This window comes from Euphorbia lathyris, chromosome 10 (genome assembly GCF_963576675.1).
Source record: "Euphorbia lathyris chromosome 10, ddEupLath1.1, whole genome shotgun sequence".
In the NCBI taxonomy this organism is placed as follows: domain Eukaryota; kingdom Viridiplantae; phylum Streptophyta; class Magnoliopsida; order Malpighiales; family Euphorbiaceae; genus Euphorbia; species Euphorbia lathyris.
The window spans coordinates 55,750,207-55,822,295 of NC_088919.1; the positions used below are offsets into that span (position 1 = coordinate 55,750,207).

Below are 72,089 nucleotides of genomic sequence, written 5' to 3' on the forward strand. Positions count from 1 at the left end.
ACTAATGGGCAATATGGTTGGGATTAATGTGAATAGAATATTAGTTACTAATGTGGTTAGTAACCCAATAACCTAGGAATCACATCAAAGATGTGATTGATTACATGAATCTACCTAACAAATGAGACTAGCTTGTTGAGCAAACTCAAGGTGAAATCTCAGGAGTTAGGATCCTAGCTCACTAAAGGATTTGCGAAATTCTTCGAATTAATATGGAGGGCTATTAATTTGGCAAAATAGTGGGAGCAATCTAAAATGAACAAAAAGGCCTATAATTTTAGATTGATGTATTTTAAAGCAAATGAATAACATACGTTTACTCTTTCTCACTCTCAGGTTTAAATTAAAACACTCCTAAAATCATGACTAACACCAATCTGCAAAATATACTTACCGATAACAAGTTGAACGGTTCAAAATTCACCGACTGGTATCGCAACCTCAAAATCGTTTTGAAGTTCGATAAGAAAGGGTATGTACTTGATACACCGATACCCCCTTACCCGACGGATGGTGCTCCCTACCAAGAATTTTATGCTTACTTGAAGCATAAGGCTGATGACGATCATGCGGGAGACATCATACTTGCATCAATGACCCCGGAATTGAAAAGGCAACATTAGGATATGGATGCCTATTCCATGGTCACGCACCTGAAAGAGTTATTTACGAATCAAACTCGGTGCGAACGCTTCGAGATAACAAAGCAGTTGTTATATAGATGCAAGATGCAGGAGGGCACATCTGTAATGACATATTGTGTCAAGATGATTGGCCTTATTACCAATTTTTCTAGTATTGGAGATGCGATGGATCATGAACTAAGTGTAAACTTACTTCTTCAATCCCTCCCCGAGAGTTATTCACAGTTCATTATGAACTACCAGGTGAATGGATTGCAAACCTCTCTTGTAGAGCTTGCAAATATGCTCGAGACAGTCGAGCCCAATATGAAGGAAAACGAGGAAATACCGGCCCTTGCTATTGAAGGATCAAAGAAGAGGAAAGGGAATTTCCCTAATCCAATCCATCCTGAGAAAAGCAAGGGGGCCATGCTCACCGAAACAAAGGGAAAGGAAGTAAAGAAGCCCAAAGGAGAGTGCCACTATTGTGGTGAAGATGGGCATTGGAAAAGAAACCGTTTAGTATACCTAGCTGCCCTCAAGAAGGGAAAAGCCAGGACTTCAACATCTGGTATGTTTTATATTGAAATAAATACAATTTCACAGTCTGAATCTTGGGTATTAGATACCGGATGTGGATCTCATATTTGTATGAATATTCAGGGACTCAGACGGACTAAGGAATTGAAGAAAGGAAGCATAAACTTGCGAGTAGTAAATGGAGCAAGAGTTGCCGCCCTCGCTGTTGGAGATTATGCTTTAAGTTTGCCCTCTGGGCTTGTAATAGAATTAGGGAACTGTTTGTATGTTCCTGAAATGTCCAGAAACATTATTTCTATTAGCCGTCTTGTTGACGACGGTTTTCATATTTCAATAAAAGATAAACATTGCGAATTTTATAGAGATGGGATTTTCTATTTTTCAGGAATATCACAAAATGGGATTTATGTGCTAGATGACAAAATTTCTGTTTTCGCAATTGATACCAAAAGACATAAGCTAGATAATTCGACTTACTTGTGGCATTGTCGTTTAGGCCATATAAACAAAAGACGCATGCTTAAGCTACACCAAGATGGGCTTATAGATTCAATTGATTCTGAATCATTGGAAACATGCGAAGCATGTTTAAAAGGTAAAATGACAAAGACACCCTTTAGCAATAAAGGTGAGCGTGTATCAAACACTCTAGGATTAATACATTCAGATGTACGTGGTCCTATGTCAGTCCAAGCAAGAGGAGGATTCAGATACTTCATAAGCTTCATAGATGACCATTCCAGATATGGTTATGTTTACTTAATGAAGCACAAGTCCGAAGCCTTTGAGAAATTCAAATGCTTCAAGAATGAAGTAGAAAATCAATTAGGAAAGAAAATAAAGATACTTCGATCTGATCGAGGTGGCGAATATCTTTCAGATGATTTTCTGAATTATCTAACTGAATGTGGAATATGCTCACAATGGACACCTCCATATACACCACAACACAATGGTGTATTCGAAAGGAGGAACCGTACCTTACTAGATATGGTACGATCTATGATGAGCATATCGTTGCTTCTAAAAACATTCTGGGGCTATGCCTTAGAAACTGCCCTCTTCACCCTAAATCGAGTACCAACTAAATCCGCTAGTTCCACACCATATGAATTGTTCGTTGGTAGGAAACCCACATTCTCATTCATGAGAGTATGGGGTTGTTCAGCATTTGTCAAACGCATAGCGTCAGACAAACTAGATTCTAAATCTGATAAGTGTTTCTTCATTGGATACCCTAAGGAAACTGTGGGGTATTACTTCTATCATCCAGATGATCAGAAAGTAATAGTATCCAAGAACGCAACCTTCTTGGAGAAAGAGTTTCTCGAAGAAACAGAAAAAGGAAGCATGATTGAACTTGATGAAGTTCAAGAACAAGAAACACCGACTGAAACAACAGAGGCGGTTGAGGAACCCGAAGCAGTCCCATTAGATGAGACTCAAGTGCCACCCATTCGTAGATCACAAAGAGTTCGTGAACTCCCAATTAGATATGGTTTTCTAGTGGGAGATGATGATGAGGTTCCCGTGTTAGACGACGAACCCGAAAACTACGAAGAGGCTCTTTCCAGTCCAGATTCTAAAGCATGGCTCGAGGCCATGGATTCTGAAATGGATTCCATGTACACCAACCAAGTTTGGACTTTGGTTGATCCACCCGAAGGGATAAAACCCATTGGGTGCAGGTGGATCTTCAAAAAGAAGACTGATATGGATGGAAAGGTTAGCACCTATAAAGCTAGGTTAGTTGCGAAAGGATATCGTCAGAAACAAGGAATTGATTATGACGAAACTTTCTCTCCCGTGGCTATGTCCAAATCAATCAGAATAATGCTCGCTATTGCCGCTCACTACGATTACGAGATTTGGCAAATGGATGTGAAAACAGCTTTCCTAAATGGAAATCTGCTTGAGGATGTATATATGATGCAACCTGAAGGTTTCATATCAAAGGATGCAAACAAGGTTTGCAAACTACAGAGATCCATTTATGGACTCAAGCAAGCATCTAGAAGCTGGAACAAGCGTTTTGACGAAACCATAAAACAATTTGGTTTCGAACAAAATTGCGAAGAAGCTTGCATTTATAAAAAAGCAAGTGGGAGCTCAGTCACATTTCTAATATTATATATGGACGATATATTATTAATGGGAAATGACATAGCTCTACTACAGTCGGTAAAAGTATGGTTATCAGGTAACTTCTCCATGAAAGACCTTGGTGAAGCAACTTATATACTTGGTATAAAGATCTACAGAGATAGATCAAGAAGATTGCTTGGTCTTTCACAGACTACATACATTGAAAAGGTGCTAAAGCGGTTTAGCATGCTTGAATCGAAACGAGGTAACTTACCCATGGTACATGGAGTAAAGTTAAACAATCATCAATGTCCTAAAACCGAAGATGATAAGAAGCGCATGGCTGTAATCCCGTACGCCAGCGCAATCGGTTCGATTATGTATGATATGCTTTGCACTAGACCCGACGTAGCGTTCGTGTTAAGTATAACGAGTCGTTATCAAGGTAATCCAGGAGACGAGCACTGGAATGCCGTCAAGAACATTCTTAAGTACTTGAGAAGGACTAAAGACATGTTCCTAGTGTACGGAGAAGGAGATCTGAAAATAGAAGGATTTTCAGATGCCAGTCATCTCACAAATGAGAACGATTTTAGATCCCAATCAGGATACCTGTTTATCTTGAATGGGGGCGTGGTCAGTTGGAAGAGTTCCAAGTAGGGAAGCGTAGCTTTCTCTACGACCGAGTCAGAGTACATCGCTGCTGCGGAAGCAGCAAAGGAAGCGGTTTGGATTAGGAAGTTCATTACTGAACTTGGTGTGGTGCCTGACATTGTAAATCCCATTACACTGTACTGTGATAACAATGGAGCCATTGCGCAAGCAAAGGAACCACGGTCTCATAATGCATCCAAGCATTACCTAAAGCGATACCACATTGTAAGAGAGATTGTGGCAAGAGGAGATGTGAGAATAGAAAGAGTACCTACTGAGGACAACGTTGCAGATCCGTTGACAAAGCCCTTAGCCCATAAAGTACATGATCGTCATCTAACTTCTACTGGGATAAGTTGTAGAAACAATTGGCTTTAGTCCAAGTAGGAATTGTTGGGGTTTAGTGTCCTATAGACAATTGTTCTAGGATGTAAACTAAATATGAATGAAGTGTTCTTTATATCATTTGTTTTAATAAGATATGGTTTCGTAACTATATAAAGGCAACCCCTTTTAAAGAACTAAATAAGTCTAAACAAAAGGAAATCCCTAAGTTTGTTTAAAGTGATTATAAAGTGTTCATACAAGCATGAAGTGAGACGAAACTTTATTATAAACTAATAAACTTAAAACCACCCCAAGTCAAGTAATATGTTTAGGATTGACATATCATTGTTGAGACTTGCATGTAACAATGTCTTCTGTCAAGACAGAAAGTTGATCTCACAAGCTTCAGATATACAGATAATCTGGATAGTTGCATGGATCCAATGAAAGGGAGTTCATTAGGATTGGGGACCCGACTTGAGATAACAGGATGGGTAGATTCATCCTTGTCACCTGTTCATCTCATTGGTATTAATAGGTATAAGTAATCATCAGACTCAAAGGAATGTTAATTGGTGATTCTGGATTATGGAATGTGATGCTTTGATCCTGTTGTAACACGATCCATAACAGAGATGACTCTGGGGTGTGAACGGCAGACGTTGGTATCACAGGAAGTAATTGCAGGATAATTATACATTGGATTGAGCATTTGTCACTCCCGATAAATGGGAGATACGTCCAAGGATCGCTTGTGGAAGACTTGACTCTAAATTCTTACAAGGTGATAGCTTAAGACTTGAAATACAGATTTCACTTAACCTATCTAATTGGAGTTGACTCGGCCTGTACAAGTAAAATGAACGTCTCGCTATATGTGACTTGACATTATCCATAGTCATAAGATTTAGTTCAAGGATGTAGTTGATAAAGGATCGAATTATACTGTAACTAATACGGAAAGGTCAACGACAGAATCAACCTGTCTTCTTATAGCTCTGGGGGAATGTTTCGGATTTGCTAATCACATTTTGCGTACTCATTCCGTTATGCAAAGATTAAATATAATTCTGTGAAAATTAATTTAATAGTTGCATACGGCTAGAAGTAATAAGAACCTAATGGGTCACACATAAGACTTGGAGCCCAAAAGAGAAACAGATGTTAATTAATTAATGGAAGCCCAACTGAGTCCACTAAGGCCCAGTATATAAGGGGGCGATTTTTCATGTAATAAATTACATGAATAATTAATTTGATTCTGAAACAATTCTAATTAGATTATAATTGTGAATTAAATTAATTAAAGGATAAATAAGTTAGGAGTTTTAATGAGATTAAATTGCACCTATTAGTATCCTATAAGGTTACTATTATTATCTTTATATTTAAGATATAATTATAAATAATAAATAAGAATTATATTCCGAATTAAATTCTTATTCAGTAACCTAATTCTATCTAACTAGGGTTTAGATACAAGAGAATATAAATACCCCCCTACATGTGATTTTCGAAACACAGAAGTGCAACCGAGAGAGAGAATTTCGACCCCCTTAGTCGAGGATGAAATAATCCACCGCTTCCTACCGATTCAATTGATTTCATCTCTTTCTCTTTATCCTTGATCTTGTGTTCATTTATTAGAGACAATCTATTCTTGATTGTTTTAATACGGTTGATATCTAACTTGATTTTGGGTTGTGTTTTTGTCTTGTGCTCGGGAACTCGGAGTAAGAGTTGTGGGCACTTCGATTGCAACGGTAGATAGAACTTCATAAAGGTATTTCCTTCTATCCCTCTTTATATGAAATAACGATTAACGGATCTTGGGTTAATGGAAATAGGTTAAAAATTTTATATTTCCGCTGCCAAACGTTTGCCTATTTTCCTTCAGGAATATGAACCTGCTGGTGGTGGATGCCATATCAGACAATTCCCAACACCCTGACGGCGAGCGCAACTGCTTCTGACACCGTCCGCTTCGTAATGCTTCAGTCTGTTCACCGCAGCCCAGTCGTGCAGAACCGTGGATGTTATTGTTGATATCTGTTCAGTCGAACACACTTCATGCTGCCACAGACGAACGTTACGGGCTTGCCATAAGCTCCACGCATGCATTAAAAATACGGCAGCCTCTTGTTCAGATGCAAACCCCATAAACTTATTAACCCATGCTGACAGGTTTTTTGCACCAGCAGCAGCCCCGTCAATTCGGTTCAGTAAGCCCAGTTTATTCCACACCCGAATAGCACACTAGCATTCAATAAAAATGTGCCAGGTATCCTCCCACGGACCATTGGAAGAAATACACTGACTGTCGATCAGTAATCCGCGAGCCTGTAGATTAACACGGGATGGTAAACCATTACGGGCCAATTGCCATCCTAAGTGACGAACCTTATACGGAATATCAGCAAACCATAACTTTCCCCATTCGCCTTGGACGTGATACCTCTCCCCATTTTCCAAAGAGGAAGCCAATCTATAAGCACTTTTGACCGTATATCTACCTGACGTGTGGGATTGCTAAATCAAATGATCAGCGCCCTCTGTATTAGTCGCTCCAATCTTCAACATTTCCTGGATATCACTGTTAACAAAAAATCTCCTCAAGCAACTCCACATCCCATTCCCTCGAATTTGGAATAAATAGATCACAGACCTTCAGCTGTTCAAGACCTTCTATTATAGGAGTTCGAATGTGCCCATAACCATCTCCTCTTAGCCATTTCTCCTCCCAGCCATTTACTGATTGTCCGTCTCTGATTTTCCATCTGACCCCTTCCCTGATAATTAATTGAGAACTCCAGATACTTCGCCAAATAAAGTTAGGTGAGTGCCCTAGTGAGGCACTCATGAAATCCCTCTTAGGATAGTATTTTGCTTTTAAAATTTTGCTAACAAGCGAAGTTGGATTGGTGAACAGCCGCCACCCCTGCTTTCCCAACATAGCCAGATTAAAGACCGTGAAATTACGAAAACTTAGACCTCCAAGTAATTTTGGTGCACATAGTCTATCCCAAGATAGACAGTTCAGACCTCTCTCCCCAGACTTCTTATTCCCCCACCAGAATGAATTTAACATTTTCTGAAGCTCATCCGCAGTTGAAATTGGAAGTAAAAACACACTCATAAAATAAATAGGGATGGCCTGACCTGCAGAACGGATGAGTGTCGCCTTGCCCGCCTTGGAGATACCCTTCCCCCTCCAACACTGAAGACGTTTGCAGAGCTTATCATGAAAATGTGCAAAAATTGCCTTCTTCGACCGACCTACAAGTGAAGGGAGGCCTAATTCCCAGAATGCTAGTTATGCCAACTGCTAAGTCCACATCCACATTTCTACTAAACATAATCCCTGATTTTGAACAGTTAATAGTCTGTCCCGATGCAAGTTCATACTTTCTCAACAACTGCTTCAGCACCCTCACTTTGGATAAAGAGGCCTGGCAAAAAAGAAACGCGTCATCTGCAAACAATAAGTGTGATACTGCTGGGGCACCTCGAGAGACGCGAAAACCATGTATTAATCCCTTATTTTCAGCATTAGCAAGTAAAGCTGACAGACCTTCCACACAAAGCAATAATAAATAGGGGGACAAGGGGTCTCCCTGTCGGAGGCCTCTTCTAGGGATCACATGACCCATTAACTGGTTATTGATCTTAATCATATACTGGACCGATGATACACATAACATAATTAACCTGACCCATTTCTCAGCAAAGCCGAGTTTCAATATTAATTCACGCAGGTAATTCCAATCCACCATGTCATATGCCTTGCTCATGTCCACTTTCAAAGCCACATTGCCCATTTTCTTTGCCACATTTTTATTGATACTATGAATTATTTCAAAAGGAATCAGCACATTATCATGAATAGATCGACCCTTAATAAAGGCGGATTGATTTTCCGATATTAGGGACGGTAAAAGAATTTTCAGTCTGTTTGCAAGGACTTTGGTGAAAATTTTAAGAATAACATTGCAAAGAGCAATCGGGCGAATTTCAGACATAGTAGTAGGGCAATCACATTTAGGGATAAGGGTGATAATGGTTTTATTCAGATCAGGAGGGAACATACCTTGCTCGAACCAACTAACACCATCATCATAAACGTCGTCACCAATTACATCCCAAAAGTGTTGATAGAATCCCGGATTAAAACCGTCAGGACCCGGAGCCTTATCCGAATGCATATCAAAAAGAGCATGCCTAAATTCACATTTAGTCAGTGGTTTGAGAAGATGCGCATTATCCTGCTTAGTGACCCGAGGCTGAATCAAATCCACCACCTCCCTCTAATCGCTGTTACTTTCTAAGAAAACTGAATCAAAGTGTGAAACTGCTACTCTTCCAATCCCTACCGTATCCTCAATCCACTCTCCATCTTCATTTTTCAGACGTGTTAAGTGGTTCTGTTTTCGTCTACCATTGGCAAATAGATGATAGAATTTAGTGTTTGGGTCCCCTTCTTGGAGCCAAAGCACCTTTGAGCGTTGCCTCCAATGGTCTTCCTCCTGGACTAATAATCAAACCATCCCTGTTCTAGTCGCTTCATAATCCCTCTCTGCCTCTTCCCCACTCATAGCATGCAACTGTTCTAGTCGAGCCTGCATCTCCTTTATCCGTCGTCTAAAATCCGACCCAATATTCCTGCTCCATCTGGTTAAAGTCCCCGCCAACTGCCTAAGACGATCCTCCACCGTCGGACAGCCTTCCGCACGCCAAGCGTCTACTACCACCCATTTGAACTCCTCAATATGTGTCCAATGATTTTCAAAGCGGAACTGTTTGTTAAAGATCAGTTTAATCAAAGGAGTTGTGTGGAGAATTATAGGTGAATGGTCTGATGTTGGGGATGTAGTATTGCTGCAAAAGTGATCAGGGAACTTTGATTGCCACGGACCCGTGCAAAGGCTTATATCCAGTTTCTCTTGAATTTCATTCGGTTTCCCCTGTGTCGGATCCAGGTAAATTGATAACCTTGTAGAGGAATGTCAATGAGTGCACACACTTTTAGTGTGTCTCTGAACCCTTTAAAACACCACTTCGGGTGATCGTTTAGCCCCACTTTGTCACTATGAGTCAACAGGTCATTAAAATCCCCTAGGATAGCCCAGGGTAAAGAAGAGGCGGCAGCAAGGCTTCTTAGTAAATCCCAAGAAGACCTTCATCCAGCTCTCTCCGGAAACCCATAAAAACCAGTGATTCACCAATCACCACCACTATCCACCACTGTCAAAGTCAATATGGTTAGAGGAAAAGGAGTTTAAGGAGCACAACTTTTCCTCTTTCCACATCGCATAAATCCCTCCACTCCTCCCAATGCAATCTACTGCAAAGCAGCCTTCAAAACCGAGTTTAACTCTAATATTCTCGATACGAGACAGATAGACAAGCGTCTCATACATGAATAAAATGGCGGGCTTGTGAACTTTCATGAGTTCAGCCAGAATTGGAACTGCCCTGGTGTTGCCCAACCCCTGACAGTTCCAGCTGAAGATCTTCATTTCATAGGGCGAACCGACTGGTCCGCCTTGTTGGATTGTTGCTTGCTCTTCATCTATATGTTTGGGTTAATTTGCTCCTGATCAATTTCCCCAATGGCTGATCCCTCTCCTTGAGTTTGAGAAGGTGGATCAACCTCCATAGTCTGCACATTTACTTCCAAAATCCTCTCTCCAGTCGATCCACTAACTGAAAACTCCTCCCCTCTTCTTCTCTTCCTCTCCTCAATCACTTCCAATCCCACTTCCGGCTGCTTACCACTAACTGGCTTATCGACATTACCTTAGTGTTCAAATATGTTAACCCTAAAATTCCGAGCCAATTGAGTGAGGTTCTGTTTTGGATTCTGACGTTGTTCTTGTCTGTCTGCTTTAGCGCTTATATCTCCTGTACCAGCCGATGTACCTCCTGTGTTCACTTCACAATCTTCCTTCAACCATTTTTCTCCTCCTAAGAGGTTTGAACGGCGTATAGGGGTCCTGAGTGAGACGTCCCATTCTCTGACAATCTCTTCTTCCTCACTGCTAAAGAAAATATCACAATGGCGATCCAAATGCCCAATTAAACCACAAATAAAGCAAAATGTGGGAATTTTCTCATATTTAAACTTACAGTGAAGCCATTCCCCACCAGCCCTCTTGACTTTCTTGCCTCTCTATATTGGCTGCCTTATGTCCACACTAACCCGAACCCAAAGGTAACTCAACTCATTCTGCCATTTATTTTTGGGATCCATAAGGAGAAAGCTACCGATAAAATTTCCCAGCGCCTTTGCTACCATCTCTATAAACAATTACTGTGTGAGCCCATGGATTTGTACCCAGAAGTTGGCATGGGTCAATTGCGCTTCAACTGGTTCTTCGTTCTCCTTCAGTGCATACAAAATCAACAAATGATTATCGAATGTCCAATGTCCGTTATCCATTACCCATTTCAGGTCGTAAGGATGAAAAAATCGGAAAAGGAGTAATTTTCCCCCAATTTCAGAAAACCATTTGTAATCGGTGGCGGCCGATTCCGATGGCGGCGACTCGAATTCGGACCCGTCATCCACAATTGTCAATTTCTGTAGTTGCTCGTCCATACTGCAAAGTCTACTTTCAATTAGGGAGATCAAGAGAAGGGGGAACCACAACCGGGAGAGCAGAGGCCGCATCGGAGCAAGAGGAAAGACGGGAAGCTAGAAACCCTAGTCGGAAGGACGATACCGAGAACTCTCACATGGAGTAGCGGCTCTCAAAAGGACTTCTTAAAAAGCTAAAATTAATCTTGTTTGAAAATATTATAATTAAATTTGGACTAAATCTGTCCTTTCAAAGAAAAAAAAAACCTTTGAACTTTAATATTTTTTTTAACTTCCATATAATTTCGGTTGGATTGTAAATTCGATGCACTCTATTTCATTAGAGACTCGTGTTTACCCTTTTTTCTTTTTTTGTAATCTATCTATATATAATATAAAACAGTAACGATGGAATTGGGGTGTCACTTCCTCCTTTTTTACTGATAAAAAATATAATATATTAACTTTAGTTATATTATTATATTTATCTATAAAAAGATTATTTAAATTAAATGTGAAAATAAAATAATAATATTTAATTTATATAATATATTTATATCATTAATTGTAATTATTAAATTATATTTTTATTAATATTTATATATTAAAATGAATCCGTGTATCGCACGGGTCAAAAACTACTATACTAGTCGATTCAAGAACCAGAGCGACAAGTCACATAAATACTTAAATTTACAAAAACACCCCTACATACTGTACGAATTTTCTTCTCTTACTCGCATTAAATCACTCACTGCAAATCTCCTCCATTCCCAAAACAACCATCCAAACAACAAAAAGCTCTCAAAAAAATTCAATGGAAAACGAGAATTCAGAGAGCAGGAACACCGCGAGGCTAGCAATACTGGAGCTAGCCAACATGATCAGCGTCCCTATGTCTCTCAACGCCGTCGTACGTCTCAACGTCGCCGACGCCATCTGGCAAGGCGGTGCCAATGCTCCTCTATCCGCCTCCGAGATCCTCTCGCGCATCCTTCCTTCCGGTGGAGACGCCGAAAATCTTCAGCGTATTCTCCGTATGCTCACCAGTTACGGTGTTTTCTCAGAGCATATCGACGGCGACGGCAGCCTGAGAAAGTACTCTCTTACTGAGATTGGAAAAACTCTTGTTACGGATGCCGATGGTCTTTCATACGCTTCGTACGTGCTTCAGCACCATCAGGTACATTTATCATTTCGATATATATATATATATATTTCGAATGTAATTTATAATTTTATTTGTGTGGTTTTGCTGAATTTTCAGTCAGTAGTTATCATAAAGTTCATGGGTAAATTACAATTATAGTCGCTCAAATTTGCTAATATTAGTCATTCAAAATCTCACCTAAATATTAGACTAATATTATAACCCCAAGTGTGCTTAAAATGACTATTAACAACTTTAAAATTAAAAAAAAATACAAGAATTAAATTTTGTTAAAATCCACATTTAACATTTAATCACATTTTCATGAAAATTTTGAAAATTTAAGCCTGCTTGGTGGAAAGTGTTTTGGTCCAAAATTAGAAGCTTAGAACATTTTTAGAGATATAACTAGTAGTACTGTTTAGTGAGAAATAGATTGGGTGAAAACTGCTAATTTAAAAAGTTTTAGGAGTTTTTTTGAAATAGAGACATTTATATTAAAAGAATTTTTTTTATTTTTTTTTCTATCTACCACGTAGTTGGTGACACCAATTATCTAACTCCATTTTAATTACTCTAATTTTATTTTTTCCTACCCTAGCTTTAAATATACAATTACTACATTATTGTTATAACAAATAAAAAAATTTAAATAAAATTAATTTTTTTTCCAAATATTAACCATATACACGGAGATTAAATAATATTGAACTTAAAACCACGGTTGTAAAAGAGGCTAGACACTTATCGAATGAAAAAGGTCCTTAAGGATTAATCGAAGATTAGCTGAGGATTAATCGGACTTGCATTTTTATATTTTTTTATTTGTTAATCAATAAATTCTTATATAAACTCGATTAAAATATGTTTTATACTATCTAAAAATAACAATGTAAAATCGAGAAACACATATGTTTATATTATATATTTTTAAAAATGTGTAAACATTAACATTTCAACAACAATATCACTGAAACAACTTAAAAATGAATTATAATAAAACAAAAAACAAAATCACAATGAAAATGCTTTTGCTCATCATCGCTTAGGCGACTTAAGTAGAGCCCAGACGGCTAAAAAACATTCAGAAAGACTAATCGGAGAAAATCAAGATGGATTCTCGATTTTGAGCGTCTAAACGATCCATACGGTTTGTTTTTGAACCATGTTAAACAAACAAATAACATTTATACTAAAAAAACACATTAAACTAAAATATAAAAACATTAAACGTAAAAGCAAAATCGAAATATCAATATTTTCTTTGCGGCATCTTTGTCACAAGATTTTGCAAATCTTTTTGAGCTGCAAAATCCAACGTCGCTGTATATTTAGAGAGTGGCGTTAGAGATGGTCTTAATCCATTATAATTTATGTCAATTATTTCTATTTTATAAATAAAAAAAATATTTTACTTTTCAAATCAAAACGTTTTAATTAGTAGAGGTATTTAAAACATCTTAAATACAATGTAATTTTTGAAATATATATAGTATTTATTAAATTTCTAATCATGAGTGCGGATCGGTTTGGACGTTCCACATGCCGGAATATCAACTTTTAGTTTTCTTTCTGTTTGCTCTGGGGCTCGGCCATCCTTTGTTACAAAAAAAAAAAATTAAATTTCCGATCAATTTATTGTGACATTTAATTAAATTTACAATAATTTTTCATAATACTATGAAAAACTCATTTTTTATATTGTTTTTCTCAAATTTAATACTTGAAATTATATTTTATTAATATGATTTTATTTTACAAAATTTGTTTGTATATCCTATTAATAAAATATTTATCTATTTACATAAAGTTATCTTTATTAAATAACAAATCACCTTTTAAATATGAATTATTTAAAAAAATGACTATAAAAAACATGTTTTTATTTATCATTTTACAGTTATTAGCTATTAACAATTATTATTTAATAGATATACACAAACAACTAGTGAAATATATTAGTCAAATCTAGTAAACAAAAAAGACCGCTAATATAATCAGCTACTTCTAAACTCTAAACCATATTTGCCAAAAATAAGGTCTTCCATTTTCCTTAAAATGGAGAGTTGTTAAAATTGAGTGGTTCTCAGTTAGTAAAAACAAAGTTGAATGTCTCTTAGATGAGGTTTTGAAATTAAGTGTTAGTAAATGTAAAGTTGATTGACCATAAGTGCAATTTAACCTAAAATCAATACATAAGTTACAAAAAATTCACTAATATTGACACTTAAGAGTAATTTTACCTCCTTCTTAAAAAAAAAAGTAATTTTACCTCCAACATCATAAATAGTGCAATTAAAACTCTAACAAATCGCACAAATTTCAGATATCATCAACAAAAACTCACTCAACGTCATGTTATCAATAACCCAATAACCAAAAACATGTGTATTTTTTTTGGTAAGAAAGGAAAGGAAAAAAACAAAACCAACAAAAAACCTACACCGGGATCAGTCTAGGAAGGCTGACCCCAATCCTATCCTCTAGGAGAGAAGGCAAAAGAAAAGAAGGAGGAACAGAGAGGGTAGAAACACCTAACATTCTCCCATGCCCAGCAGCTGCTAAGCGATCCGCCACGCGGTTTTGCTCCCTAAAAATATGGGAGAAATTAAGATACTCAAAGGCAGGACGAAGCCTTAAAATAGCTTTAATGAGATTCTGGCTCTTCAGACAAACAGCCTGGCTATCTGAAATCCTGTTAATAGCCTCCAGATTATCAGATTCCACCGAGAGCTTTTTAACACCCATGCGAATGGCGAGTTTAATACCTGACAAGATACCCCAGAGCTCCGCAGAAAAGGAGGAGCCCGTCCCCAAGTTATGGGTAAACCCCGCCATCCAATTGCCACCAGCATCCCGAAGAACTCCTCCAGCAGCAATTCTTCCATTGCTAAGGCATGAGCCATCAGTATTCAACTTAGCAAACCCTTCTCTAGGCTTACTCCAGCCAACTAGCAGGATCTCTTTATCCGGGGAGGGGCGAACAAGGGAATCTCTTTCAAAGCTTTTAGTAATAACAAAGAGCTTCTTCGAGAAGAAAAACAGTAAATCAGGAATAAGGACAGCCTTACCCGCAAATAATTCTTCATTCCTCCACTTCCAGATTTGGTGACAAGTAATAGCAAAGAGGATGGCACCGTGCTCCATGTTGGCCAGCAAGTTCCCCTTGGCTCCTTGAGAGAACCAGTCCCCTTCAGAAAAGGCCATGAAGGAAGGGAGGATGTGATGAGGGAGGATCCCTTCCCAGATCTTCTTACTATTTGGGCAATCCCTCAAGGCATGGCACAAGGTTTCCACATTGCCTCTGCATCTACTACAGGCATTAGACTCAGTCAAGTGCCTTCTGTGCCTATCCGCATTCGTAAGGAGCCTGTCTTTGATACCCAGCCAAAGGAAGCTCCTGATACGGTAAGGGAACTTGAGGGACCATATGGACTTCCAAATCTCCAAGGGAGGATCAGCCCTATTAGGGGTAAAAGCTTCATAGGCCGATTTACAAGAATAAGTACCATTATTCGTCAAGGCCCAGCAATGTCTATCCTTATCCTCCTCTTGATTGCTAATCTTCACTCCTCTAATGTTAAGAAGGGTCTCCAGACTAAAGAAAGAGTCGAACTTTGACCAGATCTAGTCTCCCTCCGAGTCCACCACATCAGCAATTTTCCAGGAAAGGAGATCAGCCGACGGAGGGGCATTACACACATCAATCAGCGGTTTATCACCAATCCAGGTGTCATACCAGAAGCTAATAGATCTACCATTACCCACCTCCAGGCCAATCCCCGTACAGAATTCAGCAAACACGGCACTGAGCCCTTTCCAGAGGAAGGAACAGCTAACAACCCTCTCCTTCGGGCCACCAAAGATTCTATCTTTCCGATACTTCCCGCACAAGAGACGGACCCAAAGGGAGGAGGGGCATTGTCACATTCTCCAAAGAAGTTTAATTAACAGGACCCCTGTTTTTAGGCTGGCAAGCTTCCTTCCACGGGACCAGGTGAACCTTTCTCCCATCTCCAGACTCACCCCACAGGAAACGCCGATTTATCTTATCCAGGTCACTAAGGACAGGCTCAGGAAGCTTACAGGCCTGCATGATGTGGTTCGGAGCAGCGCAGTTAACTGACTGGATCAAGGTAAGGCGACCTGCAAGGGAAAGAGAATTAGCTTTCCAGCTAGCACACAAACCATTAGTTTTGTCCAAAATATCCTTGAAAGAGGCTTTGGAAACCCTGTCACTGTGAAGAGGAACCCCAAGATACTTCCCCAAAGAGTTCGTCAGAGGTATGCCAAAGAGCTCACTCAGTCTTCTGCACAAGCTATTGTCCATATTTTTGGAACAAAGCATACGGGACTTTTGGATGTTAACCTTCTGGCCAGAAGCCTCGCAAAAACAATCAAGGATATCCATAACTGTTTTAATTTGCTCCTCATTACCCTCAACGAAAAGCATGACGTCATCAGCAAAGAGTAAATGGGTAATAGGGGGGCAATGTCTGTTGATAGAAACAGGGTGGAGAGTCCCTTTGCACACCGCCTCTTGGATCAGGTGAGATAGTCTTTCCATGGCAATAACAAAGAGGAAGGGACTCATAGGATCTCCTTGACGAATTCCTCTGGAGGGAGAAAACTCATCCGACATGTCCCCATTGATCATGACCTGGAAAACAGGAGAGGAGATACACTTCTCAATCAAAATCCTCCAGTTCTCCGGGATGCCAGCTTTGGCTAAACTATCCAGAAGAAAGCTCCAGTTCAATCTATCATAGGCTTTCTCCAGATCCAGTTTGAGGGCCACAATCCCTTTCTTACCTTTCTTAATCTTCATAGAATGGACAACCTCCTGGGCAATAACAACGTTATCCATCAATTGTCTACCAGGAACAAAGCTCCCTTGGTTCTGGCTAATTATATCCGGAAGGATCTTCCGGATTCTATTAGCCACAATCTTAGTAATAGCTTTATACAAAACATTACAAAGACTGATGGGTCTCATCTGGAGGAAGGAGGAAGGCTTAACAACCTTAGGAATCAAGACAATGAGGGTTTTATTAACCGACCTGATATCGTTAGAGCCACCAAAAACACCTAACACAAAACTGTATATGCCCTCCTTAACAGTATCCCAGTGTTTATGATAGAAACTAGCGGGGATACCATCAATCCCAGGAGCCTTAGTGGACCCTATGCTAGAGAAGGCCAGATCAATCTCTTTAAGGTCAATAGGATGGAAAGCATCTTTAATAGCCTCCTCCCCCAAACGAGGAAAGGAAATACCAGAGTGGGCACTCTCCAAGTCCACAGCTTCCTCTCTAAACAGGTCCTTGTAGAAATCAAGGGCTGAGCGACGAATGTCTTCCTCCTCAAAAATCCACTCGCCACTAGCGTCCTTGATAGCATCAATCCTATTCCTCTGTCTCCTAATGATCGTAGAGAGATGAAAAAACCTGGTATTCCGATCCCCGTCTTGAATCCAGGCCTTCCTAGACTTCTGGAACCAAAGAAGCTCTTCCTGTCTAAGCACAGCTTCCAACTCGTTCTGGAGAGCTCTAAGGTGACCATTTAAGCTATGGTCGAAACGAGCCTCCAAGCAACGCTGAACGCCTTCCATCCTCCTCAAGAGTTTATTCTTCCTCCTGATAATATGACCAAAGATGTCTTTATTCCAAACAACCACCTTCCTTCTGAATTCCTCAGCAGCGAGGAGAACATCAGAGTGGGGATGCCAATTGGTTTTCACGAAATTCCTAAAGTCGGGATGAGAATCCCAAGCCACAAGATATCTAAACGGTCTGTTACCTTTCAGCCGGTTACCTTTGACCAAATTAATGAGGATAGGGCAATGGTCAGAGTGACGGAAGGGGAGATTCAGCACCTTGACCTCAGGAAACCTACAGATAGCCGCAACATTAGCATACACCTTATCCAACCTCACAAACAAGCTATTTCTTTTCCAGGTAAATTTGTGGCCAGCAGCACCCAGGTCTGAAAGCCCACACAGATCCATACTACGCTTGTGGTTAAGGCACCGGTTCACATAATGATTACCCCCTCCTCTCTGATCACTTAAAAGGGGCAATATCATTAAAATCCCCGGCCACCAACCAAGCCTCCACCAACCAAAAACATGTGTATACTCGTGAAAGAAAGAAAAAAAATATCACCCAATAACCAATAACCGAAAACTCTCGCGTTCTTTTTTATTTGTACTTTCCTTATTTTCACAAGGATTAAGGAGAAATTAATTCATCTTAAATTTACTATAAAATTGAAGTTAAGATTAAATTACCCTTATTTTAAAAATACTCAGAAATATTAATACATAAATTTAAATTTAATTTCTAAATTATGTATTTAATGCATTTCTAAATTCCAAGTTATTTTTAAAATTACAAGATAAGAGTAAACTTGATAAAAAAAGAGGAAATTACACTATAAATCATCTTTAAAATTTATTTTACAATTAACTATCCACTTTTTTCTAATATTATCATATATATGTATTTTAATTCTAATTTTGTCAAATGGCAGTTATCTAACATTAAATTATTAATTATTTATTCTAAATTCATTGCTCAAATCAATATTCAAACCACTATCCTATTAGTCTTTTCTCCTGCGTTTTTTTGTTTGCTTTTTCTATTTTTAATGTTTATGAATTTGACTGTCTTCTTCACATATGTTCTAGGTTTCTTTTTGTAAGGGTGTTTTTGTTTGAAAATTTAGCCATCAAACAATTTTTAAAATTATTTCAACGTAGAAGGAATCGTGAAAATAAAGAAGGAATTCACAGTTCCTGAACAACCCATTAGAAAAACAGAAAAAAAAACCAAAAGTTGTAATGAATCGTGAAAATAAAGAAGGAATCGCAAAAAAATAAAAACCTTGCTAAGCAAGTATGCTTCGGCCATGAAAATTTTCAAACTATGAACACACTTTTGTGAATTTCATGTAAATTGAATAGAAAAGGTTTGCAAAAATCATTTTTTTTTTTAAATTTTCTGTCATTTTCAAAATTAAATTATGCAATTCTTTAAAAAACACAAAACATGAATCTGAATTTGGATTCAAAATAAACCAATGAAATGAATATTACTTTAAATCTTTAATCTTATAGGAACTCTTCACAATACATGAATTTCAGAAAATGAAGCAAAAAAAAAAAAAAAACTGCTTTAATTTATATTTTGGTTTTTCATTCTTACCTGGAAAAGAACTGAAGATCGGTGTACAGTTTTTTTAAAGAAATCAGTGTACAAAGTTAGATGTTTTTCATTTAATTTAATGTTTTTAATAATAATTATATATACTTTTTGAAAAAATAATAATTATATATACTCCTGATTTTAAGGGATGCGTTGGTTATATGATAAAATAGTTTATTATTTTCAAAATTTGACAAATTTAAAATTTAGTTGATAAGTTTGAGACATCTGTAATTAACCAACTCTATCTTGATCATTGTGTAACTTGATAAGCCAAGGGAAATTGCGGAAATACATCTTGCCTTTATTAAATCTCAGGTGCTCAAAATATATAGTACAAACAGAGTTAGAAAGGAAGAAGGAGTCTATCCGATAGGAATCCGAATTTGACTAGAAAACTATCAGATATATACATATTTGACTGGGAGACTATCAGTAGGAATACGACTAAATATATTATACATAAATTATATTCCTAATACTCCCCCTCAAGTTGGAGCATGCAGATCACAAATACCCAACTTGCGTAGTAAGTAATAGAATTGTTGTCGCCCCAGAGCTTTTGTCAAAATATCCGCCAATTGATGACCTGTAGGTACATACGAAGTAGTAATGTTGCCGGCCTGCAATTCATCCCGAACAAAGTGACAGTCAGCTTCAATATGTTTTGTACGGTCATGAAAGACTGGATTTGCCGCAATATGAATAGCAGCTTGACTATCACAAAATAATCGCATAGGACGGGAATGATGAACCCCAAGAGATCTCAACAAAGACTTCAACCATTTTAACTCACAAGTGGTGACAGCCATGGCACGATACTCAGCTTCCGCAGAAGAACGAGATACAGTAGGTTGTCTTTTAGTCTTCCAGGAAATAGGAGATGTCCCAAGCAGCACAAAATAACCAGTCAAAGAGCGTCTAGTTAATGGGCAAGCAGCCCAATCACTGTCACAAAAGGCATTTAAGCGCAAATCATTGCATTTCCGAAGCAAGATGCCCTGTCCTGGACTTCCTTTTAAATACCGCAATACACGAAGAGCATCATCCCAATGTTCGACCTTAGGGTTGCTTAGAAATTGAGCAAGAGTATGCACAGAATAACTAAGCTCAGGCCTAGTGATAGTCAGATAGACCAAGCGTCCAACAAGACGCCTATATTGTGCAGGATCAGGCATAGAAGGACCATCTGCAGTAGCAAGATGATGGTTTTGCTCCATTGGAGTATCGATAGGCTTACAACCCAACATACCAGCCTCTGTAAGAACATCAAGAGTATACTTACGTTGGGAGAGAAAAAGACCCTCAGCCCCACGAGCTACCTCAATACCAAGAAAGTACTTCAAAGCGCCAAGGTCTTTCATATGAAAACACTTACTAAGGTATTCCTTCAATTGAGTGATAGAAGTATGAGAGGACCCTGCAACAATAAGATCATCCACATAAACCAGAACATGAACCTGCAACAATAAGATCATCCACATAAACCAGAACATGAATAGCAACATTTCCATTACAGTAACTAAACAAGGAGTAGTCAGCATAAGATTGTTTGAAGCCAAAATGCTTCAAGGCGGTGGACAATTTTGCAAACCAATTCCTCGGTGCTTGACGCAATCCATATAAAGATTTGCGCAATCGTAAGACCTTCCCAGGTGTAGGACTCGAATAACCAGGAGGTAACTTCATATATACCTCTTCCTCTAAATCTCCATGACGGAACGCATTATGGACATCCATTTGATGAAGTTCCCACTTAAGAGCACTTGCCACAGCAAGAAAAATGCGCACAGTACCCATCTTTGCTACGGGTGCAAATGTCTCATGAAAATCAATACCTGCAACTTGGCGATTTCCAAACACAACAAGTCGCGCTTTGAGGCGCTCAATAGATCCATCAGACTTAAACTTCACTTTATAAACCCATTGACAACCAAGAGTTCTCTTACCAGAAGGCAACTCTTCCAAGGTCCAAGTATTATTACGTTCTAAGGCATCAATCTCTTCTTGCATTGCTGTACACCAACTAGGATCCTTAAAAGCCTCCGTAAAAGAGACAGGTTCCTTACCTGCAGTAATTGCTGCCAAAAAACTTTTGTGTCTAACAGAAAACTTTTCACAATCAACATAACAAGCTATAGGGAAAGGAGTACCTGAGGTTCCAGATTGAGCCGGTGCAGTAGAGGATGGTGCAGGGTCTATTTTTCGAGCAACAGTATGAGAAACAATAGTGTGAGTAACAAAATCCCTTAACTTTGATGAAGGTTTTCGATTACGATGTCCACGGCCCAAGTTGTCAGTGGTACCCATAGTAGTAGGAAGATTATCACTTACATTACTGTTTGCATTCACAGTATCAGTACCGCTAGGAATCGTCTCAATAATTTTTGGGGCATCAGGTTGTGCAACAGCTGGCACAGTGACAGTAGGTGCAAAAATTTCAGCTCCGGCAGCCTCTATAGGCCCCTTTGTCCCAACCCCTGCATCACTTGGCACTATCCCATCATAATCATCAAGAGGGGGCTGTTGTAAGTAAGACTGAAACGGACACATAGTCGGACCAACTTCGGGTTTGGAAAAGGGAAAAACATCTTCAAAAAATTGCACATCCCGACTAACAAAATATTCATGAGTATCCAAATCAAAAAGACGCCAACCCTTTGTACCAAAAGGATACCCAACGAATATACAACGCCTAGACCGAGACCCAAATTTGTCTTTAATCCGAGGCCTATTAGCAGCATAACAAAGGCACCCAAAAACACGTAAAGCAAGCATAGGAGGCTGTTGGCCAAACAAAATCTCATAAGGGGATTTTCCATGAAGAATAGGAGTAGGGGTTCGATTTATTAGATGAACCGCAGTCAAAACACACTCACCCCAAAACTTTTTAGGAAGATGAGCTTGGAAACGTAAAGCCCGAGCTACATTTAATACATGACGGTGTTTACGCTCAACTCTACCGTTTTGCTGTGCTGTATCAACACATGAGGTTTGATGAAGCATGCCACATTCAGCATAAAAAGTTTTAAGACATAAAAATTCTGGGCCATTGTCACTCCTCAAAATCTTAACTTGTTTATGATACTGACTGTGCACCATTTTACAAAAATTCTTAATCAGTTGAGGAACCTCATATTTTCCTGCCATCAAAAACACCCATGTAGCCCGAGAACAATCATCAACAATTGTTAAAAAATAACGAGCCCCATTACTAGCATGCAATTTTTCCGGTCCCCATATATCACAATGTATTAAATCAAACAAACCAGCAGCTTTATTCATACTCAAAGGAAAAGGACTACGATGTTGTTTTGCTTGAAAGCATACACCACAATTAGTAGCACAACTATTGTTTGAAAAATCTATATGAACTACTCCACACAAACTAGAGAGAACTTTTTGAGAGGGATGCCCTAACCGCCGATGCCATAAATCTGCAGATTCTGCAACAGTTGTTGTTTGATTAGCTTGAATGAACTTCTGAAACCAATAGACCCCGTCACACTGCACCCCCGCTCCAATCAGGTTCCTCAAAGTGCGGTCCTGAATAACACATAGCTTGTCAGTGAAAAGAACAGTATAACATTGTTTTTCAAGTAACTGAGACACTGACAGCAAATTACAGGTAAGAGAAGGAACAAATAAAACATTATGTAACACCAAATTTTGGCTCAAGCGAATTGTTCCCTCCTTTGTAGGAGTAGTGTGTTTACCGTTCTGTAAGCCAACAATAGAATCCGGAATATCAATTATATCAAGAAATAATTTAATGTTACCCGTCATGTGGTTAGACGCGCCAGAATCAATAATCCAACAATCAGCAGACTTCTTACCATTTAAATGTTCATTATTGGACTTAGCACCATTAACAGCAGACATGAGTTGAATGAATTGAGAATCACTGAGAGTCGGAACACTTTGGCGATCAGACTCACTAAATGGTTGCTGTGAAGAGGAAGCAGCACTAGTCCGTGTACCTGTATTGCCTACAAAACCACCACGATCGTGACCACCACGCCCACCAGAGCGTCCACCGCGACCCCCAGTGCGTCCGCCACGCTTGCCAACCCACCAATCTGGATAGCCATGAAGCTTGAAACAACGCTCCTTTTCATGCCCCTTCTCACCACAATGTAAACAAACTCGCGGCTCGTCTCCCGTGGTAGTCTTTCCAGAAGCAACAAGACGACCACCAGCCGAACAAAGATGAAGAACAGAGGATCGATAACGAGACTGTGTAGGGGGCGGTGTAGATTTCTTGTCTGCCATGGCAGGCAAAGAACAAAGATGAAGAACAGAGGATCGATAAAAAAAAATTCTAAACTTTAGAATGCTCTGATACCATGATAAGCCAAGGGAAATTGCGGAAATACATCTTGCCTTTATTAAATCTCAGGTGCTCAAAATATATAGTACAAACAGAGTTAGAAAGGAAGAAGGAGTCTATCCGATAGGAATCCGAATTTGACTAGAAAACTATCAGATATATACATATTTGACTGGGAGACTATCAGTAGAAATACGACTAAATATATTATACATAAATTATATTCCTAATATAACTTACCCATAAAAAAAATCATTAAAAATTTAAAAGCCACAAATAAGAATTTAAGTTTTGATTAAAAGTGATGGATAAAAAGTAATTAATTGAGTAACTCTTAATGTATGCAATTATAGCTACTTCAATAATATGTTAAATTAAAAATTTCATGAGATTTAGGGTATGTATGGTTTATCCGCTGTTTAAAGGGTGCCTTCTATGGTTACTTTGTTTTTGACAAAATACCATTACTTGATGTGTTTTCACCATTGGATGATGGATTAGAAAATTAATCCAATGATAAAAACACACAAAGTAAGGCTTACTTTGTTAAAAATAAAGTAAGCATAGCCTTTATCTAAAGTTGGTGCCTTCTATGGGTACTTTGTTTTTGACAAAGTACCATTACTTGGTGGTGTGTTTTCACCATTGGATGATGGATTAGAAAAAGCTAACAAAACATGAATTTGCTTTTTTTAGAATAAATATTGATTTGTTTACTCCATTTTTTCATTTGATTGTCTCTTTATATTTTAGGCTAGCTTTTTCCAAAAACATTTCTTGAAAAATCAGCTTTATAAAAAGCAACCTGTAGTCTAAAATATAAAGCGACAATCAAATGGAAAAAATTAAACAAATCTATATTTATTCTAAAAAAATCACGTTTTTTTTTTCTTTTTCTTATATTTGGCTCCATGATGTTTTCGCATTTCAATAGAATTTCAGTTGTATAATGTGGAGGAACATGGCTTTTAACAGGATGCATTAATGAGGGCTTGGCCGTTAGTGCACGAGGCAGTGCTGGACCCAACGACAGAGCCATTTGTGAAAGCGAATGGGGAAGCTGCCTACGATTACTATGGGAAGAAGCCAGAAATGAATGGGTTAATGCTCAAGGCTATGTCAGGTAGGCCTGATAATTATTGGGTTCATAATTCAATAATTTCGGCTTAGCAATCATATTCATATTGTATTATTTCATCACCTCAAATACTATTATTATTGCGTATCAATTTTATATCGTGTAATCGGTTTTCGGTTCGTGTGTAATTTTCCAATCCCCATTGTTAGGTGTATCGGTGCCGTTCATGAAGGCAGTGTTGAGCAGCTATGATGGATTTGGGGGAGTTGAGAAATTAGTTGATGTTGGTGGAAGTGGCGGTGATTGCCTTAAGATGATTCTCAATAATTATCCTAACATACGCCAAGCCATAAATTTTGATCTGCCTGAAGTTGTTGCCAAAGCACCTACTATTACTGGTCAGATCCTACTTTCCTATTTTTCTCACTCAATTTATATCTTATTTATAAATATAAATAAATAACTTCTACGTAGCTTACGTCCAATGGCGAATACAAGATTGTTTGATTCGAGGACTGATTTTACACGTGTATGTATAAAAAAAAAATTTGGCTAAATCCAAAATTCAAATTTTTTTTCCGTATATATATATTTTATAATCTGAGTGGTCAAGAACCAATTTTTAAGTACCAATCAATTTTTAAATACCAATGTAAAACTTCTCAAAATTAAGCTACATTGTGTTTAAGATTCTTAACATGTAAAAAAATCAGATTTAGGAAGGGCAGGCCAAAAAATTTAGAAATTTGGATTTAAGAAGGGTCAAACCGGCAAAAAAAAAAAAAAAAAATTAGAATTTTGGATTTAAAGGGCCTAACATACAATACCAAAAAAAAATTAGAATTTTGGATTTAGAGAGTCTAAGAGGATCTATGCCAATTTGGGGGGTGCTCTGTGTCACAGGCGGAGATTTAACCGTAGGCAAAGTCGTCTGGCCTGACCGTAGGCAAATCTCACCCCGTGGCCTAGGCCAAGACATTGGAATAGGCATTGGCAAGACATTGGGGAAGGTTTGGGGCAGAATCAAGGCAGGTTGATCCATAGCAAGAGTTGGGGCATCGGCGAGGAAGATCGGGCCCGACGTCTATGTCGACTGGAGGCAAATGTTGGCTAGTGGTGAATGGAACATATGAATGTCCACTGGCTGTGGGCTTGGACTCTGCGTAAGAAACACTATAGGGAGATAGGGTCTCTGGCGTCGGATCTCCGTTAACCCCTGGGTCAGTTGTCGGGATCGGTTTAAGCGATCCATCCTAGTGGACTAGGAGAGTCGGGCATCCGGCCTTCGGGAAGGGAGGCGAATGTCTCCGTCGACAGACACTTTGAGTGGACCCATAGTGCGGGTTCTTCGTAGGTCGAGGTTTAACCATAGGACACCCTTCCGAAACGGATTACGGATATACTAATTGACGGGATGCCTGATGTAAAAAGGGGATAGACTCCTTCGGATAGTGTTGGCTAGCCGAGACCCGGAGAAATCTCGGTGCCACACGGGGTTTTGGCTCGGGCTCCGAACTGGCCCGGTGACACTTTGCTCCAATTTTAATAGCAATAAAATTCAGGGCTCAGAGATAAATTTTACTCTAAATAAATGTTCTCTTTAACTATCATCAAATTAAGGATATGGAATTGTGTTCTAGCTTACATTGACTACAATACTTTTATAGTGGTCCAATTTTGACTCCTAAATCTAATAATTGAGGGCCAATTTTGATGATACATCAATGGAAAATTCATTCTAATTTGTTTCAGCTTTCCAGTACTGATTAGATAACGAAGAAGAAGATGCAGACAAGTAATTACTACGTAATAGTCGTTCTTTATCAGTGTCAGTGATATCACAGATTATAGAAATAAATAAAAACTGTTGACTTTATGCTTAATAAAACTTAAATTTCTTACAGATATTTCTGACTTATTTACGATAATATTCAGATACTTGTTTAGTCAACAATGTATGCGAGGACACAAATTAAATGTTAAAATGATCGATTGGGGTTTGTCGATGTAATATTTAGTCCTTAATAAACTTTGGATAAAGAAGGCATTCTCAATCTTCTAATTTTTAAAATTTTTGTTAATTAAATTTATAATCTTTCAACAAAATAAAATAATTAATTCTTGCAGGAGTTACCCACGTTGGTGGCGACATGTTCAAGTCAATTCCTTCAGCTGATGCAATCTTCATGAAGGTGAGTCATTCTTTCAATAAAATATGCACAAAAATCTCACTTCCTAATCACTAAGCAAGCTAATTCTCTATAAATCGTCATCTAAAATTGATTTTTATAATAGAATATACTGTTACCTAGTAACTTGAATCTGGACATTAAGAAACTATCACTTATTTATGGACATTAAGGAACTATCACTTATTTTATGTAGGGAATCTCACAAGAATCTAGAAATAGAGCCATTTGTCGTAGTTCGTCTATATTTTATTTTCAATTACCTTTCATTTCAAGTACACTTATGTAAATGGGAAAATCAGTTAAGAAAAAATGCTATTTAATGCCTGACAAATTGACAAACAAAGCTAGTGAGGAGGTTCTTGAGTTTGCTGATAGTGAATTAATTATGTTTAATTCACGGCATATGATCCTGATCCTAGGCGTTCTATTTGGGCTTATACAAAATTACATATTCCTCTTGTACTTCTATTTGGATATATTACACACCCAAACTTATCAATTTTAGTGCTTTCTTTCTTTTGAAGTCTGCCAAATTAACAAATAAGAGTGTTAGATGTACAAAATTAATCAATCTAGGTATCTGATTGGCTAATAGAAATACAGAGTGCCAAAAAAAAAAGTATGCCTGGATGTGCAAGTAATACTAAGCCAAAGAATTGGCTTATTTGCTTAACAAGATGTATGGTATGGTATAGTCCAAACTCTCGTTGACAGACAGACCAAGATGGGCCAAGCTTGTTCAGAGTCTGGTATCCTAAAGCACAATGGGCCTAAATTCCATGATGGGTCTTTTTTCAAACTAGGACGTGAGATTATTAGAGCTTTTAGGAATTGGATTTCCTCAATAATTATTTTATTCTTAAAAAATTAGTTTTAGACCAATTAATAAACAAGCATAAGAAGTTGCTTTTGATGAAAATTGAAAAATGTATAAAATATGCATTTTGAAGAAATAAAAATAAAAATGTCATGTACAGTAAACTGGATTGTGGATAGTCAATTAGTCATGGATTAAAATACCAATTTGGCTCTCAAAGTTGAGATGTAGAGCTAAATTTACTGTCAATTACATCCATTTCTACATGAAAATTTCTTTTTGTTTCCCTTTGAAGGTCAAATTGTTTCCTTATTTTTACTTTATGGGCTATATTAGTCATGTGCTTTCGTTCCAAGGATTAGATTGACATTTAATTTGTTATATTTTATAAACATTAATGAAAATGGCCAACGTAAACCAATTAATAACTAGACTCACTTTTCTCAAAAAAAAAAAAAAAAAACACTAAACTAGACTAACCTTTTGGTGATTTTTATGTACTTATTTAGGCCTGTATTCCAAATTTGAAAGAATATTTTGTTAGATATCCCACATTACTTAATTAGGAAGTTATACAACTTCTTATATGTATATGAAATAATCCTTTTTTAAGGTACTTTTTCGGGTGAGTTATATTTTTATTTATATGGTATCAAAGACTTGTACTTAATGCGTCACCTATGCAAGAAAGAAGAAGGATTAGTCGAATAACTCTGTTATGATTATGTGCGTTAATATTTGCTATTTAGTTATGGGTAATTAATTTATTAGTCCCTATATTTTGACAAAACACACTGTTTAGTCCCTGTATTTTCAAAAACACATGGTAAGGTCCCTAACCTTTTTCTCAGTGAACTGTTTAGTCCTTCCGTCTGTTTGTTACATTTTTTACCGTTTATGACTTCGGAAATGACTAAATTACCCTTTACTATTTACCTTCAAACTTCAGAAGAGTAATCCAATTTAGAAGAAGAAGCTATTTGCATGGAGAACAATAAAAAGAACAGACTCAACGCTTACGAATTTGAACGATTAAGAAGAAAATTAAGAACAAGAACACTCAAAGTTGATTTCAGATGCATTAGAGTTTAAAGGAAAGCAAAATAAAGGAAAAGAAGAACACAAATCCAAATTGACTAACAGAATCTTCATGAGAGTCTAACGGCAGGGACTAAACAGTTCACCAAGAAAAACATTAGGGACTAAACAGTTCACCGAGAAAAACGTTAGGGACTTTAGTGTGTGTTTTTGAAAATACAGGGACTAAACAGTGTGTTTTGTCAAAATATAGGGACTAATAAATTAATTACCCTTTAGTTATTGCTATCATTTGCATTCGGCTATTATATTTCCTAAAGCTGTTAGCTTATTTTGGACTGTAGTGAATTAGTTATCCCGCTGTTATGTCATAGTTGTACCTTGTAACCATTTTTTACCTCATCTTTATATAGAGGTCATTCCTTGTTAAGGAACTATATATGAAATCAGTACTATATCTCTTATTCTCTCTTTCTCTCTCCTAAATCCTCTTGTTACTCTGTCCTTCCTAATTTATTCCTTAGATATTAATTCAGAGCTCAGTTGGGGTCATTCATAGATATTTGCTTCACAATGGTTCTAGTGTGAGGGTGCATTAAATATTTTACATTGCATGATATATATATATATATAAGGTACTTCTTTAGGTGAGTTATATTCAATCCGGTTAGGTATATTATAATAATATGGGCATCCCTGGATTGCCATATCTATAATCTGCCTTTTGCACATGCGAAGGTATCTTGTTGAGGCAAAAGAAAAGATATTGGAGTTGTTTTCTCTAGGCAAAATAGGATCCCCACAGCACATGGTATGATGTCACAGGAGATGGATCTTGTGAAATTGCCTAGCCACTTCTAGAGCGTGTCTGGTACAGACATTTTCATTGCCCATAGTGGTCTAATGGAACTTATTTTAGAAAAGTATATAAAATAATAAATATATATATATAATTTAACCCATAAATTATAAGGAATTTTAGGAGATATGAAAGAGTAACGCTTACGTATTATAATGCTCATTTTAACGGTGACAGAAGGCATATGAAAACGGTGTTTAAAACACTAGTTTCTAATATAAAGAATCCGATGATTCAATCACTAGATTCAGTGTTATATATCAGTGTTTGATATGTGACACGGGTGTTTAAAGTACTGACATTTAATCATTAGGTTCTTTGCATTTGAAATCAGTTTTTAAACACCGGTTTTACACGCCTTCTAACAATCCAACAAAAGCATTAGGTCGGGAAAAATTATTAACAGAGTCTGAGGGAACTTTCTTGGAAAAGACTGTTATGAAAACAAAATCCTAAATTATAATGGCTGAAACATAATTGTGCAGTTAAATCTGTTGACAATAGCTTAAAGTTGAATTCCTTGTGAAGTGTAAAGGTGTAATTTGCCTTTCATCTTGGTGTCTATAGGTTCAAGTCCTCAATTAACAGTCCAATTTTTGGCATGAAACAATAAATTCTTTCCTGGAAAATTGAATATGAATTTGAGTATTTGGACTATAGACCATGGTTTATCAAACATTTTAGCATAGAAAGTTAATAGTCAATGGAATACAACCTGTAATAGAGTAGAAAAATTACACTCTGAGCATTATTCCTTCATTATGGCCCGGTTTAAAATTATTCTGAGCATAACTCTTGTCTAGTTGGGGTGAAGTCGGTCGAAATTCGTCCAACTTTAAAAGAGTAAATCCGACTTCTTTTCAATTTGTATAACCCAAACATTAAGCTTCGATTAGGCTTTGCAACAAGAAAGTCGGATGAACTTCATCCGATTTCTAGTTGCAAAGAAGTTGGATGAAGTTCACCCGACTTCTTAACAAAATATAAGTAAATGTAAATAGCAATATCCCCTCATCATACATTACTCATCATGCTTATTTTTATTGATCAAAACTCTTACTTTTATTTTCAGTAGCCCCACTCTTACTCATTATAGACTTCCAAACATAATTGAGTGACGTGTTATACACACATTATAAAGAAGTTTTATCTGACTTCTTTACATTTTAAAACTGGAACGAACTTCGTTCGACTTTACTCTAATTAAACGAGCATTATACTTAAAATAATTTTTAACCCGACCATAGTGAAGGAATAATGCTCATCCGGAGCATCACACAGAGCAAATAATCCACTCTACTCAGGAAAACAAACCAAATGGCAAGTAGGCCACAGCTAGCTAAGTAGGGTGGAATGATGGATGAAATTGTAGAATATCACCACCGAACAAAAATAATACTAGGAAAGACAAAATACATATTATGGCCTAAAGCTAACTGTCCATGCCTGATCCGAGGTTTTCGGACTTGCCCATGCCTACAATGTACCACTACTGAAACTACACTTTTTTCGGATGATTATATGGAACTCCATGTGTAAAGTTGTTTTTTTTAAAAGAACTCCATGTGTAAAGTTAAGATAGCTCAATAATATATATATGGATTAATGCATCAGGCTCTGAACTTCAGGAGTTCAAAGTGTTCATAGGACAACTTTATGGAGACATCCGTCTTCCTTTATGAAGATCAAATACCGACTTTTCTAGTTCCTAGTGAATTAGGGTATATCGCTTAAACCAATACCGACAATTGGCCATGGAGATGGCATAGATCCGATATCAGATTATAGTGTTTCTTATACCAACTTGGACTCCACGGTTAAAGTATGTTGATATGTTCCATTCACCGCTCAATGTCGATGCTTGGGGTTGAGTTTAAAAAGCGGAATACCTCTCTTAACTTGCTTAAAATTATATATTGGCTTCCTGAACTTGCTAAAGTGATATACATTTTAATTTATCCAAATTCTCTCTTGTTCTACCACATCGGAACCGTTTTAGCTAAAAGCTCGAGCTGATAGTTAAAGGTCCACTTCATATTGTGCTTGAAGCGTGACAACACAGGCCCATATTACCATGTCCTGCAAATAACTCAACAAATGGGACTGCCAGGAATCGAACCCAGGACCACTTGGTCACACTGGCTCTGATACCATGTCATGGAACCGTTTTAGCTAAAAGCTCAAGCTGATAGTTAAAGGTCCACTTCATATTAATAGCTGACATAATAAAAGTGATGGGTCATGCTAATATTGGCAAAACTTAATTTTAAGTCCCTAAATTTTACAGTTTTATGTCTGTGCTGCTATATATATCTTCCTTGACTTCAAATTTGTTTATTGAGTTTATGAACTTTATAACTGAAATATGTTAAACCTAACTTTATGTCGGTTTATAGCTTGTGTCTTTCACAATACAATCTTTACACTCATGGACATATTAGTTTTCAATTCTAAAAGGCTTAATACATTATTATTGCATTTCGCTGAATAATTGGAAATGCTTCTAAACTTAAATGATCTATATTTTTGAACTTGTTTAAAGTGATCTATCTATCTTTTGAACTTGTTTAAACTGGCCTATTAGTCTTTCTAAACTTGCTTAAATTGATATGCGCTTCAACTAGTCCGAATCTCTACTTTACTTTGCCACATAGGATTTAAGGATTAATAATATCACTTTAAGTTCAAAACACTAATGAGACATCTCTAAAATTTAAGTCAATCATATTATTTAACCGAGCACTAGGGGTTCCTAAAATCTCAGAGTGGTGTTTCTGAAATTGATTTTTTTTTTTTCAGTGGGTATTGACAACATGGACAGACGAGGAATGCAAGAAAATAATGGAGAATTGTTACAAGGCAGTACCAGTAGGAGGAAAAATGATAGCATGTGAACCAGTATTGCCAAAGGATTCAGATGAGAGTCATAGGACTCGTGCTCTCTTAGAAGGTGATATCTTTGTGATGACTATTTATAGGGCTAAGGGTAAACATAGGACTGAAGCTGAGTTTAAGAAATTGGGTGAGTTAGTTGGTTTCTCTAGTTTCAGAGCTTACTACATTGATCATTTTTACACTGTTTTAGAGTTCCTTAAATAACTACTTAGCTTAATTAGGTAGCTGAAATGAGATTTTATTAGAAAATCAGTTTCTGATCCCTCTTTTTATGTTAGTTTATGTTTCAATAATTGTTGTCTGATTAATGAAAAGGCTTGAAAGCATCGTTGTGACTTATGCCCTGTTTTTTGTCACTTAATTTCGATATCAGTAATTTCAGTTCAGTTCTTAGCATTCAGTTCAGTTCTTTAGCATTCAGTTCAGTTTACTTTACTTAATTTCAGTCAAAATGAACAGAGCCTATTGTTTATTGTTTAAGTATCCTATATATTTAACGGCTTAATACATATGTTGCCTCTAGATTTGGCTCAAAATTTCATCTGTCTCTGTGAACTTTCAAATCTATTCTTATCTAATTGCATTCAATAACCCTCCTTCAAATGCAATTCAACTTTCAAATCTATTCTTATCCAATTACATTCTTATCTATTCTCTAGTTTCAGAGCTTGCTACATTGATCATTTTTTATACTGTTTTAGCTTAATTAGGTAGTGGAAATGAGACATTAGTAGAAAATCAGTTTATGTTTCCTCTCTTTATGTTAGTTTATGTGTTTCAATACTCAGTTGTCTGATTAATGAAAAGGTTTGTAAGCTTAATTGTGACTTATTGTTTATTTGTTAAATATCCTAACGTTGTTGTCGTGTGATTGAGAGGTCACGGGTTCGAGTCTTAGGAGCGGTCTCTTACCAAAATATTGGTAGGGGAAGGCCTGCCCCCCAGTACACCCTTGTGGTGGGACCCCTCTCCGGACTCTCGCTAAAGCGGGGACGTGTAATGTACCAGGCTGCCTTTTTTCTATCCTATGTTTTAAAACTGTTTTGTACTTGATTCAAAACTTTAACTGTACTTTCAAAAGTTGCAAATGATTCTTTTGATTATATAAACTTTAACTGCTTCTACAACTTTGAAGAACATCAGTTCTTATCTATCTAATTAGCAGTCTTCTCACATGTGATTTAACGGGTCTCTTTGTATACACTTTAATTTTTATCCAAATTGAATTAAATGTGATTGGTTGATACACGTTAAGAAATGAATTTCACAAAATAACAAATGAGAATACAAACACAAAAATAATAGTTGAAGCTGTTGGCATAACTAACTCTCCTTGTTTGATAAATGGATAGGAATATGAAGAAAAAGTGGTGATCATAATTCATAAATGGTAGTTTGAGATGATGCAAGTAGGGCCTATAAGAAAGAGAAGAAGTGGGTAAGAACAAACAAAAGTGAATTAGTCTTAGAATTATTATCATGATTTATTATTCTCATAATGAATCTCAGATTCCTTTGATTACAATTTACAAGTAGTAGCTCTAATTGTTGCCTCACCAATAAAATAAAGGGTAATTAATTTATTATTCCCTATATTTTTGACGAAACACGTTGTTTAGTCTCTGTATTTTTAAAAATACACGGTAAAGGCTCTAACATTTTTCTCGATGAACTGTTTAGTCCCTAACGTTTTTCTCGACGAACTGTTTAGTCCCTAACGTTTTTTTCGGTGAACTGTTTAGTCCCTGCCATTAGACTTTCATGAATAAAAATGTAATGCCTTAACTACCCTTTACCACGAAGTCAAATATATAAGACCATTATCTTCATTGTTTACAACAATAACAAAATTAGCAGAAACATCTTTCGTCATCACCGAAGCAATTGGTAATAAACATGAGTTGAGAATATGGGGGAAATTAAACTCACCATTGAGAGAGTAAGAGGATTTTCACCTTCAATGCGAACATGAAGAGTAAGCAATAGAGATTTGAGTCAATTTCTACCTTCAATTCAAACAGGAAGAGTGAGCATGAGTGATTCGATTATGGGTTAGGGATTCAATCATTTCTCCATTTTTTGTGAGCGCGGGTTGTGAGAGAAAGACATAGAGGTGTGAATTGCTTTTGTTTGATAAATAGTAATAGGTAATTTAGTCATTTCCAAATTCATAAGCGGTAAAAAATTTAACAAACAGACGGAAGGACTAAACAGTTCACCGAGAAAAAGGTTAGGACCTTACCGTGTGTTTTTGAAAACACAGAAACTAAACAGTGTGTTTTATCAAAATATAGGAACTAATAAATTAATTACCCTAAAATAAAATAGATATGTCAATGTAAAAATGCATCATTATATCATATTACATAAATATGTATTAGTAAGATTGGATAAATTCTTGACCCTCATCATCATCATGATCATCATTATCATTTGAATGATGAAGCCATTGAGTTCCATCAATGTATGAAATATTCATATAAGGAGCTGCTTCATTTTCAGTTAGTTGTCTTGCATATGGTACTCTGTATGTGTAATTTGATCCTGGTCCATAACACTCGTACTCCCCAAAGAAAACTGTCCTGAAAATCCAATTATAATAAAAAAATAATAAGTTAGTAACAAAAACATCTAGAATAATTATTATGAGGAAAAAAAAAACATATTAAGACATGATTATTTTGATTGGTGGATTGAGCTTCCAGTTTTTTATTTTAACAACATAAAACTCCTCATCATTTATTATTGAGGACATTAAACTCCTATTTGCCAAATTAGTTAACTACAAATATGTAATTCAAACAGAAAAAATGTTACTCATTTAATCTGTATTTTTTTTAAAGTAATTTAATCTGTATTTGAAATTGTATTTTTTCCAGTTCGAAATAAAATTTATACAGTTTATTTATAGCTACATGACACACACCAAAAAATTGCTTTCAAACCGTTAAAAATACAAATTTGAAACATAAATAAAATGAATAATGCTTGTTAACCGAATTTTATATTCAAAGCTTACTTTTTTTTTAATATGACAAAAAAATAAAAAGGTCAAAGACTTAAAGACTTGTTTGTTTGCCCAAAATTATTGGGTAAGAGAAATTTTTTTTTGTTGTGGGTGGTTGTTATTTTTTAAATGGTAAAACTCATTTTCTTTATATTAATCTAAATTTTTTTCATTAACTTATTTTACTAAGTAAACAAATATCGAAAAATCAGGAAAATATTTTTCAATAAAAACATGACCTTAATATGTTAAAATAAAATAAAAGATCAATGGCTTAATCCACCCTAAATAGAATAACCATAAGCTTAAAATGTTTTTTTTTTCGGGCTTAACACATCAAGGTCCCAGTGAATTTGGTCTAAAAAAAATTGATTGACCTCCTAAATTTGTTTAAAATGACATATTAACTTCATAGATTTGCTAAAATGATACCAAAATCTCCCCTTATTGCATCAGTACTACTTAGATTTAATCGTATTATTTTAAACAAGTTCATGAAGTTAGTGAAATGTCTCTAAAATTTAGGAGACCAATCAATCTTTTAGACCAAGTTAACATTGATATATTAAACCTTATTAATTTTATAGTGTTAAAAGAAAGAGGAAAAGGAAGGGAATAATCGACCACAGACTGGTCTCTAGAGGGATCTCTCCAATCATTCCAGCCATCAGGAGAAACAGCAGAAGACATGTATGTTCTGATAAAAACAACAGTAGCATATGCACCCCAAGCTCTCCCTAGCCATAGTTTACCACCTCCACTTATACTGCAACTTACAAATGAATACCCACTTTTTTCCCCTAATGTTTGTCTTGCTTGTGCTGTTATGCATCCACTCACTCCTGCTTTTGGTACTTTTGCTATCGAATATATTATGCAATGCTGCCCAAATAAAAGATTAAAATAAAAAATCAACCGCTAACGTTTAAACCGGTAACATTTAACAACAAACAACAACAGTTGAACTAAATAGACTCTTAACCTTTTCTTGATGATGAAATAGTTATTTTTTTACAATTGCGAAACAATTGCTTATACTGTAACATTTAACAGTAAATAATAACAGTTGAACGAGTCTGTTTCGATGAAATAGTTGAAACAAATTTCTATCATTTTTTAAGTGTGATGCCATGATTTTAGGTGGTGAGACATGAGTTTGTTACATTGTTCACCTAACGACGACTTCTTTTTTTTAAATTTAAAAACAACTAATAATGGGAACTTGACTTCTTTATGTAATATTCTTTACAGGAAATGACAACATTTATGCTTGTTTTTGAAGTTAAAATGCCTATATACCTATATGTAATATAGGTTTGAGCAATCAATTAAAATTGACTTGAGTGGTTAAAAGCCTCAAGTCGTATAAATGAGCCGATCTGCTCATGATCGGTTCTGTATTCGGCTCGATTTATAAACAAGCCTAGTTTGAGCACGGTGAAATTCGGCTAAAAAGCTCATGAGTAAACTTGATTATAGATTCATGAACAAGCTAAAAAGCAAACTTGATTATATAATGTTCATGGAAAACTTCGATTATTTTTTAATATTAATATTCTATGAAAGGGAAAATGTAAAACAACTTAGTTTTGTAGATTTCAAAACTAAATAGTTTTATGTTAAAAAAAATTCTAAATCAATATAATCAATCAGTTGTTAACGAGCGAAGTTTAATAAACTAAATAACACAAGATGGATCACAAGCAAAGCTCGCAAGCAAGTCACTAAAAGAAAGTTGAGTTCGAGCTCGTCAATTTTCTAACGAGCATAGCATGAGCACCCTATCACTGTACATACATAAATAATAAAGGTTTAATACATCGTGAGCCCCTGGAACTTACATTGTGTCTTATTAGCCATCTGAACTTGTTTAAAGTGAACCATTCGTCACTTAAATTTATATAAAGTGACATATTGCTCCCCTAAACTTTCTTAGGGTGCTCTATTTGACGCTTGAACTTCTTTAAAGCGATATATATTTCAATTTCTTTAAATGTTATTCGCACATAAAGAATTAATCATGCTACTTTAAGCAAGTAGCAAAGGCTACAAATGCAGAATTTTTTTTTTTTTTACCAAGTTGAGAGGAAATTATATATATTCCACCAGTAATAAATATATACATGTAGATATGCATGAAGATGAAGATGTTGAGTTTACCTCAAAAAGAGATCTAGCATTTCCAAAAATGAAATCAATGGAACCTTGAATGAAACAGTGCTTAAAATAGTGTCTGCCATGATCATCATGAAGAGTATCTTGAGCTCCATAAAAACCACAGCCATAAAAGGCAGCTTGATCACCTGCTACTCTTATTGCCACTGCTTGTCCACCCACTTCCCCTGGAGATGGATTTGGAGCTGTGTTCTTCTCTTATATATTAATCAAACCCACATCACACAACAATAATTAATCAAATTAATTAGTCCTGAGTAATTGTGTACCTTAAAGCTGATATTGTAAGCAGTGAAATTAAGTGCAAAGATTGCAAAAGAAGCACTGTAAACAGTAGCTCCAGTAGAATTAGCAGTGTCATTCCATTCTATCACTGTGTTTAGAAAACCTTGCCCTTGAATTATTAAGTTGCTTTTATTACTATGCACTACCACCTTCTCCCTGCCATCATTCATAATCAAACTTCAAATATTACTACCTTCTTTATGTTTCAAAATAACAAGAATTAATTCAAAATCAAACATAAAAATATCGAACTTTACTTTTTAGTAATATAAAAGTCTCTTAACTTTTGATACCATCCCAATAAAAGAGAGATTCAGTATAAATGACTTTAATTTTTAGGACTTTTCATTTTGAGGTCATCTAATATTTAATTGTAAAAGAAAATATTTGTTGTTTTGAAAAAAAAATTCCAAATTGGTGATTTTGAAAAACGTGGTTCGGTGGAAAATTTATTTCTAACTAATTTTAATTTTTAGACTTTTTCATTTTGAAATTATTTTTTTTTCATTTTGAAGTAGTTTATTTTCATACAATCAAACTTTAGAGAATTTTATGCTTCAATCTTAAAATTCAAGGGCTATAAAGAAAGTAAAGTTAAAGTTAAGAGACCATAAGGAAAGTAAGGTTAAAATTAAGGGATTATAATTAACTTACTTAAATCTATAGGTAAATAATTTATAGCCCTTGCCTTTTTATATAATACATTATTTAGTTCTCTTATTTTGAAAAACGTATTATAATGTACTTATTTTTATTAATATTAACCCTTTAGTTCTTTTTCTATTTTTTTTAGATTTTTAACCCAAACATATCTTAGCTTTCAGAGTATCCGTAGTGTCATACAAAATGAACATGTTATTTTGTTATTTTCTGTTTATCTACTTAAAACAAATATAACTGTTAAAAATCTAAAAACAATAGATAGAACGACCAAATGGTTAATATTAACCAAAGATATAAAATTTATAATGTGTTTTTATACCTTAGTAAAAAACGTGCAAACTAATAAATTATTTACTCTAAATCTATTAGCCCCTAAACTTGTAAGTGTGGTATAAATCTCCACTTTGGTATGTCAAGTAAGACTTAGACTCTAAACAAACACCGGGATTAATGAGATATCTCCAGAGGAGACTAATTGGATTATTTGCCAAATACAAGAACTGCTGGTGTATAAGCAAAAAACACTTTCTTGAAAAGAAAGAAAAAAAAAAAGAGAGAAGGAGAAGTATAGGCAAGAAAAACAGACCTGTAAGTACCAGAATCAATAATGATTAAGGTAGGAGAAGAACTAAAATCTGGAGCACCATCAACAGCTTTCTGAACACTGTTTACATTTCCACACCCTTTTGAGTCTACTGTTACTATATGACCTACTCCGTATCTATATATTACCCTTTTATATCTCTTTATAGTTCTTGAATTCCATCTATTTTTGTCACATTCACCGCCACGGCCGCGGTGGTGGTGATGATGGTGGTGGTGATGTTGTGTGGACAATATCCTTGATAGAAGAACAGAAGGAGAAGAAGGAGGAATCCCATATAGAGATATTAAGATGGAAATTAGAGCAATTAGAAAAGCAAAGACCCACAAGGACAAACTTTTGATTTTCATATTCTAACAAGTATGTATGAAGTGTGGAGCAAACTGAGAGAGAGAGAGGGACCTATATATATATACACACACACACACGTAGGTGGTGAAGCTCTTAGGCTAGTGGTTGAGAACTTACCTATGTCTTGGGAGATCATGGGTTCCAATCACATCCGGGTCCGGTGGAGATTTTTCTTTCTTCGTTAATATAAGCTCATTGCGCAAATTTAAAAAAAATAATAATAAATAAAATATATATATATATATATATATATATATATATATATATACCTAGGAATTGGATAATTTTAAGGAGAGGGTATTTGATAAAATATTGACTGGATATGATGATGTATTGCTTTATTGATTTTGAAGATATCCATGATTAATTTGTAGGAAATAGGGGCTGAAATCATCTAAGATAGGGGTGGTTTTATTGGCCGGGTCAGGCCCCTCCAAGCCACTTGTCTCCATCTCTGACCAGAGATAAAAGGGTTTATCATTTGGTCCTGAACTTATCCAAAAGGTTTGATTGACCTCTTGAATTTTTAAAGTGTTCCGATAACCCTCTGAATTTGCATAAAATCGGAGTATACGATTCTAATATTAGAGAAGACAAGTTGTATAGTTGAGCGAATAATAACTTCCTTTTTAATCTATATTTTAATTATGTAATGACATTCTAAGATGCGTGAAATACATCTTCCACATGTAACTTACTTTTTACGATCGAGTAATCAATTGATTACATTTTACGCAAATTCAGGGGACTAATTGAACATTTTATGCAAGTTCAGGGAGCTATCGGAACACTTTGAAAGTTTAAAGGGCCAATCAAGCTTTTTGGATAAGTTCATGAGACAAATGATGTATTAAGCCGAGATAAAAGTTTTTAAATTTTGACATCACTCTATATAGCGCAGTTGGTAGAAATCATATTCTAAACAACTTTAATTGTTAATTTGTTTTTGTTTTGAAGTCCTTGAAATATTGTTTGATTAGAAATGAGAAATTAGATGTTTAGAGAGATAGAATACTTTTGAAAATAGTAAAATTAAAAACGTGATTCATGAGAAATATAGTTCTGAACAACTTAATTCATGAACTTTTCAATTATGAAAATGTCTATAGAAAATTCATAGATTTTTATATCGAGTTTTAAAGTTTAAGGACTATAAAAAAAATTAATGTCAATGTAAGGGACTATTGGTGTAATTTATCCTATTTAAAACGCATGAAACACAATATTATATTTTAATTACCTCTATATATATTATATTGGGTGATGGTTGACGTAGGAGGTAAGAAATGTATGGGTCTTCCAAGTGATGTTTCTAAATGTGATGATGATGATCTCAACTCAACTATCTTTCCGAAAGTTAATATTCCATAAAATAAGAAATTTGGAAGATGCATATGTTAAGATTACGGATGGATTCAAGGAGGTTTGAGGGCTCGAGCGCAATGCATTTATATTAAACAACGGAAGATTACATTAAAGAGAAAAGAAAACTCTCAACCCACCCCACCCTATGCGATTCGAACCAACCCATGACCTCTAGGATCATAGGTAAGTTCTGAACCAACAGGCTAAGAGCTGCACCACCAAATCTTATTTAATTATATTATTAATTATAATTTATAAAACATACAAGAGAAGGTGTTTTCTTGACCCTATAAGATTATGTCAATGATGATGATTAGATAATTTGGGAAATGATATAATTGATAGGTTAATGAACATGTTACTCTATCATTAAAAGGCATTATGTCTCTTGAGGATTCTGAAGGTTTACTGTTTTATTGTCGATTATTCGGGTAAATTATACCCGTGGCTACTGAACTTTATCCATTTTAATATTGTGGCCACTGAATTTTAATTTTCTACGATATGACCATTGAATTTTACATTTTGTTACACCGGTGGTCACTGTGACCGTTGACCAACCTTTTTCAACCGTTGACTCCCCTTTTTACCAACTGTTTCTCTCATTTCATCCTTCTAAAATCTAAAATTCTAATTTTACTCTTCCTTTTTTCTCTTTCTCTGTGTCGTTCTCTCTCATACTGTGAAGAATTGAAGTTTAGTGGTTAAAATGTTCAAATGGATAAAGTTCAGTGACCATGGGTCCATGGGTGTAATTTACCCTCAATTATTTTACTACACTAAATTTATGAGCTTTTATGATTTTATGCATGAGTCCTTTAATCAATTATTTTGTCAGATTGAGTCCCTGAACTCTTCAATTATTTTTGGGATAAGGTGTAAACACCCTTAATGTTTATAGTGAGGAGCAATTTTACCCCTAATATTGTCAAGTTGGGTCAATTTGAGAAATACTTCATCAAGCTGTCTTCTCGGTCATAAATCTTGTTATCTACACTTCACATGTGAGTAATTTTTATCAATAATTAGTAAAAGATCATCAACATATGATTAGATATGGAAAAAAAATTAAAAAGTTTAAAAATATATTGTCTATTGTACGAGTAGGACAAAAAAAATTTCAAAAAATTTCACCAAATTTACAAATGTTAATCTTCAATTCTATTATTAAATCACAGAAAATATGAAATCTTTTTTTAATCGAACTAATATGCAATTTGTACAGAATAAGGAACAAAATATTTGTATTTTATAATAATATCTGAAATTGACCTAACTTGCCAACGTTAGGAGTAAAATTGTTCTTGATTGCCAACATTATGGGTAAAATTGCACTATTTTAGACGTTAGGGATAAAATTCGTTAGAGGTATTTTTACACTTTATTCCATTATTTTTTATATTAACTGTTTCTTAATAATAATTTCGCCTTGATTGTGTTTCACATTCTGTCAAGATGAGAGAAAAATATATTAGGCTACTGATTTAGATTACTTTTAATAAAAAAATATAGAGTAAAATCGCGATGAAACTGCTAAAGAAAGGGTAAGTAGAGTCATTCATTTATGGAACAACACAAATAGATAGACGAATTTAAAGTCATTCATTTCTTTCTTCATTGTATCTATTTTTGGATTTCTTTTCGTTACCCATTTATGAACCAACCCTCCGTAAGAGTTTAGGAGCTCAATGTGGTAAGGTAATTGATTAGGGACCTCAGATAGCTAACATAATTAATCAAGGGTCTTATGCATAAAACAGTTAAAATTCAGGGTTTTGCTATAAAATTGTAAAGTTGGATTAGGACGGTGTCGTTTCCTCAAGTAGAATGTTGCGTACATGATAATAGAATTGTTTGGTTAAACCTTATTGGCGCAAATGGCAATCAAAAGTTGAATTCCAATATGATTATTTTAGAGAAATTTATGGTTGAGATTTAACTTTTAATTTTGAAAAATGATTATTCATTTCATTAGTTAATTGAATTTTATCCATTAATTTAAGACTAAAGGGTTTGTATTTTTAAGAGTGACTAGTCATTTATAAGTTTCTCATCATCTTATAATTGTGTTAGGTATGATTTATATATCTCATATATTTATATATAATTGTTTCACCCATATTTTAATTTGTACCAATTTCGTAAGTAATTACTCAATTCAGTCTAAATTATATAATTTGATGAGATTCGGACCGAGTGGGTATTTTTACCAATTATTCTGGTTTAAATTTATAACTATCTTATTAGTTACTCTTTCTATCAAAATTTGTGCAAAATATGAAATTTTGGACCAATTTGGTAATTTATTAAAAGTTCTGGCTGAATTGGGTAATTATCCAATCAAATATACACAAATATCAGCAGGAGTTTCACGGAAGTTTGAGCTGAAACATGAGTTAGTGGGGAAAAACAGTTAGGAGCAATATTGATTTGCAGTTACAATGTGAATCTTCTTTACTGAAATGTGGAACTTTCTTGCTGGAAAGTTCCTACATATTTTCTACAACAAAAAAAAAACATAATTCAGCAGCAAAAAATAGTTAGCGCGGAAGAGCTGTTATAGAACTTATTATAACTTCCTTGCTGAAAACGTAGAATTTTCTTGCTGGGCAATTACCTACTTATTTTTTACAGTATAAATACAGATTTTGCCAATAGAAAAAAGACCCCAACAAATCTCAACAAGACAACATTCTCATAAAAAAATATCTGCAACAATCAAACTCAATTTTATCAATTTCCTTCAAAGAGAGGGTAGTTTTTATTTGTTTTATTTTTTTTAGAGATAAAGGTATTTTAGTCATTGTACATGTGGTGGGACTGAAGTGGCACGTTGACCTGGCGTTGTCCGGTCATTTTTACCGGCTATACACCCTAATGGAAGGTCATCTATAAGATCGTACATTTTAGTGTGACAAAATAAAAATGGTACACCAAACTGTAAAATGGAGTAACACTCATGAAATTTACTCCTCTCTTATCACATAAGTTGGAGTATGTATAAAACATCAATAAAATGAAATAAAAAATGCCGTCTGAATAAAGAACCATTACTAATTTGACTTTTCTTTACTTCCAAACACAAAGTAAAATTGAATTTGGTTCTCTTCCCTCCTTTTTCTATTATATATATATATACATAAACAAACAAACAAAAATTGTTAACAAAGAACCTAATTTTTTATATTATAGAACTAAGGGAACGTTTGGTTTGGGGTCTTTAGGAATGGGAATGGGAATGGAAATGGGAGAGTTTCATTCCCTTTGTTCTTGTTTGTTTACAACAAAAAACTCATTCCCTTTACCCACTTTAGGTTAAGCCATTACCCATACTCTCTAGGGAATTGGATTCCCTTTACCCCATTCTCTTTCCTAAACATATCCAAACATATAGAGGAATTAATGGTTATTCCTTTCCTTTCCTTTAATTTCTCTTTCTTGATTCATTTTCCCTTACCCCTTGTAAATCAAACGCCCCCTTATAAAAATAAGCATGATGGGATTTTTTTTAAAAACGTCTAAAGAATTTTGCTTAAACGACTTGCTGTACTCAATAGTTTTCAAGTGATTGTGAAATTGAAGTTAGACAAATAATAATTCTTATTCTTGACCTATCTAACTTAAGCTTTTAAATCAATTTATTGGCATAACGCTTCTCTAGCCCCCTTAACTTGTCCAAATTAGTCATTTTACCCCTCCAACTCATCAAATGTCCTATTTACTCCATTAACTCTATAAAAATGGTATTTCTCACCCCTTAAACTGTCCAAATTGGTCATTTTAGCCCTCCTCAACTCATCAAATGTCCTATTTACCCCCTTAACTCCATAAACGTGGTATTTCTCACCCCTTAACTCTATAAAAATGATATTTCTTACCCCTTTATAGTGCACTTAATAGAACTTATTCAAATGAGTTTGAAAATATTTTTTTTAATATCAACCTTTTATTTTGTTTTAATTTTATAATTATATTGATCCTTCATGTGTTTATTATAATAATATTGTATAATTAGATAATCAAAATTTAACTAGCCAAAAAAGTTGAAAGAGAAAGAATAAATAAAAAATACAAATAACAAGAACATTAATATAAACAAGTTAAAGACATTATATGTAGGGATAAAGTACAAAAATAGGCCTATGATTTTTGGAGAAGTATCAATTTAGGTTATAGGTACAAAATAGTATAAATATAGGTTTAACGTTTAAAAAGTGTTATCAATTTAGGCCTCAATAACGAATGGTAAGGGGTGAAAAGTACAACTTTATGGAGTTAATGGGGTAAATATGACATTCTATGAGTTGGGTGGATAAATGGACAAGTTGAGGGAGTGAGAAATACCACTTTTATAGAGTAATGGGGTAAATAGAACATTCGATGAGTTGAATGGGTAAAATGACCAATTTGGACAAATTAAGGGGGTTGGGGTAGCATTAAGCCATTAAAGTTAGACAAATAATTACCTATCAATTTTGTCATTTGACACGTGTAATATCATTTGATAATATTTACCCTTAGAAGTATTTCAATACATGATATTTAATCCATTTTGAATGAAAAATTAATGAATTTGTTAAATTTTTGTTTTTTTTGACACGTGACGTATACACATGGCAATTGATTTAATTTTTTTTCCCATATAGATTTAATATATAAATAAATAAGGAATTAGCTTTGTTTTTCATTTATCCACATATTAAATCTATATAGAAAAAAGAAATTAAAATAATTGTTATATTTACATCACATATAAAAATTATGTCGTGGCAAAATATTTAACAAATCGGTTAATTTTCTATCTAAAATGGATTAAATATTACCTATAAAACTACTTCAAGGACAAACATTACTAAACAATACCACAAGGTCAAAGGATAAAATTTCAGATATCACATTACCAAATAGAAGTTTAATCCTATATGATAAAGATAGATCCTAATAATAGAATCTCAAACATAAGATAAATTAGACTCATATCCTACATGTTTCAGGAGAAATTCTCGTATAAAAAATAATGAAAATTATTCTCAAGCCTAAAATATTTACCTTGACAAGAGATTTAGATGTTCGGTTGCTCCTTTTCATGCTACTGTTTACCTTTCACTTCAAAAAAAGAGTTTTAGATGTTTGATTAGTGAGATCTCGTTTGCCTTTTATACTTGAAAAGTAACCTTTTACAAAAGCAAATAATCCCTACTTTTTTGGAAAAACAGCTTTTTCCAACAGCAAACCGTAACAGCAACCAGCAGGTAAACCAAACAGACCCTTGTAAGATAAGTTTGACGGCCATGAAGAAAACAACCATAGAATACAAATTTAGAGTAAATGGTCAGCACAATTGAGTTGCGTATTTGCTTCCTCAATGATCTCATCCGGACAACATATTGCTAAATGATATATTTTATGAGATCAAAAGTACGGCGTAACGATACCTTCGCCGTATTTTTACGAGGTAAAACATACAACGTAACAACGTACTTTACGAGGTAAAACAATCCGCATAAGGTAAAACAGAGTAGCCAGTCAGATATATACTTCATCAAATAACTAATTCTGTACACACATACTAAACCAATAAAAATGTAAATGTAAACACTAAACCTTTTTTTTTTCAAAAAACAAACTCATTACTTGCTTTACAATAATCCTACTCCTACAAGCTGGGAATTTTGGTTAACAATTTTACAAGCAGGAACAACTTTCTGTAGCATAGACGTTCCTTTGAAGGTCAACATCTGACAGCAACGTTTCCGATATTCGCTAAGCTGCATCCAAAAGAAGATTATGACGATGTACTTCAATTTTTGACACGACAACACCATTTATAGAGACGCCCCGCTAAACACGGTTATTATTTCTGTTGTTACTTGCATTTATATATAATCATGTGGATCGATAACTCATTTTAACACTTATAATAAAAAGGGTCTGCAGCACATACGTAATGTAACTATCACATACCTCGTCTGGTTTTATCTTCTGAAAACCGAATTTGTCGATCCAGATAGATTCTGCTTCTTCAGCAGCTGGAAGCACTATGCTCTGAACATTCAAAAGTGCCAGTAGCTTCTCAATGCACGTGAACAGTATTTGGAAATACCCCTGAGGAAGTTAGTTATTCGGTGTTAGGTTTTATGCATAAAGAATGAGTTAATTACATCCATGGTCCTTCATTCATGGTCTTTCTATCCGGAAACCAGCTAACAAGTTCGCCAGAGATACCCCGTGGATGACAGGTCATCAAAAAAATTCCTTGTGGAAAATAAACAATAGATTTTGATGAAATGCCATCCACAAGCACCTCCGGCGGCGAAGTTCCCCGAAAAAGGACCATGGGTGAAACCAAAGTTAAACAACAGTGGCTTTCTCGTTAAGAATTTAAGATTTATGGCATTTCAGTTCAATGTCTATTAGTTTGAGATCCCTAAAGAATCATGATGCACCAATTAATGCATGAAACTAGACCAAATTTCATCAACATGGTTTGACTAGACAAAAAAAAATATGCGAACTCTAAAAAAATTAAAGGAATTTAAAGGTTGAAATAGTGAGATTTATTTGAATCTTGCTAATCTCACCTTCCCATGGTTACCATTACTCGTTGCAACTAGCGGAAGTTCTGCTATTTCTTGACCAAAAATTCGAACTATTCCAGCCGATACAACAAATGAGCTACAAAATTAGAATGATAGATTTTTGTCAGTCTTCAGAAAGTAGCATCAAACACAGCCTCAGCAGCAGGCAAGTGTATCTCTTACTTGACTGTTAATACTGCACAGTACATTCCCCCGTAATCTTGTCCCTTTGAATTCTTCCTGTCACAGAGAGAGAGAGAGAGTTTTAAGCCAATTGCACAATTACAGTAATTAGGAAACACTGAAACAAGGATCATAAAGTTATGTCTGAAACGGGCAAGGCAATTATTCTGCTAATATAAACTTACCCGTATACCATCAAAGGAATAAGGTCGCGTCCTGTTTTATCTGCAATAGGATCAAAACGTTCCTGAAACACAAATGATAGTCATTTCAGTTAAATAGAAAAATATCATGGGTCCTCTCACTAGCATATGTGAGGATTTGTAATCATTCCCTATCTGTGCTACTTGGTAAGCAATTTATTAGTATATAGGTTAGTTGCAAAGGCTTAATATATATTTAACCCCTCCAATTTGCATTCAAACGCCTTTGACCGCCTAAACTTTCAAAACCACAATTTCGCCCCCTCAACTTGCTTAAACTGTCATGTCAGTTTAAGCAAGTTGAATTGGGCGGAAAAGCTATTATAAGCAAGTTTAGGTGGCAGAGAGGTTTGAAGCAAATTGAGATGGCGGAAAAATAGTTTCAAGCAAGTAGAGGTGGCATAAGCCATTGATTCAACTGTGTACAAGTCAAATAAACATTACAGATGCTTGCATGACACAATAAAGTAAAGATTTACAGAACAATCCAATACCAGAGAAATCAATACAACTAATGAATATTATCTGCAGTTCTAAAATGCTATCAGTAGCATCATGCTGCAAAACAATTGGAGGCATGAATTTCGTTTTCCTGGGGCGTACTTACTTGGAAGATTGCAAGAGCTTGCGAAAGTAACAATTTATTTTCAGGGGAAGCCAATTTGCCACTAATTAGTCTCCATCTCACATCAATATCATTAATATTTTCAAAACCTTTCTCCTCATTCTTCTTTTTTATAACACCCAAAAGAGATTCCGGGAGTTTTTCAGCTCCATGGAGTATCAACTTCTGCACGGTAGAATGTATCTTACCACAATCTTCGCAACAAAACCATTTTCCTTTTGGCAATTCCTGTAAAAACAAACACAATAACATTTTCAACCAAAGTACAGCATGTGCATTGGACAAGAAACTTATTGTTTTTCAGCTTCAGTAGAGGAACTACAAATCACATAAACACAAACCTTTAGATTTGCCATTTTGTGATTTCTCAAACAGCCCACATGAAATTCCTTCTCACACTGTCACAAAATGAGAATAGAAAAGATTGGTGGCCAATCATCAGGTAAATTTAAATGAATTGATGACTGTAACTCCACGTATCAAACCACTTAAAACATTGATATGATTAGAATATAACATGAAAAATAGGAAGAAAACCTTCAACAAGGATGATTTCAAAAAATAAAATAATCAGAAATGCAACAAACTCATAAATAAAACAATGTGAATATAGCATTCATATAGGAATCAAATGTCAAGAATATCATAAACAGTTACCTGATCACAAAGTATGATTGTGCGTGGACCAAATCCAGATCTGCTAAAATCACAGCCTCTGCATAGAAGAGTCAAATTTTAGAAGGGCTAAATATTGAAGTAGAAAGTGATTGATAGAAAGAAATAAACATACTCGTAGAAACAATCCAGTAATATTGCATAACTGATCTAATCAGTAGTGAAAGAATCCATTCGAATTTATTTCAATGTAGTATGAAGTCGCTTGTACCTGCATAGAACACATCCACTAAGTTCTGCTTCTATGTTTTTGACAATACGCATGCATCTCTTGGTTAACTGTTCTATAGGATCGACCCCTGAAATCCTTCCAGCTGCAATAGCATTGACATTATGTTCTACAAACTTTTCCCGTTGGAACATATTCTTGCAAAATTGGCAAAACCATTTACCACGGGGAACACCTGGTAGAGATGCACATGCTACAGAGGCAAATCAAATTTGTTCATCAAAATCAATTCTTGCTTCGGAACTAAACTAGGACTACTTCTGTAGATGTATCATGTATGAGTTCCATACAATTGATCATTCGGAAAGCAGATGATTTCACAATCCTTTTAGTATCTTCAAAAAACTAAATATTTATTATACAAATAAACAAGGGTAAACTGAAACCTAGTTGAGTAATAAACAAAATCACAGCTAATCAAAAATCTATCTTTTACACACATCACACTATGAGGTCATAGATCATCTATTTTACCCTGGAAGATATATCAACTAAGTAATACAAGTCCAATATAACACTTCAGTCATAAAAAAACAGGTAAGGAGCTCATGAGATATGATGACATCATCTTTTTAAGTGTGATACGCAAAATATATTCACCATGAAGTAATTACCACAATATGTAGACCAAATATAAAAGTGTTTCCAGTATTAAAAGAAGTTACTGTATGAACTTATTTATAGTCCCTATAAGTGCATACAAATAAGCACTTCTCTCTTTCGTGTGCCATTCCTGGTTCATTTGTTTTCTCAAAACAACCATAGCTAACAAAACATCAAAACTCTATTTATACAAGGACTCTTCTATCAGAATCAGCCTCGACTAAAGAAAACAAATTAAAAGATCCTCTATAACCACCACAACCCTTACGAAACAACACAAAATGCATATGGGATAGTATTGGAATTTTCATTAACCTTTATGGAAGGCCCTGGGGCACCCATCACAAAGAACAAGACTCCCACCATCAGAACAGACAACGCATAAATTATCATTGTCCTTGGCGGAATACTTTCGACCTTTTGATAGTGATATTGCCAGTTCATGAAGTGAGACACCATTAGATGTGTAAATGTACGCATAGCTGTCAATAAAATCCACACAATACACAATTTAGACATGTATCAGAGGATGGGCAGGATACTTCACAATTAAAGCAATCAGATATCTCATCCACTTACGGCTTTTTGCGAGTAGCCCAGCCTGCATGAGCTTCAAAGGTTGAGGGGCTGACCTGCACATCGATTATATATAAAAAAAAATGCCAATATTTCCAACAATAGGTTAAGGAGCCATTAAGTTAAAAAGGGACAAGTACCTCACAGTTGCAGCAACAACAAAGTATTCCAGAACCCTTTTTGTAACCCATAAGTAATCTCTGTACAATAAGAATGCGTTACTTTACACATTGAGGATGGGCAAACATTGATAATCATAAATGGTATATATTAACCACCTTCCCACGAGCAAAATATGCTACTTCAGTCCCATCAGGCAATCCACCCTCCTCAAAAACCAATTTATGCAACCTCTGATCTCTTGAGAAAATAATATAGAAAAGACAAGTTACTTCTCAAAATAGAAAGTCGGAATTAAATCCAAACATATGCCACACCATGCAGTAGTTGACTAAATTAAAAGCAAGGGATGGCAGGGGGAGAAAAGAACTAACTTTGTTGTTATTTTCCATTGACACGTGCTTTGGCCAGACACACTTGGTGATGCACTTTGCAAGGACTTCGATAGTAAAGCAGGTTTTGATGACCTGGAAAAATCCCAGGCAGTGAATAAGCAACAGGAAATATGATACAGCAAGCATATTTAAGCATAAGGATCCTATTACTTGGCGGCAAGACAGATTCTAAAGAGAAAAAGTAAAGCTGAAAAATGACAAACCAAAGAAAGGAATATGAATTATTTTCCAACGAAGAAATAACAAATTATACGCAATTAAAACAGAACATACCTAGGTGTAACCTTAATTTGCTTCCTTTTCCGCGAGAATTTTACTGAAGAACTTTTAGAGGGTTTAATCAACTCTTGTTTTGTCAACCTGAATCAATAAAGATGAGTGCTTCTAAATCTCCGCATAATATCAATAGTATTAATATCAAACAATCACAGGGAAACATAATCTATTATTTCACAAAACCATGTCATCCATATGGTTTTAAAACAAAAGAGAAAAAATTAGTTACTTCCTCAAAACGAAAAGCTAAAACTAAAGATGGAAATATGCTATGGCAAGCAACAATACGAATAAGATACTTACTTTGGTGCTATCTTTGTTTGACGCTTTTTTCTTGAAGACATGCGCGCTGGATTACTTATACATAACTTTGTGTCGAAATATGGTCCTGACGGCCTGAAGCAATGCAGATTCGAAGAAAATGTAATTAGAAGACGTAGTGGTGGTTTCAAATTCACAGAGAACAAAGAAATAAATAGTGAATAAAGTTAAGAAGCAACAGCTTAAATCTTGTAAAAACAACTCCAGCGGAAAAGGATACTAACTTTCTAGTTATCTTCATTAGAGTATTATCTTGTGAGACGGTAGACACAGAAGCACCAGAGGATTCCGCAGACAAAACTGGTTCTACTAAGCTAAAACAAGCCAGATGGAAGAAAATTAGATTATTTATACATACAAACTTCCGAGAGGTCAAAACATGCTTAGTTGACATCCCATTTAAGTTTACACACGAAACTGCTTCAAAGTATAATGGGTTTTAGAAAGAGTTGAGTGCAGTAGCATTTGATGAAATGCAAACCCAGCCTTTGCTCTTTCATGATTAAACATAATCAAACTGCAAGACGTTACATACAAATTTACATCCTAAATTTTTGGGAACACCAAAGTGGTTCCAAGAACACTTGATCTAGAAGCACATTTACATAATCATAGAAGATCTCAACTGCCTATAGTGATAATCAGTGGCTACACCGCTAGAGCAATTCACTTTACCATATGTTTGCACCAAAAATAGAGTTTTTTTTATTGCATACTCTGGTTTACTCTTTTCATGAGATAAACTTTTCTTTTCAGGAAACTTTTTCTTAAAAGAACATTTTAGGAAACTTTTTCTTAAAAGGCCTGTTTAGGAAACTTTTCATTTCGGGAAACTTTTCATATTTCCCTAGTACATCGTTCACTTAGGATTTCCTAGAGTGAACCTCAGTTTCCCTAGGGGGAAACATCTAAAATAGTGTACCAACTTCCTATACAGTGTACCTCAGGGAAACCAACTTCCTATGCAGTGTACCTTAGGGGAAACCATGGTGTACCTCAGGGGAAATCATAGTGTACCTAGTGGGAAACCATAGTGTACCTTGGGGGAAACTATAGTTCACCTTAGGGGAAACCATAGTGTACCTTAGGGGAAACCAACTTCCTAGAGTGGACATCAGGGGGACTTAAAATAAACTTAGAGGAACCAAAGAGCCAGTTAATATTTTAACGTGTTCTTGTGAGCCAATTAAAAAGCAGGAAAGTCAGAAAGTGTACATATCAATCCATCGTGGAAGTCAAAGTGGAGGTTACTCAATATGGTGGAGAACGTGACTTAGTGGAAAGAAGCAGGAAGTTACCTCCAACGTCTATAAAATGAAGAAATCACGATGACAACTACCGGACTCAACAAATCCACAAACCCAAGCAAAACTCTAGCCAATTATCCTTAGACTTCGGCATGTTTTTTACAATTCTCAATTGTTCCCTTAGATTGAATTTTCAGATCCAAAGTTCATTCATTTCCCAGTACATTTTTTATTTTATTTGTTGTTCAATCATTTCTGTAAGGTCGGTATCGTTTTGATAATCGAATCTTTGGAATTTTACGGTCTCTTTATTCCATACAATCGTTTGATAATTAGAAGTTAGTTAAGCGCAATTTTATTCACTCCATAGTTTGAGAATACTATAATTCTCTTTCACGCCCGCAATTTCCCACAAAAGAGCCAAACAAAAATTGGCACGCCCAGTGGGACCGAATCACAATACCGCCAAAGGGAAATGATAAGAAAGAAAAGATCATGTAGCAGTCAACTCTAAAGAAGAAGAGATCATGCCAACATGCAATGTTCCACATATGGTGGGAGGAATTGAATGGGAAAATAATGTTAACCCCAGGATCTCTGGAGAGATCCAAAATTCACAATTCTTGCATAGACATTTCAATTCCATTGAAAAGAATCTAGAAGCTCTAAGGAGCGATATGAATCAGAAGATGGACAAGATACTCGAGAAGCTATCACAGCCAGGGAGCATCAAGAGTGGAGGAAACCATGTTCCTCAAGGCTCCTTGGAGTCCAATGAAGGATGTGGTGTGTCCATCGTTGAGAAGTATCAGATTCCACCTTTGAGGGAGGAAGTTGTCTCAAATAAGGCCGCTAGTTCTACAGGCCAAGAAAATTCTAGTAAGTCACTTGCTCCTCAATGTTTTGAAAACACTAATCCTACCTCCAATACAGCTTCATATCACGAGGAGACAGGAGGCCACCATATCATTGGAGAGATGGGGGGCAACCATAGAGGAAATGGGAGAAACACTAGAATTCCTAATGTGCCTCATGTTCACCAACAGATTGGCAGCCCTCAACAGATTCCCCTAGTTACTGCGCAAATCATCCGAGAAGCTGTCTAAAAACTATATGAGTATGGCCTCCGTCAAGTTGGCCACTTTGAGTTTCACAAGCCAAGAAACAAAAAAAAAAAAAAAAAGCAACGATGAGATTCTAAGTCAAGGGAGAAGTAGGAGGTGAAGTTGAGGCTGGTGAGAATTCCTCCACTTGAGGATATGAGATATTAGTATGAAGGTAATACAAAGGCCGACTCCATGACCTATATATTTTGTGTCACCTAAAGAGTTATCATGCAACACTTTTAAAAGCTGACACCACGGCTTTTGAAGAATCAAGCATGAAATTTACGTTCCTCAAATTCATGCTTGAGGGGGGCAATTGTTTGCACCAAAAATAAAGTTTTTTTTATTGCATACTCTGGTTTACTCTTTTCATGGGATAAACTTTTCTTTTCAGGAAACTTTTTCTTAAAAGAACATTTTAGGAAACTTTTTCTTAAAAGGCCTGTTTAGGAAACTTTTCATTTCGGGAAACTTTTCATATTTTCCTAGTACATCGTTCACTTAGGATTTCCTAGAGTGGACCTCAGTTTCCCTCAGGGGGAAACATCTAAAATAGTGTACCAACTTCCTATACAGTGTACCTCACAGAAAACCAACTTCCTATGCAGTGTACTTTAGGGGAAACCATGGTGTACCTCAGGGAAAATCATAGTGTACCTCGTGGGAAACCATAGTGTACCTTGGGGGATACTATGGTTCACCTTAGGGGAAACCATAGTGTATCTTAGGGGAAACCAACTTCCTAGAGTGGACATTAGGGGGACTTAAAATAAACTTAGAGGAACCAAAGAGCCAGTTAATATTTTAACGTGTTCTTTGTGAGCCAATTAAAAAGCAGGAAAGTCAGAAAGTGTACATATCAATCCATCGTAGAAGTCAAAGTGGAGGTTACTCAATATGGTGGAGAACGTGACTTAGTGGAAAGAAGCAAGAAGTTACCTCCAACGTCTATAAAAGGAAGAAATCACGATGACAACTACCGGACTCAACAAATCCACAAACCCAAGCAAAACTCTAGCCAATTATCCTTAGACTTCAGCATTTTTTTTACAATTCTCAATTGTTCCCTTAGATTGAATTTTCAGATCCAAACTTCATTCATTTCCCAGTACGTTTTTTATTTTATTTGTTGTTCAATCATTTCTGTAAGGTCGGTATCGTTTTGATAATCGAATCTTTGGAATTTTACGGTCTCTTTATTCCATACAATCGTTTGATAATTAGAAGTTAGTTAAGCGCAATTTTATTCACTCCATAGTTTGAGAATACTATAATTCTCTGGCACGCCCGCAATTTCCCACGAAAGAGCCAATCACCATAAAATACCTGTCATACATAAGAATATGGATATGGAACTTTGTACATCTACAATTAGTGATATTAGTAAACCAGCAACTATTCATTGAGAGAACACAGGGAGGGGAATGAAATGAACCTTGCCTACCATAGAAATATTAACCAAAAGCATTCCTTAAAACACGCATTAACGATATAACCAGCATGTTTTAAAATTATTATATTTAACAAAATCCCACAAAAAAGGGGGGTTAGAAGAAAATACATACAACTCAGGGTGGGGTCAGAGCTGGAAAGCATCCAGATGTCATACCAAAAGGATAAAAGATCACATTGTGATAACAAAAAAAATGCGAGAGATTTTTAACAGGTTTAAAAGGTTATTAAAACACTATGGCTCCAACCCTTAGCCCCTAGTGAAAGAAAGGGATAAAGGTCAATGAGGGGCAGAATATAGACAAATCAGAAACATACAGCAGCTGAACCATTCATAAGTAGATTTATTAAAAAGAAATGCTAATAACAAACCTAAATGGAATTTGTCTGGGAATCAAAAGGTGAAGATCAAGCCATAAAAATTCATTACTTTTTTTAACTCCTCAAAGGCATACGGGAGAACACACAAGTGTCAAATACCAAACAAATCTAAAGTAAGACATAAGGTTAAGTTGATACCATAATTGGAAAAACAGGATATCTATTTAACTCACAGACCTAAGAGAGTTCAAACACCATGTCACCAACAAAAAATCAGATTAGCATTGAATATAATGTAGTCCCTTGAGAGTGTGCAACCTCTATGTTATATATACTCCATGAAAATACTTGGACTAAACACCTTCATTATCCAATGAATTGTTATTCTTTCTAACACAAGAACTACAAGCATAGAATACTGAGCTTTAGCAAAGTCATTGCAACTTTGTAGCCTCCACCTTAAAGAATCAATAAGTGGAAATGGCAAAAATTCAAAAGCAGCAATTTCATACCTAGGTTTTATACCATTTTCACAAGCTGAGCTGGCATTAGATTCCTTAGACTCCACGCAGGAATTGCATAAAGGTCCTACTTTGCCAACAAAAATGGTAGGGAATGTACCTAGAACATTTATTGCCAAAACAATTCAACAGAAGACTCAACAAAAAAGCCTTGAACAGGTGATAAACTTTGAAATGAAATATATATGAAAATAGCTAACCTTTGCATCTCTTGCAGGTAAAAGTTTTTTCTCTTGGCAAACCACTAATGGCACTTTGAATTGTTTCTTCCAAAGAATCTAGACGAGAAGTCCTGCATGCATTCAGTACATCAAGCAGGCTCTTCCCATTTTCAAAACAAATATACTGTGCTGCCCGTCTGTATTGTTTGATCGCATGAATCTCAAATTGAGAAGGTGGAATAACCTAATTAATGTAAATGAAAATAGAAGGAAAAACCAAACCAATAAGGACAACATCCGCAGTGAAACTTTAAGTGCCATGTCAAACGACCTCTAACAAAACATTAAAAAACTCACTCTGCATCCCTTGCATAAGGAACATGAACACAGAATTCCAACATCTTTAATTATACCCCGTAGACAAAATGCCTGAAACTGAGATTGCCAAAGAAAATAAATATCAATAACCGCCCAAGGAGGAAAAGCGGGAAATTGAACTTGGTACATGAAAAAAGCATAATAAACTACATTGGAATAAGCATCAAAGAAATGAAACCTTCTTGCCGCCCATGTATACAACTGGTACCCCCTCAAGTAAACCAGTCTCAAAGAGCTCCTTGACAGTCATCGGTATATTGTCTACCCCAATTTTTTTGGACATTTTCAGCTCCAAATTCTTCGTTGTAGGGGTCAATGCACTTCCTTCAGCTATCATCTCGACATCTACTTTGGAAACCATTTCGGTGTCGATAGATTCTAATCCATTAACCTTTACTTCCACCGTCACACTCTTAGGCTTCAAATTGGACTTCGTCAACCGTCTAAGCTTACTGATTTTTACATCAGTCAGCTCGGCAATCAAATTTTTCGCCCCTTCTTCAGCTGGGATTTGCTTAGGCTCACTCATTAGTTCACGTTTACAGAAGGGCAATTCTGCATTGCAAATAGATACTTCTCTGGTTGCATCTTTGGCCAATTTCGGTTTCTTCACTGACTCCGTCGCTTGATTACCTTCACTAACAATCTCAGCCACCGCTAGGCTGTCTTTGACTACCGTTTCAACTACTCGGGACTTCCGATCGTCATGAAATGAATTTCCTATTCCATTAGCTAAATCTAAATGCGAAAGCTCTAAGCACTTATCTCTTTTACTTTTTCTATCACATTCACTACCTCTACTCTTCCTCACTCGAGAGTAAACGATGAAACCATTTACCTTAGTAAACTTAAATCTCTTACAATTACTATCCTCAGAAACTTCCGCACAAGACCTCAGTTGATTCTGAGACTGAGCAGGCGAATCTGTCTCCATTTGCAGACTACGGTTGCAATTGAGAGAGCCAGCTAGCTGAGACTGAACTTCAACAACAAAAGCCAGCTCCCTCTTCATACTCCAACAAATCAACCAAAAATCACTGAACACAAAAGTGAAATAAACAAAAACATTCAAAAACAGCAAAATCTAGAGAGGAAGACACAAAATAAAAGAGAAATAGGTAGATGCTAGGGTTTAGAGAGAGGGAAGTACCTGAGAATCAGATAAGGAGCATGAGGAACTGAAATTGAAATCAGATTTTGAGGGAAAGGAGAAGAATTGAAAAGTGAAAGTGAAATCTGAAGGTGTTTCTGTTTGAGCTTTGAAATTGAATCAACAGATAGAGATGAGTGAGAAAGATGCAGAGAGAAAGAGAGAGAAGTAGATGAATTTGGGGAGGCGAACTCACCAACAAAAGAGATAGAGAGGAAGAAGGGAGTGGATGAAGTAATTAGAAATTTGCTAAGGGCAGGTTTTGTAATTAATGCTGCCAACTGATTTACCCTCACTGCTTCACAAGCCCACCATTTTGCTTCCCAAACTACCCTTAATTATTGTCATGATTATTTAAAATATTAAATACTTATTTAATTTAAGTGTATTTAATAACTATTACTTAAATCAGCGACGTTCACATGCACTTAATGATCAAATGAATTTGGTCATTCACCGTTAGATGTACGCTAACACTCTTTAAATTTAAGGATAAGGTATCAAAATAGGTCTACGGTTTTTGAAAAAGTATCAATTTAGACTCTACGTACAAAATAACACCAATATATACTTAACATTTAAAAAATAGTACCAATTTAAACCTCGATAACGGAACGAGACACGTTATTGATATTACTCTGTTAAGTTCTATCAATTGTACATGGAGGGAGAAATCAGAAATTAACGGAGTAACGTGAATGACGTGTCCAATCTGCTATCAATGTCTAAATTGATATCTTTTTTTTAAACGTTAAACTTATATTGGTGTTATTTTATACGTGGAGTCTAAATTGATACTTCCCAAAAACCATTGATCTATTTTGATATCTTATCACTTAAATTTAGAATCACTTATCTTTTTTAAATCAAAATACTTAAAAGATAAACTTTATCAACCAATATGTTTATATTTCATATTTATTTTTAATATTTATCAAACAGTTAAATTATTTAATAGTTTTCGATATTTATAATATTTAATATTTAAAATTCAGCATTTAATTTTCAGTTTTATTAAATAACACATTAGTCTTAATACATCGGCTGCTCCTGAACCTACCAAAAAACTAATTCTGGCTTGTTTAGAGAAAATGAAATGTATATTAAATTTGATCAATATATCACTTTAAACAACTTCAAGTAACTAATGGATTGCATTAAACAAATTTCGAGGGCAACAAGTCACTATGTAAATTTAAGGGATCATTCCATTTTTAATGAAGTTTAAGCAGTCTCATATATTAATCTTAATACACCATCCTCCCACTCAACTTGTTTAAAAGGTTGATCAGCTCATGAACTCTTAAAATATTCTAATAGTCCATTCAACTTGCTTTAAAATTTAGTATATCCATCACTCGGTTGCAATGAAATAAGATGTATGTTAAAAGTGAGTTGTATGCTACTTGAAAAACTCAAATGACGGAGATAAAGGTATTTGATTCTACTATCAGACAGGATATGTTTTACAGTTGAGTAAGTAAAAACTTTATTTTTAATATTTTTTTAATCTATTATATGAATTATGTAATAACATCTCAAAGCGTGGGCAACACACATTCTACATGCAGTTTATTTCTTTGCAATTGATTGATTAATTGACTATATTTTAAACAAGTTGAATAGATTATCGGAACACTTTGAAAGTTCGTAAGACCAATTAAGTTTTTTTTGAACAAGTTTAGGTACTAGATGATGTATCAAACCATTTCTTTTCTTCGTGCAAACATAATTTAAAATATAGATTCTTTGCTTAAAAAATGTAAATTGAAATTAAATGTCACTCGTTGCCAATGATTTTTTTTTCTCTTATAATAAATTATAATCATGATACTGAGAACTTTTTTCTTTTTATATTTTGGTACTTATATTTTATTTTTACACAAAAATACTTAAACTTAAAATCACTAGACAATATCGTATTTATGACATGCTACAATTGATTAAGGGTGTTGCTACTTACTGTTGGTCCCGTGTAACGTGACAAGGTTAGTTCCAAGGGGGGGATAGGAACTATTTAAAATTTTGTCCGTCAAGGCTGACTTCTTTTCCTTGAGAAAAAGTTTACACAGCGGCGCTAAGTAGTTTTAAGACACAAGCTTAGTCAACTGGTGACTAAGTCTGTTTCTTTCCTTGAGTCAGGAGATAGCACTTAAGTCTATTCCTGAACTCAGCTTCTTAGTGCACTCAACTCAGCGTGAGTTTGTTACTTAGTCAGTTTTATAGCAAGCAATATATAAAGGAGTTTAAAGGTTAGAAATATGTTACTCAGCAGACATATCCTGGTTCGGCCTCTCCGCCTACGTCCAGTCCCCGGAACTCATTCCGAGCTTTTTGAATCCTCTACTGAGCTCTTTAAAGGTAGAGTACGAAACCTTTTACAACAGAAGCTGAGTATACAAGAGTACCTTCCTCTATTCCTCTACTCACTCCTATAACTACCGCTGAGTACTATAACCGAGTACTCAGCTTCTCCTTTCTATTCTTCTAGAAATGATAAGTGTTTGTCCTAAACAACAATTGCTAAGACACTTTAGATGAATAATATCAATCTAGACTTTTACACAATGATTGGAATTGGTGTAAGATTTGCTTTGCTTTTCTCACAGAACTTCAAGTATGAATTTGGTCAGCGTTTCGACTTAATTGAAGATCTGCATGGAATGAAGCATTTGAAATGCCTATTTATAGTGACACTTCAAGCACCAGTGATTTCGAATTTCGAAATAACCGTTGGAGGCTAACGGCTTCCTGTCCCTTTCACTCAGGACGTGCTCAGTGTCGTTGGCCAATGAGATTCTTGCATCTTCTGTCTACGACAGTGCTCAGCAGCTTTTCGTTAGAAGAACAGAATGTTTCGACATTTATAGTAAAGTCTTCCAGACAGCTTACTGCGTCTTCTGAGCTTTATCCAAAGTAGAAATACTTTGTCTCTAAGTTGGTTCTGTTCTGCCGCTGACCTGACTACCTTGTCGCTCAACTCAGCAGCTTCGTCTTGAAGCTATTTGGTCGAAGGCTTCTCGATCCTTCTTCATGCTGGGCTAGCGTTTTACTTGATACGACTGCGTTTTGTCTTCCTGGGCTGTGAGGTCTTGATCTGTTGACTTGGGCTTGACTTCCTCCTATGGGCCTTTAGGCTTTTTATCTTATTGTCTTATAAATCAATTAACTCAACATTGAACAAACACATTAGTGTGAATAAATCAAAGCATTTAAATTTAATGTGTTAGAATATTTTTATCATTCACATAAATAATTTTGTCAAATCAAAATCATGTGGAAAGGTGTTTCAACAAACTCCCCCATTTTGATGGCAAAAATATTCAATAAGGAACTCAGTGTTAAGCTCCCCCATGATAGTTGACCTTGTTTTTCTCAAGATACTCCCCCGTAAGGGTTGAGCTACTGACTTAGTTTTACTTTAAACATTTCAAGGTTTAATCAAGTAAGTCTAAGGTCAGTTTTCAGAATTAGGTCAGCTCATGGAACATTTTCTTTTTAACTCAGTTAAGTTATGCGGAAGATTTAGATATCAGAGTACGCTGAGTATATCTTTGTTCAATGAGGTTTAGTTAAGAGGACATATACAAGAGGTCAACGTATAGATCAACACAACAGACAAACATGAAGCAATGTAAACAAATAACACAGTTGGTTTAATGAAGATACGTTAAATGTTTAGCACAAAACATAAGTAAGCATCATATAAGATTAGTCAATTTGAAAAAGGAAGATGCATGCATAGTTTTGGATTAATGGTCAGCACAACAAAATACATTAGGAAAAGAATACAAGTTTAAAAAAAACTACATCTAGCAATTCTAGTCAAGCTATTTTTTCTTGTAGTTGACTTGGGCAGAGTGCTCTTTGGCTTTTCCCTTTTGTTTCTGCTGACTGCCAGATGCTTCTCCTGTATGCTGAGTTCTACCAGCTTGTTCTTTCTCCCCCGTTTTGCCAGCATCAGGTGGAGGAGGAATGAAGGTGTCGTTGAGGGCAGCACGAGTTAACCGTACAGAGAATGCCTTAAGCTTACGCGTGCTTTCATTTATACCATCAAAAATAGGAACACCATCATCCAAGACAGAACGGGGAACCCTGACCGAGGCACTGAGCATACTTAGAATGTATTCTTGAGACTTCCCAACCCAGGTGATAGTGTTATTCAGCATGGCATAAGCTTGATGAAACATTTTAAGCAGAGCCGAGTCATAATACTGACGTTGAGCATTCGTGTGACGCACATGTTTGAAGATGGATTGGGAGTATTGCAGAAGCTCATTTGTCTTGAGTTGGTCAGTTTCCATCTCTTTCTTACTCAAGTTGAGTAGACGGACAGCCTCACTAATTTGCTCAATGGAGCATTGGGAGGAGGAAGAGAGTTGAGCATTGGTTCTGGCTTGCTCAGAGTGAAGCTAGGTAAAGAGTTGATGAACTTTAGCAGAAGTTGCATACATAGAGTTCGCAGCTGACATGTTTTGAAATTGACCCTGGAGAGAGTTCACGTGATTGACCATTGTCAACTAGAGTTCAGCCAGCTTTACTATTGATTCCTGCTTGGGCTGTTGAGACTGGAGTGATGTCATGACACTCAGAAGATCCTTAAGACCTTTGATTTCTGTGAGAAGCTGAGTGACAGAGGAAAGTTGAGTTGGCTCAACAGGAATAGACCCAGCGACGTCGGCATTGGTATGATGAAGGTCCTGGAGTAGGGCTTGAGCTGAGTCAATGATTCTTCGACCAGACTCAGTGGCATTCAGATAAGTATAGGATCCATCATGGTTTGGCCCAGTTGCCGGAATATGAGTAGAACCAGAAGATGGATGTGTTTGTTTTCTTTCATTATTGGAAGTGCCAGCATGATCAGCGGCTGGACTTGAGTTCAGATTGCCAGCAGAAGCTGACTGGTTGATATTCTGCACTTGAGGATGTGGAAGAGGGTGATCGGCAGAATTATCTACTTGCTCAGAGTCAGGCTAAAGCTGACTGGTTTGAGGAGGTTAAGGAGTTTCAGCACTGACCTGAGCAGGTGTTTCCTTTGCTATCTCAATGTTTTGAGCAGCAGGGACTTCGAGGATGTGCTCGGTATTATCTTGACCTTGAGTAGCAATTAAGTCGGCATGTTCCTTAGGCTGAGAAACAGAGGCTTGCTTTTGTTGTTGCTCTGGTGGAGAAAACTCAGTTGGATTAGAGAAGAATTTGAACTGCATGTCAGAGAGATCAGTGATCGGATCCCGTAGAGGTGAGTCATTTAGAAGGTCAATGACTGGGGATTTATGAGCCTTCTTCTTAAGTCTCCTCAATTTCTTAGTCTTTGGAGGAGAGGGGTCAGCTTGAATAGAGTCAATTGAGTCAGAAGGTGAGGTTACCTCTTGATCAGCATAATCCTTTGCTGTTGGCTCAGCTTGTTCTTCAACCAGCTCAGTGTTGGTTGTTTCATGTTGCTCAACATCTGCTGTCTCCTCAGCATCAAACTGACCTCCAAGATTACCCAATGCTTCTTCATCTTGGTCAGTGGGGGTTTTCTCAAGATCAATGCCTTGACTTCTCATGAAATGTGAGTCTTCAGAGATAACGACGTCAAGTGGGGGTGCATCGATAGGACTTACTCCAGAAGAGATCTTCTTCTTCTTTCTCAGTGGTTGCTCAGGAGTGTCCTCTTTTTCTTCTTCCTCAGGCTTAGCTTGCCTTTTGAGGTTTTCTGCTGATTTGGGTCCAACCTGACCTTGTTGAACTTGAGGCTTAGTTCCCTTGGACACAAACCGAATCTTTTTCGGTGAAGCGTCAGCGTCTTTGGAAGAGGTTTGAACATCTTTCCTCTTTTTGTCTTGCTTATCAGCTTGAGCTTTCCTTACTTTCTTTCCTTCTCTAGTCAGCATCCCCTCAGTCTCCTTAATAGCGGCCCCTTTTCCTTTCTTGGGCATAATCGGTTGGTCGTAGACCAAACCGAACAATGCAGCTGCGGTAATTTCAGTCCCCCAGACATTAATTTCCTCAACCAAATCCACTTGATAGTCTTTGAGGATTCTGGTAATAAGGGAGCCTAACCTAAGGGTTCCAGTACTTCTTTGAAAACCACCGATTAGAAAGACTGGCATGTTGATCGGTTGGTAGGTCAGCATGTGCCAGATGAAGCACTGCTCAAAGTTCGACGCTGAGGAAGTGGAGTTGACCTTTGGAAAGAGGAAGTTGGTCAGTATGTAATGGGCCATCTTTTGATTCTGACACATGGAGGTACTCGAGATTTCCCCGACATGACCGGCAGGTTTGCAAAACTCAGCGGGATAGTCAATTTTTTCGTGGTCACCGGTTTTTCGAAGTTTAGCTCCTTCAGTTTTCAGTTTTAGCAGTTTGTCAAGGTAAGGAGGGTTGATGAAGATATCTTTCCCTTGAACCTTGGTGACCATGTCATCCCGGTCATCATCAGCGGCTCTTAGGTTAGTGTAGAACTCCTTCACTAACTCAGGATAGGTGGCTTCTCGAGTTGAGAACAGCTCGGTCCAGCCGTTCTTTGAGATCCACTCACAGAAGGGTTGCTCAGCTTCCACAAATCCCTTCGAGAACCAGCGGGAGTGGTCAACCTTATATCCCCTTACGCTGTTGTAAACTAGGGAGTAGGTACGTTCCATCGGTTTCTTTCCCTTATCTTGCTTCTGTTTCCCTTTCGAAGAGATAGCTTGGTCAGCGTGGGGTTTCTTGCTTGGTGTTGTGACCTTAGAATGGTCATGCTTGTTGAAACACCTTTCCACAAGATTTTGATTTGACAAAATCATCCATGATTAAAAGGCAATTAAATTTAAATGCTTTGATTTAATTGTACTAATGTGTTTGTTCAATATTGAGTGCAAAAATATATATATAAAGTTAGATAGGACAAAAGTCAGCATAAGCCAAGCAGAGTGGAACGGAACTCAGCATGAAAGAATAGAAGCTGAGTGGAGTAGAACTCTATATTAGAAGACTCCTTCAGAATTGTATAAAACAGAATAGAGCTGACTAAGAAGGAAGTCAGCATGGAAGTTGAACATTCGAAGATAACGAATGAAGCTGAGTGACAGTCAGGATAGCATGAAGAATCCGTTCACTAAAGGACAAAGTCTGTCAATCTTCTGCACCAATAACTGAAGCCTCGAAAATACACAGAAGACTAACTCCAAGAAACATGGGTCAATGGATACTCTTTGTGTAAATGCTAAATTTATTGTTGTGTAATCATCTAAAGTGTTCTTCTGTTGAGAAAGAACAAGTTTATCAATTGTAATATTGAGAGTGTATGCTGAGTGCTTGGTTGTAAGCATTCAGTGGTAGAAAAATCTAAGTGCTGGGTTGTAGTACTTAGTAGGAGCTGAGTAGACGAATAGAGGATGTACTCTTGCATACTCACTGCCTTGTAAAGGGTTTGTGCTCTACCTTGAAAGAGCTCAGTATTGGATTGAAAATCCCAAGAGGAACTGGGGACTGGACGTAGGCAGAGAGGCCGAACCAGGATAAGTCGTGCTGAGTAACTTCTAAACTCTCTCTCTCTCAATATATATATATATATATGTGCATGTGTTGCTTGTTGTATTTACTCAGCTTATAAATTGTTAAAACTGAAACTGAGTAAATATGAGTGCTGAGTTGGAAGCTGACCTTTCAAGTGTCAATTCCCAACTCTCGAGTCAAGCAGTCTTAGTCAGCATAGAACTAAAACTGTCTGACTAATCAATCGGCCGTGCTGACCAACACGCTGAGTTAACAAACTCTTAAAATAACATTAAGTCAGCATAATTAAAAGCGAAAAAGTTACATTAGTTCCTATCCCCCCCTTGGAACTAATTACTAGGGACCAACAAGTGGTATCAGAGCTAAAAGCTCACTACTCAAAAGATCTAACAATCTTGAGCTGATCCCGATAAATGGCTGAAAACAGCACTCGTTTCCTTCTAGGGAACCAAACAACACAGATACTCCCTGAGGGATTATCAATTATTCAACCTCCCCTATGCTTTGGATCTAATTATACATTCTGGAAGAATAGGATGAAGAACTTTATTCAAGCCACAAACATGAGTGCATGGCTTGCAATAGTTCAAGGTCCACATATACCTTACAAAACTGTTGATAATGAGAAAGTTGTCAAGAGTGAAACTGAGTGGACAGAAGATGACCTCAGAAAATTGTAAAATAATACTTCGGCTATCAATATGCTTCACTGTGCTCTAGATGCTGCAGAATACAATAAGATTTCAGGTTGTGAGTCAGCACAGGAGATCTGGAAGAAGCTGGAAGTGAACAAGCAAGGTCAAGGAGTCCAAAGTAAACCAGCACATGCGATTGTATGAACTGTTTGAGATGATTGACAATGAGGACATCTCAGTAATGAATGCCAGGTTTACCAACATAATAAATGAGCTCAAAAGACTCGGGAAGAAATTCACTGAAGAAGAACAAGTGAAGAAAATCTTACGAAGTCTTCCCAAAAGCTGGCAAGCTAAGAAGACAGCTGTAGAGGAAGCTCAGGACCTGACCACATACAAATATGATGAGCTGATCGGTTTCTTGCTGACCCATGAAATTTCCATGAAAAACTTTGAAGCTAAAGAAAAATCTGAGGATAAGAAATAGAAATCACTAGTGATGAAAGCTGACTCCATAGAAGCTGAGTCAACTGATGATGAGGAAATGGCCATGTTTACTAGAAAAATGAAAAAGCTGTTCAGAAGAAATGAAAGAAATAGTAAGCGGCCATACAAGAGAGGAGACGGATATAAAGCTGAGTCCGGTGACACCAGATACAAAAAGGACAGCTCCAAGCCTGTCACATGTTATGAGTGCCATCAAACTGGGCACGTTAAGTCAAGCTGTCCTAATCTGAAAAAAGATAAGAATGGAAGCAAAAAGGCAATGGTGGCCACGTGGAGTGACAGTGATGAGTCAACATCATCTGAAGCTGAGCAAAATGAAACAGCCAACATATGTTTCATGGCAGATGATGGAGCTGACCAATCTCAATCTGAGCAAGCTGACCTCTCTGGAGATTCTGAGCAGGAGGAAAACAACAATGAGGTAACATCCTTACTTTTGCTTAGAAACAAAATGGTAAATGCCCTGAGTGACTTATATACACTAACTAAGAAGTGTAACAAAAAGATTAAGGCACTCAGCAGGCGCTGCGACGAGATTGAGGAGGTCAAACTGAGTGATCTTCGATATCTCCTCCAAGACAACTCAACATTGCATAGCAACATAGAAGTTATGCACAAGTTTGTCTTGGAAGTCCAATCAGATTCAAAGAAACTGAAAAAGGATGTCACCACCTTACAGAACCAAATAAAAGGTTCAACTAAGAATAAACCCCATGCTGAGTACTCAGGTACTGGTCAGCATAAACAGTTTACTCAATGTAGCTGTTGTGGGAAGAAAGGACACACAAAAGCTGTGTGCTGGCATAACAAACAGACTGTCCAATGTGACTTCTGTGGTAAGAAAGGTCATACTACCAAGGTATGCTGGCATGCTCAGCACAACAATGCTGACCACACTCAACATCACCCTCAAAGGGTAACTCATTGTGGCTTTTGTGGTAAAAGTGGCCATACTATAAAAGTATGTCGTCACAAGTTGAAATATGACTTTGCACCTGTTTACACTAACAAGAAAGGACCCAAAAAGAATTGGGTACCTAAAAACGAATAGTTAAAGTCAAAACTTTGGTATATAGACAGCGGATGCTCAAGACACATGACAGGTGATGAAACTCAGTTCATCACACTAGAGCTTAAACGAAGAGGTAGTGTAAGCTTTGGAGACAACAAGAAGGGTAAGATAGTTGGCTCAGGAACTATCGGAGGTAACCCTAAAATTGAGTCAGTCTCCTTAGTTAAAGGTCTCAAATATAATCTTCTAAGTGTAGCTCAGCTTTGCAAGAGTGGAAGAAAGGTTATATTTGATGATACTAAGTGTCAAATACTCGAGGGAAAAACAAATGATTTGATTTTAACAGCCCCTCGTGTAGAAAATGTTTACATGTTGAGTTTGGAAAAACAATTTTCAAAAAGTATATGCTTAGTGTCTAAAGAGGATAACTCCTGGCTATGGCATAGGAGACTTGGGCATGTCAGCATGGACCTCCTAGCCAAATTAGCTAGAAAGCAACTAGTTGAAGGATTACCCAAACTAAAATATGAAAAAGATCAACTATGTAATGCTTGTCAGTAAGGTAAACAAACCAAAAAGTCATTTCATAGCAAAAATATTTTCTCAACCAAAAGACCATTGGAATTACTACATTTGGATCTTTTCGGACCTATCCAGCCACTCAGCATGGGAGGTAAGAAATTTTCCTTAGTTATTGTAGATGATTTCTCTAGGTATACTTAGGTCATCTTGCTGAGTAGCAAAGATGAAACATTTGAGATGTTTACTACATTAGTCAAAAAGCTTGAAAATGACAAAGACCTAAGAGTAGCTCACATTAGAAGTGATAATGGTGGAGAATTCAAAAACCAAATGTTTGATGAATTCTGTGAAACTAATGGTATTGACCACAATTTCTCCGCCCCTATAACTCCTCAACAGAATGGAGTTGTTGAAAGGAAGAATAGGACAATAGTAGAAATTGCTAGGACAATGCTGAGTGAAAATAGGCTTCCAAAGTATTTTTGGGGAGAAGCTGTCAACACAACATGTTATATATTGAATAGGGCTTTAGTTAGACCCATATTAAAGAAAACTCCCTATGAACTTTGGAAAGGACGAAAGCCCAACATTGGCTACTTTCGTGCCTTTGGGTGTAAATGTTTCATACTCAATACAAAAGACAATTTGGCAAAATTTGATGCCAAAGCTGACGAAGCAATCTTTTTAGGGTACTCAACAAACAGCAAAGCATATAGAATTTATAATAAAAGAACTCAAGTTGTAGAAGAGTCAGTCCATGTAGATTTCGATGAAACTGACCCTGCAGGTAAGACAACTCAACCCATGGAGGATGAGACGAACTCAGCTCATACTGACCTAATTGGAGGTGCTGAGCCATCAGCACAAGAGTTGACCAAAGGTAAAATCGAAACTGAAATTACCTTTGCTGACCAATCTCTCCCTGCAGAGATTGTAGAAACACATGTTCCAAACAACTCAACACTACCCAATGATATAAAAATTCCAAGAGGACATTCAGAAAAGTCCATCCTTGATGATGCCAACAACAAAGTAATGACTAGAGACCAACTTAGGAAATTCCTTAGCAACGTTGCTTTCGTATCAGTTCATGAACCAAAGAACTTTGCTGATGCTGAGCATGATGAGTATTGGATCAATGCTATGCAAGAAGAGCTTGACCAATTCACGAGAAATGAGGTATGGGATTTAGTACCTAAACCTAGGAATAAAAAATCCATAGGAACTAAGTGGGTTTTTAGAAACAAACTAGATGAGCATGGAAATGTAGTTAGGAACAAAGCCCGACTTGTAGCCCAAGGCTATAGTCAGCAAGAGGGCATTGATTATGGTGAAACCTTTGCACCAGTTGCTAGATTAGAAGCTATACGTATATTGTGTGCATATGCCAGTTTCATGAACTTCAAATTGTATCAAATGGATGTTAAAAGTGCATTTCTTAATGGCTTTATAAACGAAGAGGTATATGTTAATCAACCTCCTGGTTTTGAAGACCCAAAATTCCAAAACCACGTTTATAAACTCAAGAAGGCCCTATATGGCCTGAAACAAGCTCCAAGGGCCTGGTATGAGAGGTTGACCAACTTCCTGCTGACCAGGAACTATGTCAGAGGAAAAACTGACACAACCTTGTTCATTAAGAAAAAGGGCAAACATACCCTACTTGCACAAATCTATGTAGATGACATAATATTTGGTGCTACTGACGAATCCTTGTGTCAAGAGTTTATCAAACAGATGCAGACTGAGTTCGAAATGTCCATGATGGGGGAACTCAGCTTCTTCCTTAGACTTCAGATCAAGCAAGGTAAGAACGACATCTTCATTAGTCAGTCCAAGTACACCAAGGAGATGTTAAAAAAGTTTGATATGGAAGACTGTAAGCCCATATCAACCCCTATGGGTACTGATACTGTCTTATGCAAAGATGAGAAAAGTAAGTCAATAGATATTAAACTTTATCGAGGTATGATAGGCTCCTTACTTTATCTCACTGCTAGTAGACCTGATATACAGTACTCAATATGTTATTGTGCAAGATATCAAGCTGACCCAAGGGAATCTCACTTAATTGCTGTAAAAAGAATTTTTAGATATTTGCAGAGCTCAGTTGATGCAGGTTTGTGGTATCCAGCTTCAAATGACTTCACACTCATAGGATACACTGATGCTGACTATGGACGGGATAAGCTAGAACGTAAGAGTACTTCAGGAGGATGTCACTTCCTTTGAAGCTGTCTAGTATCCTGGTTCAGCAAGAAGCAGTCATCAGTTGCTCTGTCTATAACTGAAGCTGAGTACGTTGCTGCTGGAAGCTGTGTAGCTCAAGTCCTATGGATAAAGCAACAGCTTGAGGATTATGGAGTAAGAACTGAGACAATGGAGATCAAATGTGATAACAAGAGTGCCATTGATCTATCCAAGAATCCTATCCAACACAGCAGGATGAAGCATGTCAGCATAAGGCATCACTTCATCAGAGATCACGTACTAAAGGGTGAAATCAAGCTGACCTATGTGCCAACAAATGAACAGCTTGTAGATATCTTCACCAAGCCTTTGGCTCGTGAGCAATTTAACATACTAAGGGAAGCTATCGGTATGTCTAATCCTCTTCAATAATTCTAAATATTTGAATAAATGTTGAGTGATTGTCATGCTGACTGATATCAATCCAGTAACTACTGCACATTGAGCTTAATAGTCTATGCTGAGTAGATACAAATGTTGAGTAAATATTCTGTGCTGAGTAGATAAACATATTGAATAATCACCTTATGCTGAGTAGATATACATGCTGAGTGATTAACGTATGTTGAGTTACTAAAAGATAGAAAATCCATCTATGTAGAATTAAATACTCAGTATCATAAACGATTCATATTCTGGCAAACTGAGTAAAAGCCCACTTGTACCAATGAACAATGACACGTGTAACAAATCATACCTAGAAAAATGCAAGTAATAATGAATACCCATGCGCCGAACCTGTCATAAATGGCAGAATCCTTGTCGATTAAAATCCCAAGAAGAAAACGGCTAGTTCATTAATTAGGAATGATTCAAGACTCTATAAGTAGTGGAAGGATCCCCACTCATTACTCTTTACGCTTAAAACCTTCTGAAATCGAATCCTTATCTCTCCCTAAACCTTAAAACCTTCATCTGTAACAATGGCTTCCGGCAAAAACGAAATCCCTAACTTCACCACTCAGCTTGGCCAAACCTCTGGCAAACCCACTCAAGCTGACCCCGCCGGTTCATCAAAGCCAGTAGAAAGGAACATGATCAAGGTCCATAAGAAGGTCAACAACTTGGAGGTTCTAAAATGCAGATGGTTCTCTCCAAGATTCATCACTTCTGAGAAACCGTTCTGTGACTGGATCGAGAAGAACAAATGGACCGGTCTCTTCTCACTCACCAGAAAAACATACCCTAGGCTGGTCAGAGAGTTCTATTCCAACATGTTTGTTGATGAAGAAGATGCTGACTATTTGGAGACCACGGTCAAAGGACAGAAAATCACCATAACCCCTGCCTATCTAGCTACTCTGCTAAACTTACCAGACGAAGGAATGGAGTTTAGGACAACAAAAGAAAAGGTACCAAAGGAAAAGATTGACCAGATCAAGGGGTTCTGCAAACCCAAGAATCATAAAGGTGAAATACCCAGCACCTGTATGGGGCAAGAACAGAAGATGGCTCACTACGTGCTGACCAACTTTATCTTCCCCAAGTTAAGCTCAGCTTCCTCTGCCTCCAATTTTGAACAGTGCTTCATATGGCATATGTTGACCTACACTCCACTTAACATGCCCGTCTTTCTAGTTGGGGCTCTTCAACGGAGTGGAAAGAAGCTCAGGCTGGGTTCTCTGATCACTAAGATCATTGAGGACCAAAAGATTGAGACAATCAATGAGACTGAAAGCTGGGGGAATGAGATTACAGCCGCCTTGCTGGTTAGGTTATTATACAATCAGCCGTTAAAAGG

At 36.3% G+C, this 72,089-nt stretch overlaps 4 protein-coding genes across 7 annotated transcripts; 1 reads left to right on the forward strand and 3 right to left on the reverse strand.

The window, feature by feature from the left end:
• The first annotated feature begins 11,557 nt into the window (after positions 1-11,557).
• Positions 11,558-32,775, forward strand: LOC136209669 (nicotinate N-methyltransferase 1). The gene is made up of 5 exons (XM_066001215.1): positions 11,558-11,989; positions 24,467-24,614; positions 24,779-24,967; positions 26,697-26,761; positions 32,275-32,775. The coding sequence occupies exons 1-5, from the start codon at positions 11,624-11,626 to the stop codon at positions 32,572-32,574; spliced, it is 1,068 nt and encodes a 355-aa protein (XP_065857287.1). The 5' UTR covers positions 11,558-11,623; the 3' UTR covers positions 32,575-32,775.
• Positions 19,452-20,525, reverse strand: LOC136208439 (uncharacterized mitochondrial protein AtMg00810-like). The gene has a single exon (XM_065999305.1). The coding sequence runs from the start codon at positions 20,523-20,525 to the stop codon at positions 19,650-19,652; it is 876 nt and encodes a 291-aa protein (XP_065855377.1). The 3' UTR covers positions 19,452-19,649.
• A 1,514-nt stretch (positions 32,776-34,289) lies between the features above and the next one.
• On the reverse strand, positions 34,290-39,581 carry LOC136209444 (probable pectinesterase 15). Of its 2 annotated transcripts, none has more exons than XM_066000906.1 (5): positions 39,087-39,581; positions 37,822-37,993; positions 37,538-37,744; positions 36,009-36,259; positions 34,290-34,952 (listed from the first exon to the last, which is right to left on the reverse strand). In XM_066000906.1, the coding sequence occupies exons 1-5, from the start codon at positions 39,452-39,454 to the stop codon at positions 34,748-34,750; spliced, it is 1,203 nt and encodes a 400-aa protein (XP_065856978.1). In that variant the 5' UTR covers positions 39,455-39,581; the 3' UTR covers positions 34,290-34,747. The 2 variants fall into 2 exon arrangements, with proteins under 2 accessions (XP_065856978.1, XP_065856979.1); XM_066000907.1 differs by having other exon boundaries at positions 34,730-34,952; positions 36,002-36,259.
• Positions 39,582-46,326: 6,745 nt separating this feature from the next.
• LOC136208443 (uncharacterized) lies at positions 46,327-58,208 on the reverse strand. Of its 3 annotated transcripts, XM_065999312.1 has the most exons (23): positions 57,941-58,208; positions 56,969-57,827; positions 56,770-56,847; positions 56,452-56,656; positions 56,243-56,351; positions 51,829-51,918; positions 51,587-51,679; positions 51,281-51,367; positions 50,987-51,079; positions 50,771-50,852; positions 50,633-50,692; positions 50,496-50,548; positions 50,232-50,398; positions 49,477-49,506; positions 49,296-49,398; positions 49,067-49,124; positions 48,751-48,807; positions 48,392-48,637; positions 47,767-47,828; positions 47,582-47,638; positions 47,402-47,495; positions 46,785-46,925; positions 46,327-46,588 (listed from the first exon to the last, which is right to left on the reverse strand). In XM_065999312.1, exons 2-23 carry the CDS (start codon positions 57,800-57,802, stop codon positions 46,460-46,462), a joined length of 2,928 nt encoding a protein of 975 aa, XP_065855384.1. In that variant the 5' UTR covers positions 57,803-57,827; positions 57,941-58,208; the 3' UTR covers positions 46,327-46,459. The 3 variants fall into 3 exon arrangements, with proteins under 3 accessions (XP_065855384.1, XP_065855385.1, XP_065855383.1); XM_065999313.1 differs by lacking the exon at positions 49,477-49,506; XM_065999311.1 differs by having other exon boundaries at positions 49,296-49,506.
• Positions 58,209-72,089: the final 13,881 nt, after the last annotated feature.

Coding starts and splice junctions, on each gene's coding strand:
- LOC136209669 (XM_066001215.1), top strand. CDS start 11,624: ATGGAAAACGAGAATTCAGAGAGCAGGAACACCGCGAGGCTAGCAATA. Junction 24,615..24,778: donor AATGCTCAAGGCTATGTCAG/GTAGGCCTGATA, acceptor CCCCATTGTTAG/GTGTATCGGTGCCGTTCATG. Junction 24,968..26,696: donor CAAAGCACCTACTATTACTG/GTCAGATCCTAC, acceptor TAATTCTTGCAG/GAGTTACCCACGTTGGTGGC.
- LOC136208439 (XM_065999305.1), bottom strand. CDS start 20,525: ATGAAAGACCTTGGCGCTTTGAAGTACTTTCTTGGTATTGAGGTAGCT.
- LOC136209444 (XM_066000906.1), bottom strand. CDS start 39,454: ATGAAAATCAAAAGTTTGTCCTTGTGGGTCTTTGCTTTTCTAATTGCT. Junction 37,745..37,821: donor CTTACAATATCAGCTTTAAG/GTACACAATTAC, acceptor ATATAAGAGAAG/AACACAGCTCCAAATCCATC. Junction 34,953..36,008: donor AGAGATCCCTCTAGAGACCA/GTCTGTGGTCGA, acceptor TTGGATTTTCAG/GACAGTTTTCTTTGGGGAGT.
- LOC136208443 (XM_065999311.1), bottom strand. CDS start 57,802: ATGAAGAGGGAGCTGGCTTTTGTTGTTGAAGTTCAGTCTCAGCTAGCT. Junction 50,693..50,770: donor CATATTTTGCTCGTGGGAAG/GTGGTTAATATA, acceptor CTTATTGTACAG/AGATTACTTATGGGTTACAA. Junction 47,639..47,766: donor ATTCCTTTGATGGTATACGG/GTAAGTTTATAT, acceptor TCTCTGTGACAG/GAAGAATTCAAAGGGACAAG.